The sequence below is a fragment of the Nuphar pumila genome, chromosome 7, assembly GCF_984573655.1.
Source record: "Nuphar pumila chromosome 7, dmNupPumi1.hap1.1, whole genome shotgun sequence".
NCBI lineage: Eukaryota > Viridiplantae > Streptophyta > Magnoliopsida > Nymphaeales > Nymphaeaceae > Nuphar > Nuphar pumila.
In genome coordinates this window covers 13,488,780-13,560,868 of record NC_143255.1, presented here as the reverse complement: position 1 = coordinate 13,560,868, position 72,089 = coordinate 13,488,780, and the positions used below count along the sequence as shown (strand labels likewise).

General features: G+C 37.9%; 3 protein-coding genes and 1 pseudogene across 4 annotated transcripts; all 4 read right to left on the bottom strand.

Annotated features, from left to right (window-relative positions):
- Positions 1–9,559: 9,559 nt before the first annotated feature.
- On the bottom strand, positions 9,560–17,002 carry LOC149831201 (reticulon-like protein B8). Of its 2 annotated transcripts, none has more exons than XM_090012002.1 (6): positions 16,956–17,002; positions 12,760–12,957; positions 12,490–12,670; positions 12,215–12,356; positions 11,215–11,284; positions 9,560–9,929 (listed from the first exon to the last, which is right to left on the bottom strand). In XM_090012002.1, the coding sequence occupies exons 2-6, from the start codon at positions 12,941–12,943 to the stop codon at positions 9,760–9,762; spliced, it is 747 nt and encodes a 248-aa protein (XP_089868128.1). In that variant the 5' UTR covers positions 12,944–12,957; positions 16,956–17,002; the 3' UTR covers positions 9,560–9,759. The 2 variants fall into 2 exon arrangements, with proteins under 2 accessions (XP_089868128.1, XP_089868129.1); XM_090012003.1 differs by having other exon boundaries at positions 12,490–12,664.
- Positions 17,003–33,200: 16,198 nt separating this feature from the next.
- LOC149831200 (oxygen-evolving enhancer protein 2, chloroplastic-like) lies at positions 33,201–38,062 on the bottom strand. Its single transcript, XM_090013736.1, has 4 exons — positions 37,595–38,062; positions 35,238–35,470; positions 34,513–34,563; positions 33,201–33,604 (listed from the first exon to the last, which is right to left on the bottom strand). Exons 1-4 carry the CDS (start codon positions 37,836–37,838, stop codon positions 33,344–33,346), a joined length of 789 nt encoding a protein of 262 aa, XP_089869862.1. The 5' UTR covers positions 37,839–38,062; the 3' UTR covers positions 33,201–33,343.
- Positions 38,063–39,051: 989 nt separating this feature from the next.
- LOC149831199 (pentatricopeptide repeat-containing protein At5g66520 pseudogene) lies at positions 39,052–40,527 on the bottom strand (annotated as a pseudogene).
- A 6,416-nt stretch (positions 40,528–46,943) lies between these two features.
- Positions 46,944–57,070, bottom strand: LOC149831198 (subtilisin-like protease SBT2.1). The gene is made up of 10 exons (XM_090012001.1): positions 56,645–57,070; positions 55,929–56,082; positions 54,574–54,971; positions 54,071–54,166; positions 53,915–53,987; positions 50,386–50,668; positions 49,800–50,128; positions 48,937–49,207; positions 48,573–48,854; positions 46,944–47,496 (listed from the first exon to the last, which is right to left on the bottom strand). The coding sequence occupies exons 1-10, from the start codon at positions 56,869–56,871 to the stop codon at positions 47,075–47,077; spliced, it is 2,535 nt and encodes an 844-aa protein (XP_089868127.1). The 5' UTR covers positions 56,872–57,070; the 3' UTR covers positions 46,944–47,074.
- Between the last annotated feature and the right edge of the window lie 15,019 nt (positions 57,071–72,089).

The following is a 72,089-nucleotide window of genomic DNA, read 5'->3' as shown; positions in this document are numbered from 1 at the left end:
CCTTTGAGTTTTCTATTTGTCATTTGGAGTTGAAAATGTTTCTTTACATTCACAGAAAAGGAAAGGGTAGGTATTCAATATTAATTGAACTATGAACTCGTTAAACTGAAGCAGAGAGGAATTCAAATGCCAAACAGGTGTGTGTTGTGCTTCAAAGAAGAGGAAACTTCTTTGAATGTCTTCATTCAAAGTAAAGTGATGCAGATAGTGTGGAAAAGAGTGGTGAGGTTATTTGGTAGAAGATTTCCATAGGGAAAAATTCACACCGAACTAAACAGATAAGTCTAAGTTTAGCCTGAATTTAAATGAGATTTAACCTGAATTAATGATCAATGGCAAGAGTAGGTCAATATCATGTTGTTTTAAAAAAAAAAGAGGCACATATCAGGAAATTCAGAAACATGAGGTCTCTTTTGGGACTAAGAGAAAAAGTTTTGCCATAAATGGAATTTAGCAAGTTCGAGAAAACTTCTAATATCACCAACATTTTTGGTTGATCTCAATTAAGCATAGCCTTCACCTTTGTAGGATCTACCAATACTCCAACCTTCGAGATTACGTACGTTATCCAAGAACATAACCTTCTTAAACGAAAACTCATACTTGGAGAACTTCACATAAAGCTAATATGCTCTAAGTGTCTTCAAAACCGTCCTCAGGTAATCTCAATGTTGCTATGTGCTTTTAGAATATATTAGAATATCATCAATGAATACTATCACGAAAGAGTCTAAGTAAGGCCGAAATATCTAATTCATCAGGTTCATGAATGTTGTAGGTACATTAGTGAGTAGCTATGTCACAGGGATTCGGCTAGGAGGGTGCCGCACCCGCGTCGACGCGACTCGACGCGGGTGCGGGTGCCGCACCGGGTGCGGTCAACTCGATCCTGGGTGCGTTGACCGCACCCAGGATCATTAATGTCCATTTTTTAAAAAAAAAAATTGCCCAAATGGGCTTCGAAATTTTTTTAAAAAAACTTTATGCTAGTCTGTCAGCTGCTGACAGACTAGCATAAAGCAAGTTTTTCACGCACAGCTGCTGACAGCAGTTGTCAGCTGTGTTGTCAGCACAGCTGCTGACAGCAGCTGTCTGTCAGCTGCTGACAGCTGCAGCAGCTGTCTGTCAGCTGCTGACAGCTGCAGCAGCTGTCTGTCAGCTGCAGCAGCTGTCTGTCAGCTGCTGACAGCAGCTGTCTGTCAGCTGCAGCAGCTGCTGACAGCAGCTGACAGCTGCAAAGTTTAAAAAAAAAACCCCGCCTATTCCCCAACCCCCTTTATATATATATATATATATATATATATATATATATATATATATATATATATATATATATATATATATATATATTACTTATTACATTTTTGCCCCTGCCGCACCCCCGCACCCGGGTTTTTTGGAAGTGCCGAATCCCCGCACCCGCACCCGCGCCCGCACGCGCACCCATGTGACATAGGTGAGTAGGCCACCACTATCGATACAAAGTGGAGTGGAGCAACGAGAGTTGTCATTTTTGACATGAGACACCATCAGGCATGGACCAGCCCAAAGAGTGGTGACCCCCCAAGTTATCATCGAGTCAGAAAAAGGAGTCAAAGACAGTTAGGAATGTCTCGAAGACAAGATGCCCCTTAGTTTCATTTTCTTTTGCTCTCTTATACAGGATATGACATGATTTTGGAAATGATGTGACATGCTCTCTTTTTTCCTTCTTTTTGCTTTGTATGTATGAATGCTTGTATACTTGAATGATGCATGAATAAGAATGATTGATGATGATGTGAATGGGTGTTATTACCAAGCACATGGATATGTGAGTAATGATGCACAAATTATGGGATCACCTTCCACACCGTGACAACCTTACACTAGTAAACACACACTCATGCTTTCTTATGAAAATCATTTCTTCTGCATTTTTTTGTACCTCTGATTGCTTCAATCTTACGTGACTTCTTCTTAATGAGATTTTAAATTTTACTACTTCGATCTTCTTTCCTTCTCTCAAAGTTATCCTAGATCTAAAAGAAAATGGCTTGACATCAACCACTACCTTTGTCGTCGGATTTTAGACAACATCAGGAGATGACTAGTCATAGGAGCTTCTAATCACTAGTACTACTTGTCACATATAGTCTTTTAGATATCGAGACTCTAATGAACATCAAATAGGAAAAAGTACCTCGAAGATCTTCTCACGTTCTTGAAAAAGAGAAATATTGGAGATAAGTCTTGATTCACCCTAAGTGAGTTCACCTTTTATGGCCTTTCTCAACTATTGACCTCCCCATTTCCTAGGATTTTGCATAATTTTTTTGCTATTTTACACGTGACCTCTTTGGTTCTTTTTTACTTTTCTGCATGTGGCTACTTTGGCTTTTTTACTTTTAAGGTTGTTGCCACTTGAACCTATGACCGGATGATGATTTTACCCATAATCATGAAGTATATAGGTATGACAAAAGGCTTTTTCACACAGGGATATACAATTTTCACTCATTGTCCCTTTTGGCCTTATTCACCTTCCAGCTGATTTAGCCACTAGATGGAGTCCACCTCGAGTTAGTGACTAGGGATTCCCTAAGACCGACCAAAGAAGGTTGAGAAACAAGGTCAAGCAGAAGGTAACTTTATTCTGTTTTTAAGCTCATAGAATAGATCACCTAAGGAAGTCCTATACGGTCTTACATTCAATACTTCGGGATATCTAGTTGCAATTCTCATTATTCACCTCTAGAGATACTTAATCAGCATGCAATGATTCAAGTAACTATGCTTCATCACCAATTTTATTTTTCTCAGGATAACCTTTTCATCAGGATTTCAGATTTTATAGTTTATTCTTTCACCTTATCTTTTCGAAAACACATTTTCTCAAGGCAAGGAGAGAATTTTTTCAAAAGTTTTTCCTCTTTTTTTTTAAGACAAATCAGTCTAACAGTAAAAAAATTTCAATAAAACTTTTTCAAGTACCTTGCATTGACTAGATCAGGTAATGCAACTCCATCAGAGTTGATTAACCGATATGAATTCCCAGGTAAGACTTGTCTCACAACGTATGGTCCTTCCTAGTTAAGGTGTCACTTCCTCAGACGGTCCTCTCACATGGTAAATGAATCTCAAGAACATCTTGTTGACTTGGAAAGATCGCTCGATCACGTGCTTGGCATACTGACATTTAATCCTTATTTGATATTCCTCATTGTACTCAGCGGTTAAGAGTCTTTTCTCATCTAAGAGATCTAGTTCTGCCAATCTAAGCTCTCATTGAGCTTCGAGAGGCATCTTTAGAGCAACAACTATCCTAAGTGAGGGTAACTACACTTGCAGAGGCAACACAACCTGGGTTTCATATACTAACTCAAAAATAGTGGCATTGATGGATGTATGGATGGCAGTGTGATATGCAAGCAATGCATCATGCAATTTTTCATGCCAATTTCGACCAGTTTTTATGATTCTCTCAATGATGCAGATGATGGTTTTGTTCGTAGCCTCGGCCTGACCATTGTCTTGGAGATAATAGGGAGCCGAGAAATGCTCGAAGATACCAAAATTTCTGAACTTTCTTATTTTTGAAATAAGAACTGTTATCACTTACCAGGTCTTTAGGTACTCCACAACGGCACACAATGTTCTTGTAAATTAATGACGCTACTTGTTGATCTTCTACTCGAGATAAGAATACGACTTTGACCTACTTGGTGGAGTATTCGGTGGCAGCCAAGATGTAGTGATGACCATTGAATACATGCAGATGGATGATACCTATGACATCAAATGCTCACATAGAAAATGACCATGGAGATGCAATGAAATGTAATGCAAGTGAAAGCTCATGAATGACATTATCATGCTCTTGACATTTTATGCATTTCATTTGAACGTCAATGTGTCTGCCACAAAGACCACTCTGAAACTCTTTTATCACCTTCTTGGACAACTCTTCATCCAGGCACCTAAGGAACTCACTATTATAACCCTTCTTGTACAGGGAACTTCAAGAAGATAGAAATTTTTGGCTAATCTTCTAATGACTTTTTTATTTCGAGAATGGGTATTCTCGGGAAAGGCTCTACCCTCTAGAAAATTCTTGATATCGTAGAACCAGGGTTTCTCATCTTGTGGAGCTTGGTAATTGACCTTGTCCAAACTTACTTTTTTCTCATAAACTGGATTTCCTAATCTTTTGATAGAAAATAATGTTTAATCTTGCCTATGCTACATCTTGACAATGGAAACAAGGTTCACCAGACTATCAACAAATTGGTTGATATCTCTTCCGATATGGAAGAATTCACATTATTCAAATTTCTTTATCAAATTCAAGACAAGACCTAGTGCATATAACTCTACCCGCCCGACTGCTTTTTGAAAGTCTCATAGTGGCATAAAATAGGTAACATTTGAGCACTATTCAGAATGGGTGTTCCTATCTGGCAAGACATTGAAACTTGATCTCAGCTCACGATTGTAATCTGTTAACTGGATCTCAACCTTTGCTTTTTCCTTTTTAGGAGACCTCAAACTTACTTGGAATTACACAAACAATAAGCAATCAATCATGCAATATAAAAAAAAACAATCTACAACAAAATCAGAAAATCTACAATAAGCTTCTCTACAGCAAACCAATGGCTCCAAAACGTACGCACATAAGTACACCACATACTGTAAATTTATTACATCTAACAAAATAACGCTACGGTCTCCCTGAAACTTGGGAATGGAATGGCTCCACATACACAAGTACACCAAATACTGGAAATTTATTACATCTGCAAACAAGTCTAACTAAATCACACCGGCTAACTGTCAGTGAAATTTGTCCTCTAGGATCAGATGATATCACCAACATGCTCTCCCAGCAGCAACCAAGCCAACTGAGACATGCAACCTGCTATGCAGTACTATCGATCTTATGATGGGGGTGGTGCCAAGAAAGGAATTGGAGGAAACTGGAACTTGGGAATGGAAGGGAATGTGGGTATGAAAGGGATAGAAGGAATGGAGGGGATCTTGGGGATTGATGGGATTGACGGCATCGGAGGCATGGAAGGCAAAGATGTTGGAAAGGGCGGGATGGTGGGGATGGCTGTGGGCATGGTTGGCAATGGTAAGGTTGGCAGAGGAAGCGTTGGATTTGGCAGTGTAGGGATTAAAGGAAGGCCTGGGTTTGGTAGTGTAGGGATGGAAGGTAGACCTGGAATGACTGGCTGAGCTGTTGGTGCAGGTGTCTGCAGTAAGTGGCGAGCAGCAGCTGTCATTTCAGTGGTGAACAAGCAAAAGGATATAATGATGGTTGAGAGGAAGAGAGAGTTATGAGCCATGGCTAAGATGGGAGTTGAGCTACTGCCTTCTGCAATTACTTGAGCCCCTTGAATGTGAGATGAGCACTAGTGGAGCACTGCTGTTGGTACTTATAGAGGTGTAAGTGATGAAGAGCAAGGTTCTTCTTGGTGGTTGGCCTATTTAGTTTAGCTTGGTAGTTTACCTTCCTACCTAAACTGTGAGCCATGTCAACTATGAGTTTTTTCACTACCAAAAAAACATATATAGGACTTCCCCAATCAGTACTTTTGCTTATATATTCATGTGTTCTTGATTTTTAGTTAATAAGTTTTTGGTGCAATATATACCGTTGGGTTTTGCATTGAACTAAAAACATATCTAAACATCAAAAATACTTAAACTAATACTTGTTTTCTACTAAATAAAGCATAGAGATCACATCTATGAGTTTAGATTAAACAAAAAATATATGAAAGTATATTTTCTAAAAGTGTTTTAGTATAGGAGATAAATGGTTTGGAAGATACATATCACTCTATATAGAGTAATGTATATCTTCAGACTATTCATCTCCCAACCATTCCTAAACATCTTTGAAAAACAAATTTGTGTAACTTTTTTGCTTAATCTAAACCTATAGATGTGTTTATCATTGCTTATTTTATAAAAACCATGCTTTGAATTGACTCAATTTAACAAAAAAAATGATAATTAGTTAATCAATTTTTTGGTGTAATATATACCCTTGATTTTTCATTGAGCTAAAACACATCTAAACATCAAAATTGCTTTAACTAATACATTTTTCTATTAAATAAAGCATAGAGATCACATCTATGGGTTTATATTAAACAAAAAACACAGAAAATTATGCTTTTTAAAAGAGTTTTGGTCTGAGAGATAAATAGTCTGAAAGATAGGCATCACTATATATATATATATATATATATATATATATATATATATATATAGGGAGAGAGAGAGAGAGCCGAAAGTAATTCAACATTACCACTCATGAAGATCAACAAAATGTTGAACCCATGCACTGAACGAGAGAGAGAGAGAGAGAGTAATGTCCTGGTTCTGCTACTTTCTCGTTCTGCACCCCTTCAAAATTGTAGTTTTTTTGTACTTTTTACATCTAACACCATAGATGTGATCTATAGGTTTTGTTTAGTGAGAACCAGCTTTTGGATCACTGGAATATAACCTGTATACAGGTTTTTTCAGTGATCCAAAATCAATGGCTATGAAGGTATCTAACGGTTCAGATCTATCATAAGACACTGCAAAACTATTGGGCAGAACCAGAAATGGGGTCTAATGTGTTCAATTCTCATATATATATATATATATGGAGCCTGACCCCGTATCCAATGGTCTTTTTTTTTAAATATGACCTTACGAATGTGTTCTGCATGATCGATTCACTAGAAATCGACTCTTAGATGATGCATTTTGGATGAAAAAATGGCTTTTGAGGCCTCAAAAGTTTCAAAAAATTGTAGACCATTGATTTTAAAACCTTATAAAAATCTATTCACATTGGAATCAAATAATCCAAGATTTGATTCGTATGAAAACAAGCACATAAAACACATCTGTAAGGTTAGAATTTTGAAAAAATACAAAAATTTTCAAAAAAAGCCCATCTGGTTTGGGTCGGGCATGGATGGAGTGGGGTAGCTTCCCATATATATATATATCGCCAATCAAATGATGATAATACCATCAAATGGACTGGGCATGGACAAGACTCTTTTATGCAATTCCAAACTCAAAACAAATGAAATTGAAAACTGTACTCATACGTAATATAAGTAGGTAACGTTGTTTAACTACCCTATGTGTCGTCATATCCTGTGTAAGCATGCATGTGGCTTGTGTAAACCATGGGCCCCTCCTCCAGGAATAAAACAACTTAATTATGAAGGGAACTTTCTTCCATACGAATAATTTCATGAGGGTGAGGTTCTCGTACTTTCTTACTTTTGAACGTGGAAAAGCATGAAAATCGGTTTCTATAAACACCTAATATTTGTTTGGACATAACGGCAGGTAATAAGCGGAGACAAAACAATTGATGGTAACATGTACTTAGTTGCTGATGTTAATAGTAACCAATTAATCAAGTTTTTTTTAAGCAACGTTGTCAAAATCGGTTTTTGAACGAACTAATTTCCCAAAGAAAAGCCCAAATTCGTCTGAATCAAATCAAATGGAATCGGTTTGAATCAAAATAATTTTTTAATAAAATAAGAATATATATATATATATATGGGCACTTATATGGTAGTACTATACCATCATAGCTTAAGGTGGTACACAATTGATTTACATAGATTCAAGCTCCAAACTCAAGATCTAACTATTGGATCATATTTAGCATATGCAATTTATTACTTTAAAGTTGCCTCAAATATGATGTTATGTACCATTTTTAAACCACCCTTATTTCCATGAATTATGAACAGTTGATTTTCACCTTCTCAAAAATGAAATATTATGGTGTATTAAACATGATAAAACCTTCTCATATAGTAAATAAGTCATGTTAAAAACATTTCAGATTTACCATTTAATGGCTAGATCTATGCAAACAAGAATGTGTACCACCATATGATATCATGGTATATATATAGGATTAATATTGGCTACTAATGAAGGTACGGAACTAATGAGCTGGAAATCATAGGTGCAAGTTGTATAGACTCAATCTAACCACATAGATGTGCAGCATGGTTTGTTTGCTAAAAATCAATCCTTTGATCATACTTTTCTAATGTAAAAATATGATCTTTTGAGTTGTGAAATTTTGGCACATTGAGACCGTTGATTTTTGGACCCCTTTAAAACCTAATTACTTGTCATAATCACATGATTCAAAACAAGTTTCTTACTAAACAAAGCATGTAGATCACATCCATAACATTTGATCTATAGAAAATTGGAATTTTTTGAAGAAAAAAAGTGATTTCTACTCCTTAATTTACTACCTTCATTAGTAGCCAATATATATATATATATATATATATATATATATATATATATATATATATATATATATATATATGAGAGAGAGAGAGAGTTGTTTGTAGCTGCACGATCCATAGGAGCGCAGCTATGAGGAGTCTTGTTGAGTGCCCATCGGGTGTGTGATGGACATCACACTCTCAGCCTTTTCCTTGCAAAAACACTGAAGAAACATCATTTTGATGGTTTTTTAGGCTTTAGAACCGCCAGCACATCCCTTAGAGGCAGTTACCGATGGTTTTGGCCACTGCTAAAGCACAAAAATGCATTTTTGCACATTTTTTGCATCATTTTCGCGTGCTGACTGTTCACACACGATAATGGACAGCCAGCATGTTCCACTTTAGCTGCGGAGTTAAGGGTTGTGCAGCTACATATTTTTTCATATATATATATATATATATATGTGTGTGTGTGTTTGTGTGTGTGTGGATTCAAACCCAGCTCAGTCCAAATACCAATTACATATCCAAATGGATGTCCCCTCCTATCTATAACTACACAATGGCATGCATGATAAAAACTTGAAAAAAAAGGCCCACAAGAGCAGCATACCTGGTTAGGTGGGTCGGCTTAAAACACTAAGTTGAAGGATATCACAAATTTGATGCCTAAAGTGTGCATCCCTTGCCACAAAGTCAAAGTTAACAGGAAACTACCCCCAGTGGGCAGAAGGCAGACAACGAAACAGGGCCACGCTTAACTTGGCACCTCTCAGCCTGTAACAAGTCCGAACCAAAGCAGTGGCTTCTTCCTGTTACTGAAAAAAGGAATCCAAAGAAAAGAAGCCAATACACACAAATCTTTCAATTCTCAGACGAGCATACTTCAATTAATGAAGCACAATTACAACGGAATCATTTTAAAGCTTTGCTGCCAATCTCAACGTTTTGGCAATGTGCAATGCCGCAAGTTGTTTTGGCAAGATCCAGTGAGTGGATGTTACTAGATGCAATCAATGAGTCCCAAGCACAGTTATCTTTCTAAAAACAATTGCATATTTTACGTAATGCCTGATCCGAAGGCTATGAGCTCATTACAAGGACAAACTCAACCGCACCATCAGTTGTATACTTCACTTCTTCCAATAGAAGCAATTTGAAACCTGTTACCTCCAGAATGCGCAGATGCAGCCTTAATGTTATCCCAATTCCTAAAGCATGAAGTTGAATCAAGTTTTGCTTAAAGAGCAAAAGCAAATCTACCAAAAGGTTAGACTAGAAGAATCACATAAACCAACTTTTTCTCTTTAAGAGGAAACCATAGAGGTAAGTTTTTAAGGTCCTGTTCACAAGATCTTTACACACAAATCCAGCTTTCCATTTAAATATGTAGTTCCAAAAAGTCACCATCACATGCAAAAATAAGATATTATTAGAAGCTGGTAAGATGTAACGAGTAGGATAAACATGGAAGGGATTATGAAAAGATAATTCAATCAAATTTCTTTGGCTTCAGATTCCCTTTGGGTATTTTGCTCAGAACACCTGAATCCAACTTCTTGTAATTGCGCTGAAGCTCTCCCAATGCACTGTAAAGAAACCCATCAACTTGATCTTCATATCTTTCATACAGCACCGGCAAGGTGTGAGCAGCAACAAACCCTGCTCAATTCAAGATATGGTTTAGAAAATGGATCACATGAACAGTTCAGATTTGACAGTAATAGTGACAAACATTAACATTAGTATATCAATGTTTATTAGTGATAGTAGTACACAAGGGCCAAAAATATACAAATTCGTCCTGGGAGTAGTCAAGAGCTGTACAGAAAATTGATCCAAGCTCTGAATTATCTTAAACATTCTCCACTGGCGACACCATAGACCAGTGGCTTCCAAGCTCTGAATTATCAGATGAAACCATGAAGAATCTCATAGAAAATGAAATTGTAGCTTCCAGGCTTCCCTGTCCAGCAAGACTTTATGTGCTCATCCCAAACCCTCCTTTATATTTTCCAGCAGGATCAGCACTTCATGTTTAAAGCTAGACCTGGTTGAGCCACTAACGGACTTGGAATGCTCACCTTTAATGTATTGTTAAAACCGGTCTGAATCGGCTGATTCAGATCAGCCCTTAGCCAATTCAAAAGGGGCCAATTCACGTATCATTTCAATTCATTTTTTAAATATTTTTTACAGTTTTTTGCAAATTGATCCCTGCCTTGTAGCCAATTTGCAAAATAGTCCCTGCCTTATGCCATTTTGCAAATCAGTGCTCGCCTTTCTCACCAGCAGAAAGTGGAGACGCACAAATTAGCATGTGACTAAGGCCATGAAAAATGCCAACTCAGGACCAAAACAAACCATGTAGTACCCAAAAGTGAAGTTTAATGAGCTTAGCATCTGATTGTTAGACCAATTAATGGGGCACATTAGATGAAGTATCAACCATGGGGTTTTCATTTCAAATCTGCATCTGTAGTAATAGGCACTGATCTAACCCTGCTCGCAAAGAAGGAAATAGAGACGAGGAAAGCTACAATAGGGTTGCTCATTTCATAAAGAAATTTAAGTTTTAGCTGTTCTATACTTTTAAGTTTTAACGTTTGAACGGCCCTGGGGCTAGATGATAAAGCCCAAGATAGGTTAAATATGAGAGATAGAGGAACCGAAGAAAATGAAATATGCAATATCATAGAAAAATTAACAAATTGCAAACATGGCCTAACTGCCAAAGTCAAAGCTCTTGATTGTGAAGAATGATGATAAGTTCCCCAGTATCGTTAGAGAATACTCAGGTTGAGTTACCACTGAATGAAATGTGTTCCAGCCCAAACCCCCATTAAGCAAGATGAAAGAAATCAAAGATTATTGAAATAACATGGATCAGTTTATAAGTTTCCAAAAACCAATTAATATAACGATGCAGAAGAGAAAAGGTTCTTACCTACATAAATTACAGTAAGAAAATTAAACCAGGTCCCAATTATGGCAGCAACCAACAAGCTCGCAACAACCTAAAGCAAGATTTTTCAAATTTCAGATTGCACAATAATATTAAAAGATGGAATCCATAGATGCTGAAGTCAATAGCAAACAAAAAAGTTTTTGAGAAAAAATAAAACTGGAAAGCATAAGAACCTGTATATCCAAATGCAAACATGCCGCCCAGCCAATAACTCTAAGATGCCTCCATTGGAGACACTTCTACAAGTTTTACTTAAAAGCAACTCATCCCTAGCAACAGACGTATACCTCAGAGAAAGAATAAGGTCATCACGCCAATGTTTGCATCGAGAAGAGGCCATAACCAACAGTTTTATTTGTAAAGCTAAAACTCAAATGAAATATGATTTACAATGGGATCTACACCATGAAAAATGCTAAACAAAAATAAGACCTATGTTACATGGACACTCCTAAAAGGGCATCGCACCCGTATCAACACATGAACACTTGGACACAGCTTCCACTGTCCCAAGTGTGGTCAACTGCACCCGGGTCTATTTCTGTGTGAAACTGGACTCAGCCAACCCTGGCCAAGTCTAGTTTTGCCTGCATTACATATGTCTGTGTGAATCAGATGTTTAGTTCATTACTTCATTTGTATGTGTGTTCATGTGTGTGTATAGATAGCCTAGCCACACCCCTGCACTCATGTTTCTTGAATTGCTGTGTCACACCCATGTGTGATAGAACAATATGTGAAGGTATTAAAAGCAGTCCAACTTGAACTGAACAAGTGAAAAAGCAAACAGAGCCCAGTGGCACATGATGTGAATTAGCATCAGGTTTACTTAATTTGGCCCAGTCAATACTCTGGTTTCAATTCCCTTCCTTAAATAACTGAATAGCTTAAATAAGGTAAATTAAAAAAACACATAAAAATATACTACATGCATATATCCATCATCTAGGAAAGTTTTAGCAGACACTGAATATTATACCAGAATAAACTGCTTCAAGTTTCTTCCAGTTGCAACATCTTGAAGAAACTCCAAAAACCGGTTAACTTCAGTTCCAACAAAAACAGCTATGTTAACAAATAGCTCCTTAGGCAAAACAATACGAGGGACTTGCGATGGAGACCTGTGAAGATAAAAAAATTTAATCAAAGGTGCATACATCAGTATCATACTTCTTTTGAGATGTTAAAATATTTTAATAAAAATACTTATGTTGATGACTATAGCAATAACGATAATGAAAGAAATGGCTTTACCTGTTAACCAACCCAGAAGCGTTGGACCATAGAAATAGAATACACATACCAATGACTAGCCCAAAGCAGATGAGTGATAGCAAGTGATAATCAAGCCATTCAAACAGAACCCAGATAGCTGTAGCACTAGTCAGCACCCCAGCAGAGATCTTCTTGTTCCTCCATAACAGGACATCTGCAGCTGTTTGCTCCAGAAAATTATCAAAGGAAAATCAGCAGAAGACCACTATAATGACTAGGATAAATAGTTGAACAGAAAAAGCAGCTTACACTTGCCACCCCCAAGGAGGTTGTAGACTGGTTTCTCACGTCCAAAAAGTCTATTACACTTAGACTTTAGTGTATTATCTTCCTCAAAAAAACTCACTGATTTCTGCTTAGGAACATTCTCTGCAATAGTTTCTACTATGCTATTCAAGAAGTTCTCAGCAGCACTGCTCGAGAATTCAGGCATCCTTCTATCTTTAACTAAATTATAGAATAACAATTCACTTAAATGTCAAATGTCGATAAGAGTATTAAATTAGAAGGTAAAAGTTCCAAAGACATGTTTTACAATGCATAGATTTCAAAGAAAAAAGAAATTTTTGGTAGGAAAAGGACACAAACGCCAAGGAACATGATACAAAATTAACATCTTTGTAAGCAAGAATACAAAATGGAAAATCCTGCCAGTGACCCTCTGAGGCCACTTCATAAGACTTATAATAATTAAAATGCTTGATAGGCTGATAGCCAAAAAAGGGAAAAAAAACAAAAGAGGCCATCTTATAATCTAAGAAAACAGCTGAAATCCAAAGCCAAACACAGAAAAGAAATGAGTCGAATAAATCTGCCAATGTCCATGTAAAATGATAACAGTGAGGTTTTTGTTCCGAAGGAAGACAACAATAACACATCTAAAATGAGGTCTCACAAATTAATTTCTTGTTTCACTCATCCATTATGATCAAGCAGATTTCTAACATGATCAACTTTAAAAGCTGTACTTGAAGAAAGCAAAATGAGAGTCTTGAATTGAAAAGCACATATTTCATTGTAGGTGGTGAAAATAAAACAACTTCATCCTATGAAGCATTACTTATTGGAAGAAAAAAGAAAGTAAAATGACTAAATCATACTTGACTTAAATTCCTTTGTTGCAGATGAACTAATGATTATCTATTTATTAATATTTTCCCTCATATTATTAAAGAAATTAAACCAAGAACTTCCAGATGTACAAGAGAAATAGAACTCGAAGTTTGTTGTTACATTAGTTGTTTTACATGTAAGTTTACAAGTTCTGCCCTTAACATCCATTTCATACCAAAAATTTCCAAGCTGACAGTCGTCCGATCTGTCATATAGCAAACTATGAAGCAGCTTTATAGAAATGGCTGATAATCACATAACAGGGTGTTGTGCAAAGAAACTCTAATCTTGCTGAACAAGTTGTGCGAAGAGATTTTAATCTATGTCACATGGATACGGAAACAGGATATGACAGATTCGGATCCTACGAACGGCAATTTGCGTAAAACAGGATTCATGGATATATATATATATATATATATATATATATATATATATATATATATATATATATATATATATATATATATATATATATATAGGGTTAATATTGGCTATTAATGAAGGTAAGAAACTAATGAGTAAAAATCACTCTTTTCTTCAAAAGTTTCCAACTTTTTTGTAGATCAAATGTTACGGATGTGATCTACATGGTTTTTTTAGTAGGAAACTTGTTTTGAATCATGTAATTATAACAAGTAATAAGGTTTTTAAAGGGGTCCAAAAATCAATAGCCCACAATTTGCTAAAATTTCATAATTCAAAAGATCACATTTTTACATCAGAAAAGCATGATCCAAGGCTTGATCCTTAGCAAACAAACCATGTTGAACACATCTATGTGGTTAGATCATATATCAGTTTCTAGATCATCCAAGTGAAGGTTACAGTACAACAGTCTCTACACTGACACTGCGGCATATGAAAAGAATCCTTTATAACAGTTAATGCTTTGGAAAAAATTTGTGGAACGACCCATGAAGTACTGTATATGGTCCATTTCATTCTCCAATTTCTCTACATAATTGTGATACAGTTTCAATTCCAAAATCATGCTAAATATTACCAAAAAGAAACCTTAAGTTTTCATGGTCTCGCCATGTTGAAATTTGAACCCTTTATCCACACATCCTGACCAAGTAATCAACTATTTAGTCAAAGTGAAGGTTACAAGCCATTGGAAGACAAAAATACAACTGGAGGTTTTGTCCATAGGATCCTCGTTTCTTCAGCTTGGATATGAAATTAACATAATTAAATCGAAGAAAGCACGATATGTAGAATATTTCAATTCAACCAAAATTTTCACTTTCTACCTATGTCACATGGGTGCGGGTGCGGCACTTTCAAAAAACTTGGGTGCGGGGGTGCAGCAAATAAATAAATAAATAAATATATATATATATATAGTCCAAAAGTTGGACATAAATGACCCTGGGTGCATTGACCGCACCCAGGGTCAGGTTGACCGCACGTGCACCCGCATCGCGTCGACACGGGTGCGGCACCCAGTTGGCCGAGTCTTGTGACATAGCTTTTTACACTAAATAATCAGATGTTCAGCAAAAACAAGCTTCAGACCCACATCAATTGGTAAGTGGCTACCAATTTATCCTTCTAAGCATCCTAAACAGTTTAAAGGGTCATTGTTGCAGGGGGGTTTCCTAATACGAACCTAAAGATGTGTTCATCATAGCTTATTTACTTTTTTTTTATATTTACATGGAGAAACCACCCCTAGGATCAGAGACCTAGCCGTGCCTGCCGTACTTACAGTTGTGCCAGCAACATAAAACTCTGTGGGCTTACCCCTTGCCCACAAGGAGTCACCACACTTTGGCTAGTGCAAGGGGTGACGCCCATAGGATTTGAACCTAGACAACCAGGCTAGCGGCCTAGGTCCCTCCCACTACGCCAAACCTTTTTTCCTACTATGAACCTAAAGATGTATTTATTATAGCTTATTTACTTAAAACATGCTTTGATCAAATTGATAAAGTCTTAATGCTCCGCTCAGAAAAAATCAATAAAAGTTTTAGTGCAATATGAGTCATTGGTCTTCATCTCTCTAAAGACACATATAAACATGAAAATAGCTACACTAAAGACAAGTTCAGAATAAGCAAACACCCGCAGCTATGCTTTTTGGAACTGGTTACCCAAGCTACAATCTATCCATGCTGTGTACGAACTGGGGCTTTTCAGCACTTATTTCTCAAATCTGACCCTGCAGATGTGATCTGCATGGTCCATTTGCTAGGAAACTCCACTTGGATTATGCTTTTCTAACAAAAAAATATAGGAATTTTTAAGGCTTGAATATTATGGAAATTTTGGACCACTGATTTTAAAACTTAATAAAAACCTAACGACACGTTGTAACAGGACAATCCATGAGCAGATTGTTATAAGATCATGCTTGTAGAACACATTCATACAGTCAGATTAAAAAAAAAAGGAACCGCCAAAAACCCGGTAGCCTATTCAAACTCACAATCTTCGCCCCTATCGGGCCACATTTGAGCTGAAATAAACATCTGAACAAAAGTAAAAGAAAATATCAGAAATACATTATGGCATGGACTGTAAATGACGACATTCACTCAAAGAAACCAAAAGACAGCATAGAACAAGCTCCAAATTCGCAGTAGGCGACAATAACACCGATTTCATATGAATCTTCACTCTAACCTCGTGTTTTCATCCTTGGTTGAACTTTTCCAAAGAAAAAAAAATGGAAAGAAAGGCAAAAGTACGCGATATGCAGGGCATTCTAATATGATTCAAGCATTATACAAGACACATCTTTAGTAAGATTCAAGCTTTATATCTTCACCTACGCTCGAAGAATAAAGGTCCTAGCAAAAATCAAGTCCCAAACACGAGAGAAAAGAGAACGCATCCGATCAAAACCTTACTTCGCCATATATTCAGCACAAACGAAAAAGTAAAACGTAAAAATATCAAACAAAACGTGAAATCAGCAACATCCCCCGAAGGATCCTAACCCAAAATCCTGACCTTATGCTAGAACGATCAAACTCTACGAGAACTTCACCGATCAAACCCCCCCGTTGTTCACCTCATCCTCGCACACATCAGCTCAAAATCTCAAATCAACAAGAACAGAATATAAAGAAAGGAATGATCAAAATCACAACTTTCCAGGAGATTTCAAGCCCAAAAGAACAGCACTCTTACCACAACAAACGAAAGACCAAGTAAAAAAACGAAACTTTTTCAGGATTTTATGGAAATCGAAGCGCCGAACCATTAGAATCTTTGTCCTTTTGCTTAGTGTACGTACTCTTTTGATATTAAAGAACTCAAAAAAATCACAAAGAGAGAGAGAGAGAGAGAGAGAGAGAGAGAGAGAGAGAGAGAGGGAAAACCTGAATTTTGGAAGGAGAGAGAGAATGGCGTCAATTCTCGCGAGGGAATAAACGGGCCGTTAAAGCTGCGAGGGCCGGCCTCTCGCCGGTTGAAAAATCGTTTACCTAAACACCCTTAGATATTTTCATAATGACCTCTGTATCCCTCCACCAACTCCGTCTGGCCTTGAGACCAAGTGCTGTAATTTCTTGAACCCGATCCGACTCTGTTTAATCGGATTCTATAAGCCAAAACCATATCCAATTATAATCGGATCCAGATATGATATTAAATTTGCTACTGAATCCGACTGATATTCTATATCGGATTATCTGTAGAAATATTTGGATATCTGATGATCTCTTCTCCTTTTAAATTCAAATCTTTTTTGGACTGATTAGGCAGTCTCCAATTACAGTCAGATTATGTAAACGAAAATCGTGTCCAATTATAATCGGATGTTAACGAAAAAAGTGTCCAATTATAATCGGATGTTGGATATGGTTTTGAGTTTTGCTATCCAATCCAATGAATATTCTGATTACGGGATATCTGTATCCCTTTACAAATAAAAAATTGGATAGGGTACCAGTTTTTCGCCCGTCTGAATCTGATGCTGACTCCAACTCTTGTTAGTCTGTATCCAATTAGTCAGCTATGGTATCTTGACTGTATCAGACCCGAATCCGAACCATTTACATCATAAGTCATTACAGGCTAAATTGGAAGGAAATGTGTGATTCTTGGACAATACGTAGCAAGGTGTACAGTTCAATAGTATAAAATTTACCATTTTATTTACATTCCCAACAAAAGGAATATTGACTCAGTGCAAACAAATGCTAGTTTAGGAGTGATGCAAATATGCTAAATGGGTTTTTCCAGTTTTTTTTTTTATTTATTTTTATCGGACAGGTGTAATCTACCTACTTAATTTTAAAGGGATCAACAATTTAAGCATGACAAGGATGGGTTTTTTCGTCAAAAACACAAGATCCCGAAGTCGATTCCTATTAAAATGGACCATGCCAAACATATGGTAAAAAAAATCATGAAAAACACCAAAAAAATAAAGTTGAAAAACCTATTTATGTTTCATTTAGCATATTTGCATCCCTGGTTTTAGCATGTTAAACCAGCAAAATACCCAACTTCACACTATTTAACTGATATTCTGTGCCTCTGAGGAATGTTAGGACAGTAAAAGTTAGTCTTTTTTTCTTATTTTATCTGTAGACAAGCAATAGGGATCACAGAAAGAAAAAGGTCACATGAGTTCCCCTCAGCCTCAACATTTTTGGGCCACTCCTCATTTTACTCATGGGAAATGATTTCAATAATTAATTCATGGAAAGGAAAACATTTATCACACAAGAAACATGCCCCCACAAATAGGGATGACAGTGGACTTGGGGAAAAATGAGTCCCGCCCCGCCCCGCCCCGCCCCGCCCCGGCTGGCTACGTTTGGATCGGGAATGGAAGCAGATATGGAGGTTTAAATCGAATGTGCCGATTCATTAACTGCCGTTAATTTGTGCAGTAATAACTCATATTTGAAATTTACTATTTTACCCTTGCAACGTTTGAACTTCCGCAGTTGTTTCTCCTCATCTTTTTAATCAAATTACTCTTTTATCCAGGTCTTATCAAAATTATTCTTTTACCCTTAGTTGCTCAGGTACGTCAACTATTGCTACCTTCTCTCTAAGGGTGTAACTGGTCGAGTATACACCAGATGTTCAGAACCGATTATACCCAACCAAACCAATAGTGGTGGACCCATGGGTTTGGGTTGGGTGCGAAATATAAACTCATAGTGAAAATGGGTCGGGTCTTGGTTATTGTAAATGAATACCCGACTGGATTATGTACTCAAACCTAAATGGTTCTCAATTTTTTAAAACCGAAGCCCCTTTTACCCAAACTAATTATACACCTGAACCCAAACCGACTCATACGTAACCTGACTATATACCTGAACCAACCCGTACCCATACCGCTTTATACCTAATCCATCTAAAAGCATCTAATTGGTAAATATTATATATTCAATTAAACATTTAAAGATGTAGATTAACTTAGAATTAATATGCATTGCATTTTAGTAATCTAAATTTTAATTCAGTTTTTCATATAATTCATGTTGCTCTTTTATCATGGCAATTGTTGGATGGAAATGAATCCTAGAATAATACTGGAGAAGTCATTGAATATGATATATCATTGATTTTTTTGTTTCAACTTAAAATGTTTGGTTGGCATGGATATATTGTTTTTACATTTAGGTTTGGACATTATTTAGAATGGTTATTAAGCTTCTAATTTGTTAGCATATGATTTTATTAATAGACAGTTGAATTAATTAATTTGCATATTTTTTATTGATAGGTAATTAGGTCTAGAACACCGATCATATCAAGACATGAACTGAAACCCAAACCCATTAACTTTTATGGGTCGATATTTTTCAGCCATACCCAAACCCGAACCTGAATAAAAAATATGACCCAATGTACACCTGAACCCGTTAACCCATATGGGTCCACAGTTTCTAGCTGCACCTGAACCCCAATGAATTTGGGTTGGGTTTGGTTCTTATTTTTAGACCTGATTTAGACTTGAGTCTGATAAGACCCGATTGCACCCCTACTTGTCTCCATGAAGCCATGTTGTGCATGGTTTTGATATATGGATACATTTGTCACTCACCATGCTGACATTAAGATGCCAACTGGTTCATCAAGTTTTTGATAGTAGGATTTTAAAGGTGAAACCTTTATCCAATTCCAGCACCAGCAAAGATAATTTGTGGGGACTACAAAATACCAATTTTATGTTACAAATGGATTATGTCCAAATCCAGTGATTTCACGTTCAGTTGTACCATGGTCAGATCTGATTCTCACCCAACTTTTTTTTTATACTTTATAAGAAAATTGATATCGTTGATCCATTTTTTTCAGATCTGCCTGCCGTACTTAAGGTCATTGTCTTGGCAGCATAAAACTCAGACGACTTACCCCTTGCTCCCAAGGAGTTTGTGCTTGTGAATTAGATTAAAAGTTTGGTGGGTATTTGAAAATTTTTCTTACATTTATTTTTGTCCTAATCATGAGTTAAGTTAAAAAATAACCTTCATTATTAAAAGTTTTTTTTTTTAATGTATTGAATCTGCAACGCAGGTTGTATAGTTAGGTGTGATGAGATATCACGCGCACTATACCATAGTAACAAGAAGGGCACTCCAAATTACCGCAACCAGTAAAAAACACAGCTAACAGAGCAAATAGAAGAAACATAAATGATAGGGAAGACAAATATGGAGGATAAGGAGAGAGAACCAATGACAGTCCGGGCAGGCCTTGCATCAAAGATTTGCTGGACCTCCAGGCCATTTTCTACAAACTCTTTCCAAAATTTTCCACCTTAAGGGCTCTAAGAATTCCACTGAATCTTTGTGGAGGCCCCTAAAGACATTGATTTCTCTCATTCCAGATCAACTTCCATGCCATAAGTGACCAGACTCGCCATATGAAATTTCAACGTTTTCCTTTTCAATTCATGTTGCACTCAAAATGTCTATTGAAAAGATAACACCCCAGTTAATATTTAAGTCCCTCCATGCCTAATCCTACATATTTCTCATATATTCACATTACCGAAACATGTGTCAAAGTGACTTTTCTTCTTGCTGACACAAAACTGCAACAGCTTGCAAGAGAAAACCCTCACCTTTTTAGCTTAATTTTTGTGTTGAGTTTTTCATGTAAAATTTGGTATCCCAAGAGTAAACCTCTAAGAGGGAGCGCGCCACCTTTTTAGAGAGCCATTATGCAGACGGGGCACCCAAAACCTTAAAAGAGAGTGGAGGCTATGAAGGGAGCACCCAAAGCCTTAAAAGAGAGTGGAGGCTATGAAGGCACCATCGCCTGTTAGCTTCCACCATGTCTCATCTTCCCATTGCACAAGTGAGAAGTGTGAAAGTTAGTCCATGAGGGCTTACCACTGTTGGAAAGCCATGTTTGATGGATTTTTATGCAACATTATGTCCCAAGAGCCTTGTGCTTGTGACCAGACCTCCCTTACCCATAAGAATTTACCTCTTGTTGCAACATAAAGGTTAGAAAATATTTTTCTGAAGCTTTCATCCCCACCAACAATCTTGTCAAAACAAAGTGTTGCTGCCATCTCTTACAACCATAGGCACACCTTGACAAAACTCAGCTAGAACTGTGACCCATCTCTTCCAAATCCCCAAGCTCCTCTTCGACTTGTGATTTTCGGACCAGCTTGATGGCCAACCCATGAAATCATATTTTTCGATAAAGATGACATCAATCCTACCCTCTTTTTTGCAAATCACCCACAACCATTTTGTTAGAAGTGTAACGTCCTGAGATTTTTAACTTGTAAAAAATATGTGATAATTAAAACTTTTTTTTTAAATCATCAATGAAAACTTTTTTAAACTTGGGTTCAAAACCTCAGGCAAGTTATATTCTATATAATAACGATAAGACTAAATTTAATATATCTAAATTTAGCTCTCGAGAAAGAAAAATGATTGGCTCTCAAGGCTGCCCCAGCATCTTGCATTATACATTATATTTTACTTGAAAATCCATAAAAAAGGTCAGACCCATCAAAGCCTAGTAGGTATATACCAAAATATGTAGTGAGTGTACAAAACTAATACATAATACATATAACACGTTAATGATAATATAATTCATCTAATCAGATATCTACAATATACATCAATTATGGTACATATACGTGATATATTTCAATCAAAAAAACATAATTCATTCATTTTCAAAGTAAATAAGTAAGCATAATTTGTCATTCACTAACATGTTTAACCCATTTAATCATAATCCCATGTCAGGGTCTATAGTCGATAAGGACATGAAACCTCAAGAACACATGCAGTACATCCTACTAAAAGTTATATCATAATTAGCAAGAGCAATCACAAATATACATCTTTAATCTGGTATATCATAATTTACTTTCAATATTCAGCCTCAGATATTCACCGTATCTTAAAAACTAATTTTACTTCAGATCACCTGGTCTTAGAAATGTAGAACCTCACGGACAGTTTCTGCCCTAATCGAATTACCTGGTCTTAGATAATGCACTTCCTTATAGAGATTTATCGTCGTAGTGGGTTTCCTGATCTTGAACAGTGTACCTCCTCACAGAGATTTACCACCGTAGTTAGATCACCTGATCTTGATCATGCACACCCTTATAAAGATTCCCTTTAGAATAGTTTCTCAATAGATATGTTGTCATACATGCATAAACATAGTTAATCACTCTCATGGTCAATGACTATTAATTAATTCGGGCACAAGCATGTATACATTCAATATGCATCGCATCATAGATTAACACGTAATTATACAATAATTCAACACGTAATCATACATTAGCATATCAGTAGGGTTTCACGACCCAATAGTTTCATCATTGAGCTTAAACATTTACCACATGCATTCATAACCTCGTCTCATGTGACATTTCAACATCATATAGAAGTACATTATCACACGCATTGACATTATAATATAGCCACATGTAGCATCGCATTTCATATTATTTAAAATCTACATGTTCTTAAATTGGACTTCGAAGCATGCATATTTAATTTATTAAATCAATTATATCTCATAATTCAAAACATGTGTATTCTATAATGTAAAGCATTAAACCTCGAGCATATGTATTTCTCATGCATTTTAAGTCATATATAAAAGCTTGTAAACATACCTAAAAGCTCGTACACATACGTAAAACCTCATAAACATACATAGAACATCATAAAAACTATGCATGCATTAGAATTACACAAATACAAGAGTTAGTGTAAATATTTTTCTACCTCAAAATGTGTGAGGCTAGTGTTTGCTCGTCAACAATCCGAATGAGGTAGAGCAAGCTTGTGTGCCCCGAGTCCCCTGTCAAGTATGTAAGTTTGAGCAAATCCAATGATGACAACTGAGCAATGACATGCATCAGGAGGCAGCGACTCCATGGTAGGGAGGGTCAACCCCTCACACACACGGAGAGAGAGAGAGATGTAGAGAGGCCACAGTGGTGTACACGAGAGAGAAACTCATGGGGGTTCGCCTAGTGGGTGACTTCTGATCACCGAAAGAGAACCCGATAAGAGTGGCCACCATGAACCACTATAAAAGAGTGAGAGAGTAAAATATAAAAAGATAGAGGGTGGGAGCCATTTTATAGGCAAGAGAGGGGAGAAAAAAATAGGTGAAAAACCATGGGAGGAAAACCATAGGATGAAAATCATGAGTTGTAAAACAAAGGGTGAAAACTATGAGTTGTAAAATAAGAGGTGAAAACCATGTGGTTTGGGCTTTGGTTTTTTATTTGGTGAGACCCATTTGGCTCTTATCATCCAACCTAATATATATATATATATATATATATATATATATATATATATATATATATATGATTTTTTGGATATCAAATTGACCCAAATAATTTTTACTTTAGTGAGATCTATTTGGGTCTCAAATGAATCCAAAATCCTACTTAAATTTTGTGAGATCCATTTGGGTCTCAAATGGATCCAAATTATCATTTAGTATTAATGATATACATTTGGGTCTCAAATGGATCTAAAATCTTATTTACCTTTGAGAGATTTGTTTAGGTCTTCAATGGATCCAAATCCTTAGGAAGACCTATTTGAGTATCGGATTGATCCAAAATTCTTCTATATCATGTTTAAACCCCAATACAGGTATAAACCCTACTCAAACTCATTTTGGGTTGACCCGAATCATTCGAAGATCCAAATATAAATAACTTAACATCCAATAGATCCAATATGCTTATTCGAACAATTCAAATTTGCATTAGTGTGGGTTGATCATCTTGAATCTCTATTGATGTCCAAATCCAAATACCTTGTAAATCTCAATTAAATTTGTTAATTAATATTAATTTACCATAAATAAAAAAAACTCATTAAATAATTAAAATTCATCAGTGTAGACTGATATTTGAATAGGCAAGACCCTCCATATTTTATTAAAATATTCCATAAAATTTTTGGATATTACAAGAAGCATCATATTGAATTTGTGTAGATTGTGGATCCTCAAATCCCCACAGTGTTTTCCAACCTTCTTTAACAATCTAAAAATTTACAAAAAGTCCAGCAACATAGGAGAAATATTAAACCTCACCAGGTTTACGTGACCCACCCTCGATAGCAAGCATGCAGCACAGGTCTAGGTCCTTTCCCTGACACGATCCTCTAATTTACTCTAATGTAACTCTTGTGATACACCCAAATGCAAGGGCAGACCCAAGTGCTTCAATGGTAGGGAGACGACTTCACATTCAAAGATGCTTGAGGCCAATTGTTGCATTTCGTAAGTAGGGTCATTCAACACCACTTGGCTTTTAACAACATTCATACACAAACCAGAGATTTCAGCAAAACATCTAAGAATAATCCAAAAAAGTCAGCATATTTTTCTCAATAGCATTCCCAAACACTAAGAGATCATCATCACAAATGAGATGAGTAAGAGAAACATTCTTTGAAATCCAACAACCATAAAAATTTCCTTGTTCTTCTGTGGATGACAACATAACAGAAAGAGCCTCCAAAGCCATGATGAAAAAAAGTGGTGAAAGTGGATTTCCTTGACGTAAACCCCTCCTAGGTTTGAAAAAATCTCCCTTGAACCCATTAATTGACACCGCAATAAAGGTTGCAGAGAGCAGACCCTCAAAACTCTCGTAGAGTGAATAGTTCATCTTTCAGCAGATCTCATTTTAACCACACAATGTAATAGAAAATGCCAATTTAAAGAGTCAAATGCCTTTTCCAAATCAATTTTCAAAACAAAAGCTCTTTACCAAAGACTCTCGTAGAGTGAATCGTTTCGTGGGCTACAATGCATAACTCATGTAATTACCTTCTGCCAAGAGTGAAAGCACTTTGTGAATTCGAAATGAACTGATCAATATACAAATTGATCCAGGAGGCCAAGATCTTTGAAATATTTTTAAAGACCCTACCCATTAGGGAGATGGGTCTGAACCTACCAATCTTCATCTAGGGGTGGAAATCGGGTCCGGTTGGCGGGTCGACCTAGCGGGTTGGCAGATCAGCATACTTCAACCCGAACCCAACCCGTTTATTAAATGGGTCGGCTGTGGCAAACACGAACCCAATCCGTTTATTAAACGGGTAACTCGACACGACCCGCCAACCCGTTTATAAATGGGTTGGGTCGGGTAAATGGGTTGGCGGGTTAGCAGGCGGGTCGGGTTGACCCACCCGCCTAACCCATTTATTCAACGGGTCAGCCAGGTTGGCGGGTTGGCATACCCCTAACACGAACCCGACCCGTTTAATAAATGGGTTAGGCGGATCAACCCATTTATTAAACGGGTTAGTTTAAGCCCAACCCAAACCCGCCTAAGAGTCGGGTTGGCGGATCGTGTCAGGTTTTGCCACCCCTATCTTCATCATTAAAAGTTCAAACTGTTTTTTTTTATTTGCATAGAAAAAACGTTCTCAAGATCATAAACCTAGCCATGTTGGTTCTACTTGTCATACTTATGATCATTGTTCTAACAGCGTAAAACTTTGTGGGCTTACCTCTTGCCCGGAGGAAGTTTCTCACCATGTTTTGTCTTGCGCAAGCGGTGATGCCCATGGGATTTGAACCTAGACCGCCTGCCTAGCGAACTAAGCTTCATCCCACTACACCAAAGCCCTTTGGGGGAAAAATAAAAAGTTCAAACTGATTCATTTTCCTTTTTTATAAGGATCATTGATTGTTTTTTTAATTTTTAGAGGACAATACAAGAAACCAAAGAGCAATCACGTTTTCAAGATGATAGACATGAGGTCCCATGTGACTGTTTTCATCAAAAGTATGACTATCTGAATTTTAAAAAATGTTAGTCAATCAGATTTTGGTAGGTACCAATAGGGCTGTCCATTAAGGTGGAATATCTGACCGTTTAGGGCGTTCGACTAATGTTAGGTCAAGACATGGAAGCCCAAACTTGACTCGTACAATTGGAGTTTCTAGAGCATATTTTGTCACCTGTTGTGAGATTCTTGTACAATGTTGAAGCAGGTAATGTTGGGTGGTCGTGTCCCCAACCAGAAGTTTTTCCTCACAAGAAGGTGGCCCCAGTGTAGCGGCCCAGTTCTGGGTGAGGGTTTCTTCGTCATCAAAAAAAAACTTTACCATGAACGTAGGCACAGCTGAATCACATAAAACCCTTCTCTTTTCTTTCTTATTTTCGTATACATGTGCGTGTGATGTGTGAATAAGTAGCCTGCTGCCATCTTAACTTATGTGTTATAATTAATAAGGTTACGAGAGAGAGAGAGAGAGAGAGAGAGAGAGAGAGAAAGAGAGAGATTGTAGATCAGAAAATCATACTTCCTGTTTCAGAACATCGAGTGAACTAATTATAATATGCCCCACAAGTCTCAACTTGGATCAGAAAATGCCATTTAGGTTGTGTTTGGGAGACTTGTTTTAAGATGGAAACACCATTTTCATATGTTGCCAAAACCTGGTGCTAAGGATAGAGTGTTGGATTTTTGGATGGGTTCTAACTGAATGTAACACGGTTTGATACAGGCACACTAAGGGATGTTATTAAAGTGGGGGCTGTTAGGTGAATGTGAAGGGTTCACATTTTAATATGCATACATGTATCCCTCACTCATCTTCCACTATATAAGAGATTCATGGTATCATGAGGACAACAAGTGTGATATCTCTATCTGGGTTCAAGGGTCCTACTCACCATTCGATCTGACGACTTGAGCCCATCGAGGGCATTGATTGGCTGTGGAGAACACCGACCACTCACATCTTTCGAAACTTCTACTAGATCGACCATGGCAGCTTTCAGTAAGTAGCGTTCTCCATTGGTTTTACATCAAAAATGGGTTATGGGCACACCACGCTTCTGTTGCTTCTGTTGCACATGTGGGTGTGCTCGCGTCCATGTGACTCTCGCCAAAAAATATTTGTCGGTGTTATTTTCCTTCATTGGATGGAAATTCGATGATGAGGGAGAAAGCATTGACCAGCAACCCACTACCTACGGGTCCACAACAGTAGTTGTTGCCCTCTATGAAGGTTGGCAATGGTCGCCACTAGTGAGCACTGATGCCAGATCCCGTTTTTCAGTCAAGGTTTTATGGTTCCCCATTTGCAGCCCCTGCCTCCATATAGAGCTTGTTGTAGCCAGGTGCAGGTAATATGTCTCTCCCCCCCCCCCCCCCCAACAACACGCACTGTAGCTACAGTGCATGTTCCAGGGTCCCGACTGAGCGCCATGCAGCACTCAATTGGGTGTATGAGCACATTGTACATTGTGCAGACGGGCCATGTGGTGCTCGGTGGGGACCCCCATAGGCGGAGGGAGGGGGGGGGAGGGGGGAGGGGGGGGGCAGAACTGGGCTGTAGCCCACTCCTGCCTCCTGACCCAGTTAAAAAAAAGAATTAAAAGCCCAGTCCTAGCCCAGCCCTGATTCCATATGAAATAGATTTTTATCCATTTTTGTAGCCCAGACTGCAGCAAATAGTTTGATTTGTACATATGAAATAGATTTTTATTAATAATTGTAGCCATTTTTTATTTTATCTCAAAAAAAAATTTGGGTGAACCCCAGACTATCATACCATTTTTCTTTTTTTGCTACACCCCTGCCACCCCTAATCCTAGCTACGCCCCTGCCCCTGGGGACCCAGAACACGCACTGTAGCTACAGTGCGTGTGTTCCGGGGAGAACACGCAACACCCTCTCGTCGTAGCCCTAGAGAGGTTGGACCAAGCACTACCAAGTGACGGTCAGCCGCTTGAGGCTGATTGTCATCGTCGGTAACCTAAGGCATGTCGTCCATTGCAGTCGCAGGTGACTGTGGTTGTTCAAAGGCACAGTCTGCGCTGCCAGCCACTCTATTGGTTGTGACAACCAATATAGTGGTTGTGCTCCTCAACAGCAGGTCGTCGGAGGTCGGCCCTTGCCGTCGGTGGTGGCGGTCGCTGATGGTTGCAGGTGGGATGGATCCAACCCCATATGAACCCATTTTTTTCACCATTGTAGTCATCGACAAACACCCCAAAATGTCAATGGCTGGCCGACAGAGCCTAAGGCCGGTTGTCAGTGGCTGTGGTCGAAGGTGCAAGCTAGTAAAGCCGGGGGGGGGGGCATGAACCTGACGTTTCACTTTCTTTTTTCTGAAAGTGAAACACCGGGTTTTTACTATAGCACTTAAGCTAAAGTGAAAACTTGATCCGACTCGACCTGGTCCAGACCCAGATTCGTTATCCATTTTTTGGGTGGATCCGGTCTCAGTCGACCCCATAGGATTCGGTCTAGGACCCTGAACCGTTAGGGTTCTGGATAGACCAGATCCATGAACGACCCGATATGGACTTGAACCTAGTGGATGGGTTTGGGGTGGATCGATTCAGGGACCCGACCCGATGGGGACTCAATCTGACCCAAACTCATTGTCAGGACCATATGGATTGGGCCTGAGACCCATTCAATTCAAGATCCAGATCCAACTCGAGATCCAATAGGATCAAGTCTGGATTTGAAATGGGTTTGGATTGTGGGATCTGACCTGAAACCTAGTTTGGACCCAATCAGGATCCAGACCAAGTTAGGATCATGGGATCGAACTCAGTATCCATTTCAAAATGAGTTTCGATCATGATTGGGTCTGGGTCATGGGATCCGACCTGAGAACCGATTGGACTGAGTTTCTGGATCCAAACCCGGTCTAATAAGGTCAAAAACAAGATTCATTCTCTATTTACCCCTTTCAAGGAGAAGAATTAGTTTGATGACCTATTCGGTGGATTTTGAAACCGGTTCAGAGTTTTTTTTTTTTTACTGGTTCTGAAAGGTTTTTTATCGATTCCTATAAAAAAGAGTCCATGTTTTCTTGTATCTGAGAAAGAACATGGGTTTTCTTATTGATTTTAGGGGTTTAGAAGCTTTTGTTCATGTTCAGACTGGTTCAACTATTTTAGGACCGGTTCAAGGTTGTTTTAGACCGATTCAGGGTATTTTATGACTGGTTTCAACACTTGAACCCTGGGTATTGCCTATAACAACATATCTTTGTCATTTTAATCATGCTTTTTTATATAATTTTATCATGGATGCATAACTTTTTCTTGCATTTGATGTTGCTTTGTGTTATCCATGATATTTAAGCATGAATTATGTCTAAATTCATGTCATATGTTTCATCAAAATTTTATTTGTGCATATGAGATATAGCATGAATTTGTGTTTTTGATGTTATTATACATTGTTTGTCATGAATATATGCATATTATCATGATTGTATGGGCATACTTTGTAATAAAAATATGTTTGCGATAATAGATTTTGACCAAAGTGATCTAAGTTTTATTGATTGTGAGTTTTTTGGATGGTGTAAAGATTCAGTATTGTGATTGTGTATGACTTTAGGAAATAATAATTATGCCCAAAGGTATGTCATTATGTTTCAAATTTACACAAGATATAATAGTAGGTGTGTTCATTAGCCCATGAAGCATGATTGTACCCAAAGGTAAAGTATTGAATTGCCTCATGGTAACATGATCTACTAGTTTTACCAATTAAAGTTAATTCTTTGAGAATTAAGGTGAAGCAGCTTTAAGTATTATTATTTTTACCAAAGTAAAATGATAGTGACCCTATTATATTTTTCTCAGAAAAGATAACTAATAAAAGGTCTCAATTTTACCTTTTCAATATGAGTCTTGTATGAGCATTTATGTGGTTTTTTTTTCTTGCAGTACTAGGTTCATTGTCCATTATCGGCTTTAGTAATATCCTCATCTTAGATTGATCTAATTTTTTGGATTGAAAAGAAATTGCATTATTCATTTTATGATACATAAACTTAGATTTAGCTATTAGAATTGATGAACCTTCTTCTCTTATAGAGTAGAGTAGAGTTGATCAAAAGGCTAGCTCTAAGAAGTTGGAGGACTTGAATAGGCTTAGCATATTACTTTTTCAATTTAGAGTGGATAAGAATATTTGAGGTGTCATTCCTCACTATAAGATAATAAAAAAAATTATAAACTATTGAGGCACAGTTTGTCAGCTTTAATAAAGTTGGGGCGAGTACCCTGATGTCAAAGTTAGCATCTATGAAATATTTTGAGGCTAGTCACATCCGACAACATATTTTAGAAATGAGCATATGGATTTTCATAAGAAAAATATAGGTTGGGGCAAATAAGAGTTTCTTCAAGAAAAAAAAGCAAGAAGAAAACCTCTGATGAGAGTTTCAACTGTTATGCAAAAGTCAAATCTCAGGATAGCGATTATTCTATAAAGTGCTTTTGTAAGAAGAAGAGACATAAAAAGGTGGAGTTCACGAAGCATAAGAAATGACTCAAGAATAAATGTAACATGTCATTTATTTTACATGAGTGTAATTTAATACATATTTCATTGCATAGTTGGTTGATTGATTTTTGTGCTAATATGCACATTGTCAACTCTTTGCAGGCATTTCTGAATAAAAAAGAACCAACAGAACATGAAAGAAGCATCTTCTTAGGAAACAAGATGTGTTTGCATGTCAAGAATGTTGAGACCTACAGAGTTAAGTTGGAGCCTAGATTCATTTTGGATTTCATTGAAATATTTTATTTTTCATCTTATAATCGGAATCTCATTTCTATTTCAAGACTTGATAAGTTTGGTTTAATATTTAATTTTGAAAACTTTAAGCTTATTATTGTTACAAAATCTATTCATGTTGGTTTTGTATATGTGTGTGATAATTTGTATCATTTGAAAACCAAACCCCAAATCTGAGAATCTCACTTCGTTGAAAATAAAATGATTGACAATGAACATTGTCTAAAAGATGATCAATTATATTTGCTTTGACATTGAAGATTAGAATACATCTCGAAAGAGAGAGAATCCAAAAACTTGTAAAAGAAGAGATTCTTGGATTTCTTGACTTCACGAATACAGAACCATATATTGACTGCATAAAGGCTAAGGAGTCTAACACATATAAAAAAATATCAAACGCAGTAACAGAAAATTAGCGATTGTGCATACAAATATTTGTAGGTCATTTTTCTCGTGTTATATGAGTGAAAAATATTTTATTACTTTTATAGGCGATTACTCATTATATATATATATATGTACTTGTTATTTGAAAAATATGAAGTTTTTTTAAGTTTTTAAAGACTTCAAGAAAAGAATAAAAAAATAGATTGGTGGAATTATAAAAGTGATTAGGTATGATAAAGGTGATGAATACTACAGTTGTTTTATTGAGATGAGACAAATGAAATAACCATTAGTACAGTTTTTAAATGAGAAACACATTGTGTCTCAATACACCATGTATGGTAGTGTCTACCAAATTGTGTAACTAAAAGAAGAAATTATATGTTTAAGAAAATGATTCGAACGATATTAAATCACTCAAACGTTCTCTTAATCTTATATGGTGAAGCTCTTAGGACAACAATGCACATATTAAACAAAATTGGTAGAAAACTCTCATTGTCATATATACATATATAGAGATGTCCAGCTAAAGCTAAATTATATAAATCACATATAAAAGCCTTTGATTCTAGGATGACCAATTGATTTTTCATTATTTATCTAGAAAAATCAGAGGGTTTTAGGTTTTATTGTCTATTTTATACACCACAAATAATGAAAATACATAAAGCAAGATTTCTTGAAAATAATTTCATTAAGATAAATGCATTTCAAAGTCTTGCATTTGAGGAATTACAAGATTCAGTTTTCATACATGTGATGAAAAAATGCTTAGTTTTCTCGATCATTAATTATCTTTTTGAATAATGTTAAAGAAAATTTGCTCAATGAACATCAATTCCAAGTAGAACAAATTGTTGATGAGAATATACAACAATAGAATACATATAACAGCTGTATGGAGGTCAACGAGGACCAGAAAATGTGTTATCCATCTAGACTATATGGTATGGTATATCTACAAGAGCTCTATAATTTCATAGATATTGATTATGATCTCTTAATCTTTGCAAAAGTCATTGAAAGTAAAAGATCGAGACATTTGATCAATGTCATGAAAAAACAAAGATAAAAAGCCATTACAATTATTTCATATACTTCTTGCAGATAAATCATTTGAAGGGCAAAGCAAATTGCTAATAGCGGGGGTGACAAAATAATTTGGATATGAATTACTTGCATTATAATTAGACTTATCAGGCCATAAACAGGTTGGCGCCCAAATTTTGTGTTAAACCGGGTACTGAAGCTATCATTGTCCGGCCACAGCCATCTCAACATGTAGCTGAACGAAACCAGAAGACAGGTGCTTGGCCTTAACTGTATCTGTGCAATGGTTTGATGTTAAATTCAGATCTACTTAAGCTCACAATATTTGCAAGATGAGATCGCAATGTTTATAGGATGGACAATGTGAATGTCCTCTTTGCTTTAACTCCACATAAAACTTTTAGGCAGGGCAAAAGTGTACACAGAACAACCATTTTGACTTGGAATTATACATCAGTTTGCTATAAGGATCATGTTTTCCTCATTCATTTGAAAATCTCACTTGGACCTACACGGAGAGATCCAATGCGCTTGTTTGCGGGGTCTTGAGGAGTATCGATCAGGTGAAATTAATGTGATTGCACAAAAAAAATGTGCTGCCCCATCTCCTTGAGTGAGAGTCCATATGAGCTTATACAAGTCATGCCAAGATGAACAGTCATTGTTTAAGCTGGAATCATTTAACGTATCAAAATCATCATGATCTAAATATGAGCTCATTTAGAGTCCAAATTGGCTAATTAAAGAGCGATGAGCTGCTTGATTCATATAACACGACACCTAACAGCAGATGGTAGGTGATCAGGTGCAGCAGCACACTAAAAGTATGCAATCGCATTGCACCTGATCTTCCCTCTCTCTAGGAGGTGGTGGTTACCAAAAACCAATTTTAGTGCAAATAGAAAGGGGGAGAGTGTCACCTGAATAAACTACTTCACCAACATCACTCTCAAGCAGCCACCACCAAAGTAATTTGACTAAGTTTTTACCAAATGCATAAACTCCCAAGTCCCACACATACAAGCACCAATCCCTATAAACTGTGCTGCTATTAAGACCACCAGTTGTTTTAGTCCCTCAACTCATCACAAAAAAACTCTAAAGGGCTTGGAAAAGATTAGAAAATTCTTCTACTCTTTTTGTCCAATCACATATAGACATGAGAATCCCATAAGAAACTCATAAAAGAGAAATTTTGCAATAAGCTTCCAATATACAAAACCTTCTTACAAGTGACAATGGCTGGTTGCTCAAGCTAGGCTGAAGGAAGAAGCAGTGCTCTCAACAAACCTCCTTGCACCCTTGAACCATCTCTTGTCACCTGCTTGGGCCTTGCATATGTAGAGCTTGCCGTCGGACACAGTTGCATTGATGAGTTGGTGCTTGCCACCTTCGTCGCCGTCTGCGGTCCGCGTCAATATGGTGAGGGAGTAGAACTGCTTGTCACCGATGACTGGAGTGGATGATTCCAAGATGTTTGCAGCTGCAACAGCATCACTATCAAACCCACCCTACAATTTTGATTGCCAATACAAACATGTAAGTGCCAAAATATAAGATAGACGACAGCTACAAATACTTGGAGTGAACTCTGAATGAGTGTGATTAGGGATGTCAACCGGTGGGACATGGGTCAGATATAGGCATTACTGAATCTGACTTAATCACATCTGACCTAATCGGATTCAGAGTCGGATGGAAAATGATAAAACTGGATCTGGATCCGACTAGCTTAAAATCCATATATATTTACACTTAATGATGTTCGGGTTTTAGTTGGATTCAGTTTTTAATTGGATTCGGGTTTTAATGCAAAACTCAATACTAAACCTGAATCCAAATTTTAATCAGATCCAGTTTTGGCGATCGAATCCAACTAATCTGATTCGGATTACATCCGACCCATTGACATCCCTGTGACAAGTATCAGTTCTTTTTGGAGAAAATATGAGATTTTAGTAAGCAAGCCAATAAAAAGGATAAATAAATGCTTCTAATTGTTTCATTTTTCATTTGTAAGAATGAGATTATTACTTTTTTTAATTACTTTTTTCCGATCTTTTGCTGACAAAGATGCGAGAAAAACAAAGATGCCCATTTTCTCATGAGAAAAAGGATGATGGTATTTTCCCATTTTAAACTTTTGCCACTGTGCTCAGAATGAAAGTCAAAGCAAATCATCTTTGTTTTTAGAAACATGAAACATTTTTTTATTAAAACCATATTAAACCAGCAAGTGACGAGAATTCGCAGCAGTAGAACAGATAAGAAAAAGCAAATCGTCAATGAAAATACATTTTGTATATAATTTTGACAAGAAAATGGAAGCAACACTTAAAAGCCATGCAGGTGAGGATCACACAAACACAAACACACATCCAGAGAGAGAGAAACTCCATTCTATCAATTGTGCTCTTACCTCAGAATTAGTCTTGCCAAAGTAGGCCTGTTTCCCTAGAAGATAATCAACCTGCATAAAACACATAAGGTTAATACTACATGTGGTTATCCTCAAAGACACTTTTTTGCTTTTCTACCAAGCTCTGTTTAGAACCATTAGAGAAATCAGTTATTTTCATCGAAAAAATCAGTTACTTGATAAATACCAAGAGATATTTCTATAGTGTGCGTGCAACATAAGGTATTATGTGCTTGCATTTCAGTGCATTAGTCTCCTTTTTGAGAATAGAATTGGACCTTACATGATGTCAGCCAGCTCTCTTTGGTGGTTATACAAGTAAATTTTCTCATTTTTTTTTATTTATAAGCCGGTGAAACCGCACCGGGCATGGAGACACAGTCACTGTCCTGGCCGCGTAAATGGATCGGATTCAGGTTGGATATGGTTAATACCAAATCTGATTAATCCCAACCAGATTTAGATTCAGATAGTAAAAAAAATCATATCAAATCCAATTTTTTATCTGCAATCAGATTTTGATATCCATCAATTCCATATACCTGTCAGATTCATTAAGAAAAATCAGAACCATATCCGCATCTGATTATAATGGAATATTGTTTTAGCTTACCAAATCTGACTAAACACGATTGGATTCAGTCAGATATCGGATAAAATTCGATCCTTTGATATCCCTATGGACTTTGTTCTGGCTAAGCAATATTGATTGATTTTCCGTCTACCTTGGATAGGAACTCCTCAGGGGAACCATAGTCTGTTATGCTCTTCTTGTCCGTGGGGGTGACCATCACTGAAACATTGCTGTTGGAGTCGAAGTTGTCTTCATACCTAAGGACCTGACCAGGGTACTCCACCTCCCTGCTGGGGTTCCACTTTGAGGGAATCTGAAGCTTGAACCCATCCCCACTGTATGGCAAAAAATCTGTGTTTGTCTTTGGCTTCCCAAACACGTTGGCTGCATTTTTATAGTGCATTAAAACATAGTTAGCACTTGATGAAGATTATGAAATGGCAGTCATGGTGATGATGCAAAGACACAACAATTGTATGTATGCATGACTAGACTGTACATTGACAACTTTGGCTTGACACAGATGTGATTCGAGTCAAGGACCAAAGTTTATCAAGGGCTTCTCTCTTCTTCTTTTCTTTATGACGCGGAACCCTCACCCAGGGAAAACCCCGGGTGGGGCCCCGTGACCACCTTGCCCTAAGTGACCCATCTCTGAAAGGTAAGGATACAGCAGTGCCCCACCGGGGATTGATCCGGGGTCTTCAACTCAACACCTTCACAACCACCCCGCTAGCCACACGGATGACCCTTGCGGTGCGCTTGTGATGCTACATAATTGCTGATGTACATTGCTGCAATTTTTTTTATGGAAATGTACATTGCTATGAAGTATATAATTAGGAATATAGCTTGATGAATGTCGAAGCAGCGTCCTCTGGCTGGCTGGCCCTTTCTACCAAGTCCCATATCAACTCGACAGATGCTTGCGCCAGTTTTTGCAAATCCAGGAAACCATGAACAATAAGGTTGCCGAGGACATGAAAAAAAATCTACCAACCTGACTCCATTGATCAGGAATGGGTAATTAAATGGACCCGCATCAGATCCACTAGGCAGATAGATGGTTGGATCATAATCAGCAAAACTCCATTTAGATCACATCCTTTCCAATAAAACTTTCAAAAGGAAAAAAAAATGAAATTCCATGTTGTCCAATGCCAAGAACAACTCAAGATTCTTTCATATAAAAGTTTAATACATGAACATTTTTTATACGGAAAACACTTTTTATGATTATTCTAACATGGATCCAATTCTTGTGGATTGTAGGTTCGAATCACATTGACTCTTGGATTCAAATCCTGCAGTTCCTATATCCTAAACTAATTTTCAAGAGAAATACTCATTAGAAGCTTTGTTTTTTTTTTCACCTTGCTTTAATTATAACGATAAAATTGAACCCTGTATATTATTTGCTGATTTTTGTTATAGCTCATTTTGTTCCTTATTCTCATGTCTTTCTGAATGAAGAACATTCTTAAACATGTATTGATTACTTAATTTATTAGATATGGGTTGGAACTAGGGATGTCAACTGGTCTGATTTTGTCTGTTATCTGACCAAATCCGACTTTCTTTAGTCAGATTTGGTAAACTAAAACCACGTCCTATTATAACCAGATTTGGATATGGTTGTTTATTTTTGCTGCCGAATCTGATAAATATCCAAATCCAGTTATTAGTAGGGGTGTCAATGGGTCGGGTTTGACCCAGAGCCGACCCCTACCAAACCCTATAGGGTCCTGGTTTTGGTGATAAATAAGAAGGCCTGATTAGAATCGAGGTCAGACCTGAAAGGATCCAAATAATATATTGAGCAGGGTACGGTTTGTGAAATTTCATACCAGACCATGGCCCAACCCAAGTTTCAATTAAGATCCATAATTTTTCAATGTAAAAATGATTAAAAATATTATTTTACTAGGTATGGTCCGGGTCTGGTTCATGTAATCCTTTTATAGGATCTGAGTATGGTTTCTCTTATGGTGGGTCTGATTAGAGCTGGGTCCATACACGACACCATAATCTCAAGTCAGGTTTGGGTCTGGTTCCACCTGGGTCCGAAGCAAACCTGACCCGTTGACACCCCTAGTTAGTTTTCTCTAAACCAAATCCATGTCCATTTAGCCGATATCCTATCAGTTTGGCCACATCTAACCGGAATCCGACGGGTTTACATTGGAACCAACAATATCTAAAATCTGTTTAGACAATTCCACTTGGCAATACACAATGATGAGAAGGAAATAATCAAATTTCTAAACATATGAATCAGGATTCTTGAGGGTCTCGGGATTCCAAATCAAGATTCCCACATAAAGGAATCAGGATTCACACGACTAGGAATCAGAATTCTCAAAAATGGGAATATGGATTCCTGATGCCATGGGAATCCGCATTCCCATCGTTAGGAGTCATGATTCCTCACCGTTACCGTTTTCTCCTCCCCGCAATCGTGCCTCTCACGAATCATACGCGATTCCAACAATAATCGTAGGAAATTACCAGCTTCACCAAAGGCAGCATCAGCAGGGGAGACCTTCGTGCCAACAGCAGCAGCACCAACGAGCAGAGTGAGTGCCAAACGGCGAGAATGCCCAGCACTATGTTCCTCCTCGTTGGAGCTCTTCTCTGCCTTGCACACCACAAGAGCAGGCCTGAAGGTTGGCGCACTTGGGCTCCTTGCAGACTGAACCTTGGTCCTAGCTGAGGGTGCAATGTGGTGAAGGAAGCAAGCGGTTGAGGCCATTCTCCCTACTCTCCTCTGTTGCTTTGGAGTTTTAAGTCTGTCAACCAACAGCCAAAAGGATGTGAAGGAAATAATAAAGTGTTTTGAGGGGATCCTGGATTTTGGGTGGGGAATGAATGAAGGTTAGAGGGGATGAGGTTGGATAAGGAGATGTTGAGGTGAGGTTCTCATTGGACCACGTGGATTTTCATGAATTGGATTGGTAGTAGGCTAATAGCATACCCAGTTGATGCAAAGAAAATGATCTGTATGCCTATGCTTGGTTATAGATGTGGATGGAGGAGTCAGCACAGTGGGATTGTGCTTACCTGCTTGGTCCCACCACGTCCATCCATTTTAGAGATGGATGGCCTGCAGGCCTCAACGTGGGGCCCAATTCTGGATACTTCAACTGAAACATTTGGAGTATTTGCAATGCTCCGTGATTCAAGATTTTCTACCTGAAAACATTTTTTTTTAATTTATTGCAATTTTGTTTTTGCCAAGAAAATAGAGAATCCTGATGACCAAATTTGCGTATGCCTTAGAGCACTCGATGGCAAATGCAACCCCGTAATCACTTTAGGCCCAATGAGGGAAAGGTCTCACCTTGCAGGCTAGAGTCTCACTTGGATGTGTTTGGATACGTTCTTGAAGGTCAAATGTTATGTGAGGGTTTCCTAAACTTGCTTTCTAGCAAAACATGAGACCCAGCATACCTTACAATTCTCATGTATCATGTTCTCATTGAATGGGGTTCATTTTTTACCACCGATTTGCTTCCTATGAAAATGCACAGATTAAGTACTGTTGAGATTTCATGGATGAAAGGCTTCCATTTCGACCAAACGACCCAAATTGGCCTAACAAAATATACGTAATTGGGTCAGACTGTGGTACCCCCAAATGGTTTTGACATATGACCAAGTGGCAGCAATGCTTGTAAGGTGGGATAAGCTGAAACGCAGAGAGAGAGACATAGCCAGGTCTTTTGTGAAGAAGGTGGGTAATATTTGGCAACTGCAAAATTAAGATGAGAAGTGTTGTCAAAAACCCACATTTCCATAATTTGTCGTTTTCATTCATCCCACAGTAGGAAGTGTTTCCTCTCATAAGCTTATATTTTACTATATATATATATATGTGAGGGAGGGAGAGGAACTGCCCCTGTATCCCAACCCTGCATTGGCTTGCCTTGTCTTGTCTTCCACACAAACTTTTTGTCCCTCTCCTACTACCCAATCCAACTACTACAGCCTGGATTCTTCTTGGCCCCTCTATCTTTCATCTCCTGTCTCACCTTGGATGCATCCGCCCTTCGCCCCTTCTCAACGTACATGTTGGCCAATAGCGCATAGTAGCCCCCTTCCTCTGGTTTCAGTAAGATCAACTGTTTCAAGACATCCTGTGCCATCTGGGCATTGTCATGGATCCTGCAAGCACCAAGCAATGCTCCCCACACTTTGTCATTGCAGGGAATGGGCATGCTCTTTATAAGCCTGTATGCGTCCTCCAAGAGCCCCGCTCGACCAAGAAGATCCACCATGCACCCATAATGCTCGATCCCAGGCTCAATGCCATAGTCCTCCTTCATGCTTTCAAAATGCCGTCGTCCCTCGCCCACTGATCCGCTGTGAGTGCATGCCGATAGAACAGCCAGAAACGTGACCCCATCCGGCCTCGCTCCGGCTTCCTTCATCCTCTCAAACAGCGCGACGGCATCATCGCTCCTTTCATGCACCGCAAGGGCGGATATCATCGAATTCCATGTGATCAAACTACGGCACCGCATCCCATCGAACACCGCCCGCGCTCCTTCGATGCATCCGCATTTGGCATACATATCAATCAGCGCATTGCAAAGTGAAATCATCCACCCGAACCCATTCTCCTGGATGTAACGATGGAGGCCCAGCCCGAGTTCCAGGTCTACCGTACTCGAACAAGCAGAGATCACGCTGATCATGGTAATCTCATCCGGCCTGACACCCGTGGATTGCATCTGATGAAATAGCTCGAGTGCCTCCTTGGGTAACTTCGATCTCGCGTAGCCATTGATCATAGCCGTCCAAGAGACGACATCCCTCTGCGGCATCTCATCGAATATCCGGCGTGCAGATTCCAGGTCATCTGCTTTCACATAACCAACAACCAAATCGGACCAAGAAACTACGTCTGGCTGGCGCATTTCATCAAACAGCTTGTGTGCAGACGACACAAGCCCATTAACAGCATACAGATGAACCAAACCATTCTGCACGTAAATGTAGGACTGAAACCCAGACTTGACAACTTGTACGTGAATCTCTTCTCCTTCAGAGACGGCCGAGACCATCCTGGAGCAGGCCTTGAGAACGAAAGGGAAAGTGAAGCCATCCGAGCCAACGGAATTCTGCTTCATGAGTTTGAAAACAGAGATGGTTTCTGCCGGAGTTCTGCTCAGAGCGTAACCCCTAATCATGGTGTTGTAGAAGAAGACGTTGGGGTCAATGAGGAGGTTGAACATAAGCCTTGCGTAGTGGATATCGCCCCGCGTCGAAGTGGCGGAGAAGGTGAGGAGCTTGGCCATGACGAGGGTGGTGGGGTGATGGAGTTGGTGCCTGAAGACGCGAGCATGGATGTGCTTGAGATGGTGCATGCTGGTGCACCAAGTCTGTACCAGTGAAGCCAGTGTCACTTCTACTGTTTGCAGGGCCTGCCGCACCACCATTGCTCTCACGATCCTTTTGCACAAGTTCAACGATGCTCTCCTTCTTCAAAGTGATGCAGAAACAAACCTGAAACCATGCTTCTATAATTCACACACCCTAAGCCCCTGTTGTTGAGATCCTTCTGGTTAATGTCAATAAAATTGGTCTACCATGCAAATCTTTTTGACAAAAGAATATTTCATTGAATTATACAACATGATAAAACTCTAAAAATTGTTCTTGAAGCGAGAGCTAAACCCACCACTTATCTTGCCAAAACAAAGTACCAGAATCATTACCAACTCAGATTTTGATAAAAAATGACACAAGAGTTCAATAACTAAAATCCACCCCTTCCAGATTCCTGAACCATCTCTTCATTTATAGCTCTCCGATCAATTCCAAGGCCAATCCTCCAAATCATATTTTTTTCACAAAGACAATGAAAAAGTTACCTTATTTTTTTATAAATAAGTTATACTCATTTGGCAATTAGGACCAAATTAAATTTATGAATATCTTGCCAAGTTACCAAATTCCAATGGCTTTGAAATAACCTCTCAATCCACTAAGGCTCTTGTGTTGCCATCTAATTTTCCCTTCCAAATCTATTTATGAAAGATCTTAATCAATCACTTCTTCACTTTTTTAGGCATTCTAAATATCTGAATAAAGTGAAGAACCATGGTAGATATACTAAACTTTACCAAATTGATATAACATGCTCGAGATAGCAAGGGTGTTGCACAAGATTGAGTTATGGTCCTCACCTTGTCTTTCACCTTTTCCCAATGAAATTCATGAGAGATTCCCAACTGCAGCAGTAAGCCCAAGTATGACATGGGTAAAGAACCTATTGCACACTCAAAAGTGGTATAAGCTAACCTTTGCAAATCCCTAGAGGGTCATTGAGAACCAAAACTTACTCTTACCCGCCTTCATTTTCAAGCCCAACACCTCCCCAAAACATCTAAGGAGCATCCAAATAACAAGCATATTTTGTTCATTAGCTTCCCTAAATACCATTAAATCATCATCAAATAATAAATGGTTAATAGTAACCAAATTTGAAATCTTGCAACCGCATACCAAACCCGTTCTTTTCACCGAGTCAAACATGACCAAAAGGCCTTCCAAGGCCAAAATGAATAGAAGGGGATAGAGGATTCCCTTGTCTCAATCCTCTCTTAGACTTGAAAGGTATACCCTTCTCCCCATTTATTGAAACAATAATAGAAGCCGTATTAATAAGACCCTCTATCCAAGATATCAACTTATTGCCAAAATTATTAATCTTAAATAATTCAACATAAAATTCCAATCAAGAGAGTCAAATGCCTTCTCAAAGTCAATATTTAGAATGAATGAAGGCTTACTTGATAGTTTGATAGATTGAGTGGCCTCATGTGTCATTATACACGCCTCATGCAATCTTCGTCCTTAAATAAAGGAAGGAGAAACAAGCTTGCTGATGTGACTCTTCAACCTAGTAGCCAACACCTTAGAAATAATTTTGAAGCATGTATTAATGGGCCGAAAGCGAGAAATGTTCTCTGCATTGTCTTCCTTAAGAATAAGAATGAGACTCAATCTTCTCATAATGGTCGGTAAAATTCCTTCATTAGTGAAAATAACTCAACACATTTTCAATTTTTCTTAAAAAACTTGATAGAAAACTCATCCAAACCGGGTGTTGTGCCTTAAGGTAGAGACCAAACTACGCCCTCAACCTCCTCCAGGCTAAAAACATCTTCCATAAAATCTCGACTAGCCTCACTTAGTCTTTGAAAATCCATACAAGAAATGTCATAAGAACCCATTACAGATTTTAAAAATCGATTCATGAAGTAATTGGAAGCCATATTAAGCATTTTGGGCCCCTCCCATACTTGGCCTTCAATGGATAAGGCCAAAATTTTATTTTTTCGCAACCCTGTAGAAGCTCTCATATGAAAATACTTTGTATTCATTTTTTTTTCGAATTGTAGCCAATGGACCTTGGTTCTTTTCTTTCATCACAAATTATCCCTGACCATCCATTTACTTATTTGTTTGCTTAATTGCTTCATTTGAGATTTGAGTGAGGCATCTTCTAAATCATAAGTCGATCTTTCTTCCAATGATTGGAAAGATGCCAACTGCTGCTCCCAATCCTTAAGAGCTACAAACTTGTCATCCTGATTGGTCTTGCTCCATTCAATTAACTTGTTGTGAATAAAAGTCAGCTTGGAGATCATACGCTATGCAGAGCTGCCCACCTACTCGATGATGGTGCTGACCTCCACCATTCGCGTATCAAATCAAATACACCTGAGACTGTGAACCACCAAAATTTCAAGTGAAACTCCTTAGTTGCAAAAGACCATGTCTTGCACCAAGTAAGCCAAATGGGTGCATGATCTGAAATGCCAATGGGGTCTGATCAAGCTCTCATGTCATAAAGTTGTTGTAGCATGGGCGATCGAGAAGATAAGAAATCGATCTCACGCATGTTCTGAGTATACTGCTATGGCATATTTGAGTCTTTCACACGAAGAATTGAGTTGAAGTCACCTCCCACACACCAGCACTGCGATGTATGAGTCACCACTTCACCTCCTATTAGTCTAATTTCCTCCTAAAAAACTTGTTTTGATCATTCGTGCAGGGGCTATAAACTGTAGTAAGTCCAGACGATATCTTATTCATATTCAGGAAGCTAATTGATAAAGAAAAGTTTCTGGTATGGACAACCCCTACGAGACCTTCCCTCCAAGCCACCAGAATACCCCCCCAGCTCGCCCTATTGTTGCTCAATCGACGTAGTGACAATCCCACCATATTCCATTCATGAATGACCTTTCAAGCATCCCAATTTTTAGTTTCTTGATTCAAGGTTGTCAAACTAGGAAGCGGAAGCGAGGAGCGAGGCATTTTAAAATTTATACTAAGCGAGAAGCAAAGTTTCAATTTAAAAGCGAAATATGAATAAAAAATGAAGCAATATGGAATCAAACAAAAAGCAAATAAAAACTAAAATAAAATTGATTATTCTTATATTTCATGATTTTCTATAAAAAAGTTAAATTTTTGTTAAAATCTAACAATGATGGTTACCAATTTAAAGAAAGTACATGGAAATGGAAAGTGAGTGAAAGCATGAGAGAAAATACATGAAAAAGATGAAAGAAAATGTGAGAAAAGCATATAGAATGCATAGACTGTGTATGAGAATCATAGAAGAAGCGTGGGGGAATCGAGCTTTCCATGAAGTTTCGAGGAGTATCGTGCTTTCGAAGCGAGAAGGGAGCTTCCCACCTACCTAAGAAGCTTCCGGTAACTCTGTCCTGAATACATATAATGTCAGGATTATGCTGCCGAATAATTTGGGATAGAAAATTTTGTTTCTCACGACTACACAGCGTATATTCTATGTAATTAAAATCCTCATTGATCAACTGACTTTTTACCCTATTATCCTTGTGCCTCTCACCAGCAGATGCAGGTCACCAAATCACAGAATTTTTTTCGACCTCGTGCACATCCCTGCACGCTTATTTTTTCAAGTCCGCAGCTATTTTTCAGAGTGTAGATGACTGAAGAATTAATTTTACAGCCCTGAGCATAATCTGCATTGTACACATATCCTTTACTAAAATCATTACAAATCGAATCAGATCATTTTTCATATCCTATCCTTGAGGAGATCAATTTTTTATTTAGTTTTACTTTTTATGAACATACATTTTAAGCATGAAAATGAATCCAGTGGGTTCTGATTCAGGCCAATTCTACTGATTCGACAAAAAAAAAATCAGCCGATTTTTTATTTGTTGAATTTGAATCGGCCGATTCAAATTGAATGTAACATTGTGCCTAGCTAGAGGAGAAGGTTAAGAATCTACAAGCCAAAACATCTCTGAGTTGCCCCAGCAGAATCATGCCCATGAATTTAACAAGAGTGCGTTATGAGGCCAATTTCATTTCGTGGGGTTTACAGGCCCAACGTGAGGCTCAATGTGACTCAATCTTACTTGATTCCTCCTCATAAGACCAAACAAAAAGTCCACAAGGGTTTCACTCATCTTATAGGTAGGGATGCACAATGAGCCGAGCTAACTCGGGCTCGACCTGTTTAAGCTCAGCTCGAACTCGTTCAAAAAAATGAGTCGAGCTTGAACATAAGTCTAGGCTCGGTGTTGATAAACAAGCCGCTAAGCATGATTTAAGCTCGATAACACATAAAGTTATATATATATAATAAAAGTAGTTTTTAATGGGTAGGGCGTTAGTCTCTTCCTCAAGAGGTGCTGAGTTCAAATTTCGCACCCTAGAACTTTTTTCTCTGTACAAAAATCTAGCCGGTTTAGTATATGTAAAATTTTTAGGTAATAATAAACACCACACAGTTTGCGTATCCGTGGGGGCATTTGTGCACCATCTGGAGAGATTGTGAATTGAATCTCACTTTTGCAGGACCTTTTACTGATAGTCTTTTTGGAACAATGGTCAAGCTCAGTTTAGCTCAGCTCAAGCTCGGAACCAAGCCATGTCTGAATAATGCTATTGAAGCTGGGCTTCAAGCTAGAGCCAAGTTGAAGCCCAGCTTGAACACAGGCATTTTAAAGCGAGCCGTGTTCAAACAGCTTAAGTTCGGCTAAAACTCAGCTCATGTGCATGCTTCTAATAGGCACAACTTGTTAACGTTACCAAGTTGACGGGATGTTACGAGTTCAAAACTCACAGGGGGTGTCCTGCAGCAAGGTCGAAGCTGCATGTACACACCGGTGGGCAGGAGGGACATCAAAGGTTTTACCAACCAAAGGCAAGCCAACGTAAGGTTGTACATTAGGGGGTTGGTTTCCCTTGACCTAGCCAGAAAAAAACAAAGAAAAACAAAAGCAGCTTTACCAATACTTTAGGAACTTCACATATTTGCTTTTGGCACACACATCATACACAGTGAGAAGCAAAGTACCACCACAAATATTGATAAAAAGAGACAGAGAACTAACCAAATTCATCATATATTTCTTTCATTGATATCCTATAGTTGGCTCAAGAAAGATAAATGGTGCACGAATCCAGGCAAACATTTTCACTTCGACAAGCACATTTTCAGATATCAACTAAAACCTCACAGAGGTGAGGAGGAAATGAAAAAGTTATGGGGCGAAGGTAGATGGGGGCAAGGGCAGTGAATGAATCACAGGGAGGTTAAGTGGTGTAGCAGAAGGAGCCGGATGCATGGTGATCAATGGTTTATCACCACCCCATTCTGCTAAAGCCTGCCTGTTTCCACCAAACGCTCCCCTGAGTTGGCGAACCTCTGCTGCAAATGTTGACAAAGATATGACCAGCAACAACAAACACATGAACCCCTTAGCCATCGTTATCTCAGCAACACAAGTTTGTCAGAGTAACCTGGGCTGAATGAAAAGAATGGCTCAGCATATGCAGGTATTTATAGGAATACGAAAGAGCCAAGAGGGAGAGTCAGTTACTGATGTAATTATTGTGGTGTTGGACATTTAGCAATTGTAGAGGTCAGAAGAGCTAAAAAACCAAGAGTGGTCATTATCGCGTCCATTAGAAATTGCAGAACGATTATTGTGGTGTTAAAAAACATTTGGCAATTTTCACCACCGCCTTAACTCTTCACTGTTAAGAATTCGGTTTCCAAGAGGAATGGTGCATGCATGATGCACCATGCACTCATAAATATTCTCAAAAGTGTTACCTGCAAATTAAAAAATGAAACTAAATAAACAGAAACATACACAGAGAGAGAAAGAGAGAGATGATAACGAGACGACGACACCTTAGAAGGTAAGGATCGAACAATTTAGGCTCTTTTTGGGGAACCAGTGTTGGAGAGTAGTTGAGAAGGGTGATGGGAGTGGATAAGAAAATGGGAGATGGGGCCGGAGTTGTCAACTATATCTTTGTGACAATGTAGTTGAACATAGCCCATCTCACCCCCCTTTCTCCACTCTCGAGACCATTCTCATGTCCAAAATAGGGTTCCCAAACACCTGTGATGATAGGTAGTATTAATTAAATCCATTAAGTACCACCTCGTCTTCCATCTTGGCTCACAAACAGAGCTAACCCAGATCTCAAGCTCACATTTTGTGACCATGATGCATGATTTGCCACGGTTTCCATCAGTCCTATTTCCAAATCTTGTGTGGCCAACGCGGCCTGCAGAAACGTGATAAACATAAATTCTTGAGGTAATCATCTCTTTCCACACTGGCGTGAGAGGAAGCAGCTTAGTGCAGACTGAGTTCATCAGTTATTATTCTTCTCTATTGACGACAAGAACAAGAAACACCAAGTCCAAAGACAACAATGAAATGACAATGATGATCCAACTATTATCAGAAGATAGCAAACCAATTGGTTTTTTTTTTCGACATATGCCAACCAATTAGTATTATTAACAAATAAATCAGTATCTACAGTTATAAAACATATGCTTCATTCTTTACAACAAAACTTCCAACAAAGAAAAGTCAGACCAGACAAAACAACAAAACAATATATCAAGAAAATGAGGGAAAAAAACTATTGATACATGATCTTTTATGCAACAGTGTTGTCAAACACAGTTTTAGAAATCACAGAAATGGGGATGTTTAAGACATGTCCATGGCTTCCATACATCCCAATCCTTCCGAAGCTTGCAGCTGTGCTGTTCATGGTGGCATTCATAAACACTGTCAGATTCTGCGTCTGTCCGCTTGCTATGCAAAACTGACTCGGAATTATGGCAACTGATACTCCAAAAGGAGCACTCCAACTGACTTTATAAGTATCATCACCAGCAATGTTCGTCACCATTCTATGAACAGCTACGGACTGGTTCAGTCTCGCTACTGTAATAGAAGGTAAGTTGACGTCTGTTGCAGCCATGGTGTTCAGCCCACAAGTTTGTCCTGTGTAATTCAGCACAACTGGGCCGGATCCGTTGATACCACAAAGGAAAGAGAAGAAATCATCATAGCCTGGAAAGACAAGCAGCAGTAGTAGAGCAAAGCTTCTTAATATTGTCGTCCTTCAGCGAGCATCAACAAGTAGGCTTAAAAAACACAATTTGCCAAGAAATAGGCATAATTAATTTTCTAACTATTCTTTAAAATAAAAGACATATAATGAAAACTAATTTTTTTTACGTTTCTTTCAAAAGAAAACTATTTTTTTTATGCATTTGCAGATACTCAAGTTGCATTAAACAAAGTGGTGGATAACGGGACACAATGACACTCTTTTCAGTAGGTTTAAGGCAGTCAATATCACGGAACTATCAGATAAACTAAATACACCTGCTTTATCACTTGATGAGTGTTGCAGTTGAATCATAGTTCAATGAATAGTAAGGATTTCTTCATTGATGGAAAGATCAAACGGGACCCAGGTGAGTTCATGATTTCTTGAAATGTTGAGTAGCAAAGAATCAAACAATTTAATTGATCTTTATCTAAAAAAAAAATCCCTTTTAGTGGATTCTTATGAGAAAACCTAGTTTATCACTTCAAACAACGGCTGGATAATAAGTTTCTGTATTTTTGAAAGCTAAGAACGTGCACAAATCAAGGAATGCCCATAACTTAACCATCAAAGCTTTGGCTCTATACACAATGTACCAAGCACATCTTTGCTTGAGGTTGAGTTTGCTCTGACAGCCACCTTAGAGGTTGGCTCAGGTAAGCTTAAGCCAAGACAAGCCAGGTAAAATTCATTTATTTGAAAGGAAAAATGTCCTCCCAAAGTTGACAGAAAGAATGGGAATGGAACCTGTGACCTTAACTGAAAATCCAAGGGCATATCACTACACCAACAATATCCTTGCATAAACAATTGCACAAGGCACACACACACACATACAGAGTCCAATACTGGCTGAGAAGAAACCATGCAAGCTCAGTCCTAGCTTGTTTAATAGATAATGCAAGATTTGGCTCAAGCCTGGCTGATTGAGCTTCATACACATGGTTTCATACATGGAACACCTACAACAACAGACATGCTAGGAGAAAAGCCATAAACAGTTTCACATTGGCAAATACGAAGAGAAACTTACTGGCATCAAAGATCAGACCAGGGTCCAAAGCAGCAGTCACATTGACAAAACCACTACCCATATCAAAAGGAGTAGCAGGAGCCTGGCTTAAATCTGGATTGGTGTAAGTCCGTTGTGCCATTATTGGACCTCCTTGCTTGTCATTCAGGGATGCGGTAGTAGAGAGTGCAGATGCTATGGCTGAAGGACTAAAACTAGGGAACTTCTGCTTGATCAGAGCAGCAAGCCCTGCAATGTGGGGTGCAGACATGCTTGTGCCTGATATCATTGCAAAATTTTCACCTGATGTAACAAAATGTTTGAATGAAGTTAGATAAACCACCTGAATTACAAATTCTCATGGCTAAGAAAACATGGATGATACCTCCAAATTCTACCGAGTCAATTCCTCCAGAACTCCATGCACCCCAGATGAGGTTACCAGGAGCTATTAAGTTGGGTTTCATAAAATCTGCATCATCAAGAAATGCATTTTCTGGATCTGGCCCTCTTGCAGAGTAAAACAATACTTTTGGTGCGGAATTGTTGTATGAAGGTTTCAGTCCTCCTGAAATTCTAGCAATGCCTCCAAACTGGACAATTGTGTTTGACGATGTATTTCTCACCAACGAATCATTGTAATATTGGAGAAGAATCTGCACATGAACAGTTGTTTGAGATAGCAGAAACATGAAATTCCAGCTAATATGTCAAGCCCAATAATAGTTTAATATATGCAAAATGACAATTAATAAATCTTTCTGACACTCTACTTCGTGGTTCAAAGTTCTTGATCACTGGTGACGTGCAAAAAACAACATATCCAACAAAACTAATTATTTTAAACAAGTTGCATCAAGCAGTTAGAGTCAAGCTATAGCAGTTATGCAGTATAAAGTTAAAAGAGCTGAACCAGGAGACATGTCCAACAGAAATGATTATAATTTCAGGCACAAAACTTTTTACATCACAATACCCTAAGAATAACAGGTAGATGCATGGGATGAGGAAGAGCGCAGAATGTAGGCCTTTCATCTTTTGCAAAAGTGCAATGCTCGCAGAACAATTCATGATATTGAAAAGCCACACAGTACAGGTCACAAATAAGTCATTCCAACAACTTCTGGTCTTGATAAAGCTGCATCATGCAAGACCGTCCAAATCTTTTTGGGCTCACATGAAGTTAAAATTCAACATTTTCAAGAGCATATCCTGATAATGCTTGTGTTTTGCATGAGAGAGAGAGACCTTCGAATTATCTGGAGAAGGAATTATCAAGCCTGACATTTTCATCGGCATTGGGTTTAACTGAAACCCAGTAACAAAAGGATCTACTAAGAAGACCACCCCTGCTGCACTGAGATTCTCAGCTGTATCAAGAGCCTGTCTGATGGAGGAGAATCCTAGCAAAAAGCGAACAGAGTAACTGCATATCAAGATGTTTCCTTCAACCAACTCCTGCTTCAGTTGACTGGGATCTTGGCATTCACCCAAGTACAAATCTGTTGAATCTACAGTCTCATTCAATGCATGAATTGCAGAGACCAGAGTGCACATTACATCTTTGCCTGTTCCAGCTGCAGATGAGATACAGAAGTTAGTGTTTTGATGCATAATGTCAGCAAAATGTACCCACTGATTCTTAGAAATCAGCTGAAGCCAGAAGAAAATGCATCCTTATTGTGAAGGATCAAAGTTTCATGCCAAGAAATGTTTAATCATGCATCTCAATGCAGATCCAATTCATCATTGTGTTTGGTCAAAATATTGGAGCAGAAACAAGAAAGAAATCCAAGCCTCATGACACTAGATGTTAATTACATGCCCAACTTACGTGAAAGTCCAACTCCCGGAATAGTCACATTATTGCCAAGTACAATTGAATTAGAATAAGTTCTGTCATGAGCTGCAGCACCCACTGTAAAGATCCACGGACTGAAGGAAGAAATACTCTTGAATGAAGGTCCAGTATTTCCAGCCGCCTGGACGACAAAGATGCCAGCCTTTACAGCTGAGAGAAGTGCCATGTCTATTGGATTGAAAAAAGTTGCAATTCCAGGAGGGCGTCTGTTTGGAGTGATTGATAAGCTTATAATATCCACTCCATCTTGAGCTGCCTACAAACATAAATATATTATCACTCTGGATGGTAAATTAACATAATATGACATTTCTAAACATGTGAAATGATAGAAAAAAGTGCAAAATGCATCTATCTCACAGTGCACAGATACATATCTAAAAGCACAGGCTGTGCATGAGCAGAGCCAAGGCCGGCTGCCCAAGCCTAGGCTGCTCAAACTTGGCTTGGTAATCCCAGTATGAGGGTCTAGATTGACTTCAGGCAAACCCTGTTCCAGCCATTGTTGGCAAGCATGAACGAATACACTAAAATGATACCATCACACTTGCAATTTTTTGTATCATGTGCTAACATCAGCAATTAACCCCAGCAAATATAAAGTGATGCAACATATGAAGTGATGAGCCCTACAACTGATATGGCCTAGCAACCCACCCACCAATTTTCATTGGTCACAGCACATGCCAAAAGACTGCTAAAACTCACCATCACATACTTTAGCAGCCTAATTTTTAGAAATTAGAACTGATAAGTGATAAGGCTGTTCCATGAAGGAGACCGGATGAGGGCACACACGAATTGAGAGCACCTATTCTAGCTTTCCGCTCACCACAATTATCAATGAAGGTAATACAATGTATTTTCGAAGAATCGAGTGGGTTACTAATAGGGAACTCCTTACTGCTTGAGCAAATGGAATAGTATCCCAAGCTTCTTCTATGTTCTCATCTTGATTGTTCTGAAATGTATATCATGCTGGGCTGGCAGTAGAGGGTTGGAAAACAAGCCAAGCGGCTCGCAGCTTGGTTCACATTAATTTGTAAAGAGCTCGTGCAAACTTGTAAAATAGACTCCGCAGGCTGAACATGAACAGTAGGTGCTTGGCTCAGCTCAGCTCATATAAGCTCATTAAGTAGTAATAAATATATTTTAGATATATTTTACATCATATAACATAGCATAGCACAAACGATTGAAGCATTTGGCTTGCAAGCAATAGGTTTAGAGATGAAATCTTATTGCTTCCATCTAGAAACAATTTATCTTTTTCGATCCTATCACTTGGATCTCTGAAGCAACATACTTTTCTGTAAACAAGCCAGCTTGGGCTCATTATGAGCTCAACCTCAGCTCGGCTTGCCACAAGAAAAAGCCAAGTTTGAATGCTTCAAGCCCGGATCCTTTGACTCATTTATTAGACCCAGATGGTTCACTATTGCAGGCTGCCCAGTGCATTTCCTAACTCCTAAATAAGTCCACAATGTGTCAATATAACTAGAAAAAAGTTATTTTTAGAATGAAATCTTACACTATTGATTTTGGTTTATGGTGTGTACAAGAATTTCTGCCAATGTCTCATAAGTCACTTAAACTTATAAAACAGCCTTTGATAAGGAATGTTATGTGTCAATGAAAGAAAAAGTGCATTTATGATGTGAACTTCCATTAGAAAAAATAGGGCATAATTCGGTACGACTCAGGCTACACCTAGAAATGAAAGGCATAACATGATTGCACATATCAATTGCTTCAAGGGCAAAAACTTGCCAACCATGTGGCAGGATGTGTGGTTTTGAGCCACATATATTGGGTGATAAGACATGAAATGGCATGCTAAGAACTTTCAGTTATAGTCAATGCATGTTTCCCAAATCTTTTTCTTGTCATTTTTTCTTCTCATACTTTTTGTGTTCCTTCTAAGGATCTTAAGTTTTGACTCCAAAAGGAAACCCTATGCTTGAAGACTGAGTCTTATCTAGCTGTGACCATGTACATGAGATAGCGTGCCAAAATTATCTATACTATTAGCAAGATGAGTTCCATAAGATTTTCCATATTTGTTCTTTTGCTTACCAGTTGCATGTTGATTTGTCATGTAGTCTGATTTGTTACTTGCTCTAGTCCTTTCTTACACTCCTCTTATATTGGAGGAGACATGTGACAGGTGCTAACAAGCTGTGAACCATAACCTTTGAATCTGGTTTAGAATGACTATCTATGTTACCTACCAACTTTAGAATTATATTTCAGACATTGGTACATCTATTTTTGCAATGTCTCCACCTTGCTAGTGTTCTCCTGACCGTCTGTTTGATATTATTCATTCTACTTGATCTGTTCTAAACTAGACATCTATCTACCAACTCATCTCTCCAAAAAGGTTCCCAGAATAGAAGTGCTAGCATTGATATGAATAGCTCGATGCATGTCTCTTCATTCTATGAAATTGAAACCAAGAACAGGTGAAGCTATTTCATGTTACTTCCATAAAACTTCAAGTAGAAGAATTGCCTATAAAATAGCTATCAGGATTGGTTCCATGTCAGCTTAGATGAGCCTGATTCTTGAATATTAGAGAAGACGGATAACTTCCAATTTCATCTATGAAAAGGATTCCAATCCCTATAGTTTGCGAAGGACCATCGTGGTCATCATTTATTTACCATCAAGTCCCTAGATATGAAAAAAAAGCCCTTTCTGAACGCAAATGATGACATTACTCATGATAAAGAAGACAATTGTTTCCATCCTCTCTTTGTTAATGCCAAGAGTGACTTAAGAAAACATTCCCCCAGATCAAAATATTAGAACTATAATCAAGTCTTTAGAATCACATTTCTTCAGTTGAGTACTTTGCAAGAATAGGAAATCTTTATCATTACTATCTTCCTCGATAACATCTATTTTAGCCGTTGGATCACGGAGAATCATATGGTCAATGTTGATAGGAACCCAGTGCATATAACTGGTTCCATTTATATCCAGTATACATTTGCACTAACTTCAAGGTGAATCTGACCATTTTACGCCAACCTTGATAACTCAATTCATAAAAATTAAACATAGCTGTGCTCGATTATATATTGGAGTTGATGTAACATCAGAACTGCCTGCACTGACAAGATTCTGTGAAGATCAAGTTTTGGCAGCACATATCAAAGTCCAACTAGTAAAGACTAAACATGGCAGCACAGGAATCCTTAACCAACAGACTGATCTAACAGCAACACATATGAGCATGTAAAATGATTAACAAATTACAAACATACCCTATAACAACAGTAATGACATCTGAAACTAATCAATATTCCCATCGCTCCATGTTTACTGATTGACTTCTTTCTGTAATCGTATATCACATTCTTCAACCCAATTTCAAGCACATTGAATTCAAGTCAACATCAACTTTTGTTTGATAAAAAGAATCAAACAAGGGACAGTGAAGCTATTGGCATGGTGAAAAACAAAACAGCCAGAACCAGTAAATTCACCCACAGACCTGATCTATGGCCGCAACCACATCTGCAGCAAAGCCACCAAATCTCTTGTAAAGAGCCTTGTAGACAGCAATGCTGCAATAGAAGATCGGATGCTTGTCATAACTCTTGCAGAAAGTGATTAGATAATTATAGCCAAAAAGAAAACAATCAATTACTGTGCACGGGGTGCCATGCCACTCGCATTGCCAAAATGATGGCCTGCTACAGTCACAGAAATCCCATGGTTCCCAGCTGCAATGGAGGCTGTGTGTCTGTACATCAAAGAGAAATAATTAACTTCCTCTATAAAGGGAAATATGTAACAGACAAAAACCATATATCAATTACAAGTAAAAGTAAATTAAAAAAGGTACTCAATACTACATAATACTAAGTCCTCATTCTATTTTTCAAACAATGCAAAAAACTACAACTTTTTATCATAGATTAACATAATAGACTGCATATTACAAATAACAGCCATAAAGAGTCATTGTTACCAAGATTAACAAAGAAAACATCAAATCCGCATCGGAGATCAAATCAAAATCTTCATAAATATTCATACAATTTCCAAAAAGGATTTAAGTTTCAGGTTAATGTCTAGATTCCAGTAAAAAACAATGGATTTTAGTATCTCAATTTTTCTTTTTCCGAAATAATGAAAGACAAAACTCACGTTCCATGGCCATCTCCATCAAAAGGAGAAGCATAATCTTGAGTAGCATTGAAGATCCCCCTAGTAATAGCAGATGCAGCAAAGTGACGAGCTCCAATAAGTTTGCGGTTACAAGAACCAGATGGAAAATCCCTGGTAACTTCACAAACACCCGAAAAGTGTGGCGGGACTGGATATAAATGACTGGAAATGTCATCAGCAAAACTCACATGTGTGGGATCAATCCCTGTATCAATAAATCCAATCACTATTCCTTCTCCTGCAACATCTGGACCACCTTCCACGACCCAAGCCCCATCAGGTAGACCCAAAAAATCAGGAGTGTGTGTGGTTGCAGTTCTGACAGAGAAATCTGGCACAACATTTGCAACTTCTTTACTTTTTGCAAGCTTCTCTGCCTACAAAATACATTAAAGAGTTCCAAATTAAAATCTCGTGAGATAGATAATTACTGTTAGATGTGGTTATCAGCAACCAATCTATACTCGGTGGCCACTGGTCTTTCAAGTTATTTGTGGATAATGTTTATGAAGTCCATGATAAACTTGACAGGACTCTGGATTCCCGAGTTCAAAGACAAGTCATCCAAAGGCAGAAATCTATACATCCATACAAAAAGGAAAAAAGAGCCAAACGATTTGCTAAATCAACATTTTATATATATATATATATATATATATATATATATATATATATATATATATATATATATATATATATATATATATATATAATGTCATTAGAGAGGAAAATGCAAGGATCACTATGATAACCAACACAACAAACTATTATGAGTAGCCCAAATACAAACCCTACTGAAAACGGCAGTTTCCTGAAAACAATACCATAATGCATTAGCCTATACACAGAGTACCAGTAATCAGGAGAAAAAAAACGGCATCAAGCTATCAAAGAACCATAACTAAGAACCAAAACCAAAATGCAAATTGCTGCCATCAAATGAAAAGTACTTAGACCCTTGGACGTAAAGTTCCACCATACCAAAATCATAGGCTTGAACAGATCACAAAACTTAACCGGGTAAACTACAATTCACATTAAAAAAATCAGAAGAAACTTAAAGAGAATATTAGCAACCTGAACTCTCACAAAGTTACTAGACCCAGATTATCCGGAACATTATAAAATTGACCCTAAAAGGAGCTAATAATACATATCGTACAGATAAATCAACTCCTAAACAGAACAGAAATAAGCAATGAGTCACAGGTCAGAATATAGGAATAGAGTGAAATCGAAACAATCACCATGTGTAACAGCAACATGAGACAACAAAAGGGAACACTTAAGACAACGATCAGAAAATATGTAAAAACTCCATGATCAGAGACTACCTGCTGTGGGGATACAAGAACAGAAAATCCATTGATCAAGTAATGGTAACTGTAGAGCTTCTGATAACTCTCTCCCTTGAAAGTCCTCTTCAAGAGCGAATCTTGGTACCGGATTAGATAAGAACCGTAATGTGGACCTGCCCTTGAACAATTACTGGTAAAAAAATAGAATACAAAAATGAGTCAAGTAGGACTTTTAAATCTCAATTTATGTTACAACAAGCATTAAAGTTGTCACAACATTTAGTTAGTAATCTGTAGAAAAGAGTAATAAACCAAAATCAAATAAACTATGGACCAAAAAAAACTGAAGTCTACACAAATCAATGTTTTAATTAAATATTTCTCAGGGAGTAAAAGATAAAACCATGTAAAAAACTTCAAAGTTAACAAGTCGCATAACATTTATCTTAAATCAAATAAATAGAAGTAGAAAATGTGAACACCTTACTGAATCAATTAAATAAGAACACAGAAGCAACCGAGAGAGAGTCTAAAAAGAAGCCACATGCATGTCCTTTCAAAACCACAAACACAAAACCCATCAAAACAACAATCAAAATGATCATGGTGGTGGAGGTCTTCGATGAATAAAAAGAAATCTAGATGGTACCATACAAATCATCTGATTTGAGCAAAAAGAGCCCCGAAGATGAGGAAAGAAAAACTAACCATTGCTTGAATCTTCTGATACAAAAGAGGAAAGAAAAACTAACCATTGGTTCTGTAGCCTGGTTAGTCTGCCTGCCTTCACATAACTAACATCATCAACACTCTTCCTCAAACCAGACAGGTAGTGAAGAGTCGGTGCCTGTTTTAGTGTTACAATATACACCATGGGCGTCTCATTCTGACACAGGACCACACCACCCAGCCCCAGACACACAACCAACAATAAATGAACCCCATAACAAAAATACTCCCTTTTAGTCCTATGCTCCATTAATGGACCGCCAAAAAACCTGAAGAGAAAGACCCCTCAAACTCCCACCTCCACTCCTCAATGGTCCATAAAACTCCCAGCTTTTTCTCTTCTACTGGTGCATGTGAAGAAGACAATCATTGAATCGGACTATGGAGAAGGAAATGTCGACGGGAGGAAGGCGGGTGAAGAAGGCGGGTGCTTTACTGTGGGGACAAGATGGGAAATTTGGAGCGTTGTAGAAAAGCTTGCAAGTGAACGTTGGGCATCTTTTGTCTTTAGATGGAAGTGTCACAGAGGTTAAAAGTTAAAAAAAAAAAAAACAACTAGCCAGTAAAAGATAAAGGGGGCACCAACAAAGGTAATTTGATCTAATCCTGGAGAGACAAAAGTGAAGTTGGTGAGGTTCAGAGAGAGAGAAATGGGGAGCAACGGTGATGGGATGAATACAGCTATCGAGGGGTTACATGATACATATAGCTCCCATATAGCTCTAGACTACAGAGTAGGATATACGAAGATGGAGTTTATATAGTATTAGTACAAGCCAGAAGAAGGAGACAATCTTGTGGTCTGAAGGGTAGGCGGTGAATTAAACGAGGGAGGCAGAGAGAGAGAGACGTGTGTGTGTGTGTGAGAGAGAGAGAGAGAGAGAGAGCAGTGCACAGGTAACATGCATGCGTGTCTCTGACATTCACGTGTTTGTGTGTGGGATTAAGAATGAAAGAGAAGGTTGATCCAGATGGGCAGACTTCTTTTTTCTCTTGTGCAGGTCGCTCATGACTGGGCTCCCAAAGTTTAAATGATATTTGTGGGTGGGTGTGGAATTGGTTTTGTTGGTAAGGAATGGAATGTAACAAGAATGGATGAGAGCACCAAAGACAGGGAGACTCTTGCCCACTGCTTCTGCAAATGCGTATTGCGTCATAGCAAGCATTGGGTGGGCTTCCTTTTTTTTGTCTTCTTCGCTATCATTGCACCATTTAATAACCAATATTAAATGCAATGAGTGGTGATGAACTCGTGACTCTTTATGCCTTTAATTTACACTTTCCATAGTTACTAAATGTTCCTCTCTCAAAAAAAAAAAAAAATTTAAATGTTCATCATAAAAAACTCTGTAAAAAATGAAAGAGTTGTCAGAGTGAGCATCGGGATCGGGCTACTAACGGGTCAGGTTTCTTAACGAGTTCGAGTTTGAAGAGAAACTCATAATCTTTCGGGTCAATGAGAAGTGGTACAGGTTCGGCCGGGCCTTGCTCAATCTTAAAATGCATAAATGTTTGATTGAAATTATGGGTTAATGAGAGAACAGCAAGTTTTCATGCAATTAATTTTTAATTAGTGCAACTAATTAGATAAACAGTAATAATTAACAAATAGCAACTTCTCATTCAATTAAGTAAATAATAACAGTTATTCAAGATTTTACATAATAGTTAATTTAAAAAAATAATAATAAATAACTCAAACACATCCAGCCATCCCAGTAACCAGCGGGTTGGCTTGGCCCATCAGGCTGCCGGGCCGGTTACCCACCCTTACTTGTGATTGAACATGGTATTTCAGATTCACCTTTTTTTTATGAAAGGAAAAGACTGCCATGGCCCACGACTATAGTGAGATAAAGTCTCTCTCTCTCTCTCTCTCTCTCTCTCTCTCTCTCTCTCTCTGCTTGGCAGTGGATTTGATTCGGTAGAGCGAGGTCAAAAGCTCGAGGTGAGTAAAGTAATCGTGATAAGCTTTGGAGGTGCCACCATGTAACTAAATTGGTTAGCTTAACTTTAGTTGCAGTCCCAATGGGGCGAGGCATTAGTTGAAACAAAAAAATGTGTTTAAATATCACTTTATAGCATATATTGTCATGCTTATATATGATTATTCTAAAAGCAAATGTATTCAAACATTTTATGGCATTTGTAGTCCATCCTTCCTATTGCCATATTTGACAAAATTCAGTTAAATTTTTTTATTGGACATAAAATATGATAATTTTGTAAATAAGTCATTTTACCCAATAAATGCTTCTAAAATATATAAAGAACGTGCCTACGAGGACTTCACTTTCATGGTTAGGCGCAACAATGGTTTGTCAATTGACATAGAACGATCACAGTTCCAAATCTAGGAGAAGCATCTCTTGCTGCAAAGTTGAATCTGAGTGTACTCCTCATTAGGCCTCAAAGATTTTACCAACGAGAGGTCTGTCAATGTGCCATCGGTGACAGGAGGTTTCTCATACACCAATGCTCAAAGAGTTAAAGTATATATAGCAAACTTGGGTTAGATGATTGCATAATAGTAGGATTCAATTCCAATAATGGATGATCATTTGGACTATTATGGCTTAGTTTGACATGTGAAATAGTAATATTCGTTTCATATAGAAACAAGGCACACAAAAAGTGTGGCAAAAAACAAAAACACTTCAAAGATTTTCAATTAATGATGATTCATGTCGTTGCCTCCCCAATAATGTTAAAGGGCTACTATATATGCTCATACAACTCCATCTTATGTTGCTTATAAAAATAAAAATTATAGGCCGTGTGTTTTTTATAGGACGTGGGGGCATCTCGTTTCCAATTTATAGGACGTGTGTTTTTTACTCGCTTCCCTCTCGTTCACTCTATTCCTATCGCTTCTTCCTCATTTCCCTCAGGCTTGTCCCTGTTTTTTGTGTTTTTCATATTAATATTTATACTTTTTATTTTCCCTCCCACTCGCTTTTCTCTTGCTTTCCACTCATTTTCTTCATGTTTTCTTTTTTGCTTCTCACACGCTTCTACAACTGCCTCCAAAAAGAATATCCGCTTCCCGATTTATACCACTTTTTAACACTCGCTTCTCCGCTTCACGCATCATTCTCCGTATCCATTTAGCTTCCCGATAACTATGAAGAATTGTATGACACACATATATGAGCGTGGAATGAAAAGAGAAATGGCTTAGATGTAATAGCATTTTGCTATTAATTAGACGTTCTGTAATTTGGCAATATCAATGCCCACACATTCAGCGTGGTATTGTGATTTTTTAGCGATGAAAAGTCTCGCTATGTATGACACATAAATGTTTTGAAATATAAGAAAGTACATAAAAATATGAATAAAAAATACGATAAAATGTAAAATCATTTCAAGATATTCTTAAAATATGGCCGACACTTGTGATCACCATAGTGACAAACATTAAAAACGCCATAATCTCCTTTTTCAAAAACTCGTGAGAATTTGAAAATTTTTCATAAATCTCGTGTTTTTTCGGCAAAAACTTGGCAATAAAAAAGTAAATTAAAAATATAAAAAAAAAATTTATAAGAAAGTATTAATAAAAACCAATTAAAAATAAAAATACATGGTTTTTTCATGATAAATAGCCGTTTAAAAACATAAATATCATGTTTAAATCATGGTATTTGTGTTTTTTCATAAATCTCGCGAGAAATTGCCCTTTTAAACTTTCAGACAATTTCTCGCGATATTTTCATAAATCTCGCCATATTTGTCGTTATGGGTAAAATACGTTTCCCACTACAGTATGTTATTTACACTAGAAAGTTGCCGATTGAGAGAGAAAATTTTCACTGCTTCGCCATCAAGAAATTCCCGTACCTACACAGCTTTCATTGTTTTTCCTTCTTCTCGTATCATTTGTTCTTATTCATCTCATACAGCAAACATTTACTCGTGAGAGAAGGCATCTTTCAGAGCTATAACAACAAAGTATTCTTATCCTTTTTCTTGGAGAGAGGACGTTCGGGCGATTCCCCTCCAGATCACGTTCTCTCATATGGAAGAACTTGGCCACAAATCTTTATGTCACCATCTGACTGAATCAGTGGACTTGATCCTCTGGGACAAACGGATCCAAAATTCTACAAACTTCCGAAAAAGATACCGAAAACATTACAAAGTTCATGAACTCTAAGCAGGGCTGGTAAACAAGGTGAACGAGACGTGCTTAAAGTGTTCAAGCTTGGCTCATTTGTGTAACGAGCTAAGCCGAGTTCGAGCTCATAATGAGCCCGAGTTAAACGAGCCGAGTTTGAGCAGACTTGTTTAGAGAAAAATGCATTGTTTTAGAGCTGGAAGAAATAGGTTTAGAAAAAAATAAGTGTAAAATACATGTAACATAAATCAAAAATATACTTTTTAATATCGAGCTGAGGTGAGTACCTATTGTTCATATTCAGCTTGCCGAGCTTATTTTAAGAGTTTGAACGAGCTCTTCACGAGCCGAACATGAACCGAGCCACGAACGGCTCGGCTTGCACCACCAAATTCATGAACTTGATTATATTTTCAGTAAATTGCCAAACGTAAGTAGAAGCCATGTTCATTGTTATATCGTCAATGCCTCGGGTATGGGTTCACCATTACACCATGTCAGGCAGCTAAGTTTGAAAATGGAAAACTTCCCATCATGCAAAGAACCAAGGTATTGGGTGAGAGCACTTTTACTCCAACCTCTACTTCTCAGACTAAAAGAGTGACATGAGTGGGCTAGTCACACAAGGTTAGATCTAGGAGAAAGGAACCAATATAGAATCTAATGTCACCAGAAATTTGTGATGTGTTTCCTGGTTATAAAAAAAAAGGTGATATTTATATAGAATGCACCACAAACATGACACATGTCTTCTGTAGTCCCCACATGACAAAAAGATGCAGTCCTGTAAGTGCAGAAGTTGTCACATTGTGTCCTCTCTTTGTATGGGACTACCCCGGTGGGTAAACCTGGTAGTTGGAACTCATAGGGATAGGGAAGGTTGTTTTGACCAAATCTAACCACACGGATGTGCTCATCATGGTCAAACAGGAGGAATCAACCATTGAATCATAGTTTTTGACCTAAAAATATGTTTTTGTGAGTTTTGAATCTACCAAATTTTCAAACCTCACAAAAACATATTTTTAGGTCCAAAAACTATGATTTAAAAGTTGATTCCTCTTATTTTGATTATGATGAACATATCCATGAGGTTAGATTTTTTATTAAAAAAACCTCTCCTATGAGTTCCAACTAGATAGATTGCTGATTTTCCAACCCTCATAAAATCCGATATATACTTAAAAAAACATAATTCAAAGGTCACTTTTTTTCATGAAAGATGAAAAACCCACGCTCGAGATCAAAGACCTAGTCGCGCTGGCTAAGCCTGCCATACTTGTGGTTGCTTTTTTGACGGTGCAAACTCGTGGTTCACCCCTTTCCCCGGAGGAGTCATCCAGTTTTGGCTGAGCAAGGGCTTACCCCTTAACTTTTATCCCTTGCCCTCATTAATTCAAGTGACTTGGCACTTATGAGAATGGAACCCTGACCACCGTGCGTCTAGTGCCCAAGCCCCTTCAACAGCACCAGACCCCTTAGGGTTATGATTCAAAGGTCAGTTTCTAATGAACTTAATATGTAGATTACATATGGAGGGTCAAATGTATAAAAAAATGATAATAATAATAAATATATTTTTTTATAAGGGTTCTTTACCCACAAACATAACAAACATTATATATATATATATATACATATATATATATATGTATATATGCATTTTTTAATTAGTAAAGCGGTGTTAGAGAGAATTAGACAAAATCTTAATAGCAAAGTATAGTAGATGATTTTAATGTAATCAGAGATTTGGATCCTTCCTATCTTGAAAGGCAGAGCGCACCCACTGTCTCCAATTTGATCTTTGCAGTGAGGTGGACTCCACCTATGGATTAATCAAAATTTCTATCTTTTGATAAAGGGCTGCCCTTGCTTTGTCACAGTTGGGGGCAAGTAAGGTTGGGTGGTTGTGTCCTAAACCCAGTGTTTTACCTTGCAAGGATGTGGGGCCCATTAAGTGACTCGGTTCTTGGTGATGATTTTCCCTTGTCATAAAAAAAGGATCATCTAGCACATAAGCTATTATTATTAGGAGCCAAAATGGCAATATTTTGGTTTCCTAAACCTCGCCATGCAGGTACTCCTGAATTGATGACATGTGAAAGCCGAAACCATAGTTATAGAAAGTGATATGAACAGTAAGTGATGCATGAAGCAAAAGTGAGAAAGCAAGTATTAAAGGGTAGTAAGGGTGGCACGAAGCAAAAGTGAGAAAGCAAGTATTAAAAAGTAGTATGAAGCCTGAAACTGGGATTCGTTTTGGAAGCAATTATGACAGCATATGAGAAGCACAAAAAAGAAACATAAAGGAAACTAAGGGGGAGTGAGAAGCATGAGGAAAGCAAAAAAATGAACTAACATGAAAAATAAATAAAAGAACAAAGGAGAGGCAAAGGGAGGAAGCAATTTGGAAATGAGGAGGAAGCGAGGGTAAAGCAAAGAAAAATGAGTGGGAAACGAAATGGAAGCATAGAGAAAGTGAGTTAGAAAGCTAGTACTGGGAAGTGCGCTTCTCCAAAATGAGAAGTGAGTTTCCCTCACACTTTTTCCTTTTCCTTTTTAGGGGAAGCATGGTGCTTCTTGCTTTGGAAGCCCGCTTCTGGTAACTATGGTCAAAATTATCCCCGAATCAAAGCAGGCTATCTTGGAATCAGTTAACAGGAATTTGGTGCATCATATTTGTGAGAAAGCAAAGGGGATAGAATGGACGATGAAAAAGGTATTTGTATTTCCCTTACATTGCATTGTATGATGTTACACGTTAAAATAAAAGAGAAGAGAGGAAATTGTATCCTTTATAATAGGAAAGGATAATATCAAAAAGAAAAACTAAGTGTACATATAAACCAAATGGTTAACAAACAGAACCACCGTGAATAGTGAGATGAGGTGCGAGATTTTTGAGTGCTAATGCTCCCCCTCAAGTTGGAGCGTAAGGGTTGAAAATACCCAACTTGCCCTTTAGTCGTGCAAAAGTATCATTGGCAATGACCTTAGTGAAGATGTCAGCACATTGGAGACTGGTATGAACATAGTTAGTCTAAATGTTGTCGTTTTGTATCTTATCATGAACGAGATGTCAATCAAGTTCTATGTGCTTGGTACGTTTATGGAAGACAGGGTTAGTGGCAATATGTAGGGTCACTTGATTGTCGCAATAGAGCTTCATAGGTTGAGAATGTTGGATCCCAAAATCATGTAATAAGTATTTGATCCACGTGAGTTCGCATGTGGCATGAGTCATGGCACGATATTCGGCTTCTACAGATGAACGTGATACGATGGTTTGCTTCTTAGTCTTCCATGAGATAGGGTTGTCTCCAAGAAAGATATAGTATCCAAAAATAGATTTCTGAGTCATGGGTCATGCAGCCCGGTCTGCGTCACAGTATCCAGATAGCTGAATTTGACTGTGAGAAGATAGTAAAATGCCCTGGTCGGGTGTCCCTTTAATATAATGAAGCAACTTGTGTGCAACCTAAAGGTGTGGTAACCGTGGGTCATGCATGAACTGGCTGAGGATGTGCACCGGGTAAGTGAGATCAGGCCTTTGATCATGAGATATATGAGACAATGGTATACGGATGGATCATGAAGTGGATCGTCGTTGTCATTGGAAAACTTGAGTCGTGGATCCATAGGGAGATTGGTTGGTTTGGATCGATCCAAGGTTGTCGGTGTCATTCAAAATGTCTAACACATATTTGCGTTGTGAGAGAAAGAATCTTTGTTTGGATCTGGCAACTTCAATTCCCAAAAAATAGCGAATGGGCCCTAGATCTTTGAGGGAAAAAGCTTTATTGAGATTAGCCTTTAATTGATTGATGTGGTCAAGATGGCCTCCTGCAATAATAATATCATCCACGTATATGAGGATAAAAATGCACCCATTTATATCAGTTTTGGAGAAAAGAGAATAATCGGCCTTTAATTGGTTGAATCCTTCACTCTGCAAGTAAGAGGTGAGTTTGGAAAACCAATTTCTGGAGGACTGTTTCAGCTCATATATGGACTTGTGAAGACAACATACTAACTTCTCCCCCTGTCGAGAAAAGCCTGGTGGCAAATCCATATATACCTCCTCATTCAAATCACCGTGTAAAAATGCATTGTTGACGTCAACTTGATATATGTGTCAATTCTTGACGGCGGCAAGAGCAAGTAAGCACCTAACTGTGATGACTTTGATGACAGGAGCAAAGGTTTCATTACAATCAAGACCTTCAATTTGTGTGTATCCTTTTGCCATGAGACGAGCTTTGTAATGTTCAATACTACCATCAAAGTTGTGCTTGACTTTGTAGACCCATTTGCAACCAATAGAATGTTTGCCTTCTGGGAGTTGCACCAATGACCAAGTGTTGTTAACTTCTAATGTCTTGATCTCAACCCGCATAGCGTCTTGCCAATGAGCATATTTGACAGCTTGAGCATATGTTTTGGGTTCTAGGTTGTGGGTAATGGCCGCAAGAAAAACACAATATGGTCGAGAAAATGACTCATAACTAAGAGAAGCTAAGAGTAGATGGCATATTTTAAGGCTTGCCTCATGTGCATCGGATTGGAGGATGGGACTGGCAGCATAACATAGATACTCCTTGAGATGAGAAGGTTGGCACCGGATCCTGGTAGATCTTCGAGGACCGTCTAATTCAGGAGTGGTTGAAGGAGACAGGTCAGGTGGGGGCTCTAGCGTCAGAATTGGGGCATCGTGGGGATGGGATGGTGATGGTTGAATATTATGGATTGGTACCAAGTTATCACAATTGTCTTGAATTTGTAGGGAAAGTACCAAACCTGGCTCATTGTTGAGAGTTTGAATTTTGAAGGAAAATTCATTTTCATAAAATTGGACATCACGGCTTGTAAAAAAATCATGGGTTTCTAAATCATAAACCTTGTACCCAGTTTGTACATATGGGTATCCAATGAAAACACATCTTTGGGCTCTTTTGTCAAATTTGTATTGATATCTAATGTTGTGGGCATAACAAAGACAATTGAAAACTCTTAAATATGTATAATTGGGTGGCTTATCATGTAAAATTATATACAGAATTTTTTTCGATAATGACTTGGAGGGTAGTCTATTTATTAGGTATGCAGATATCAATACACATTCCCCCCAAAAATTCAAAGACAAGTTTGCTTGAAATCTAAGAGCACGGAGCAACATTTAAGAGATCACGATATTTGCGTTCTACTACCCCATTTTGTTGGAGAGTAGCTACACAACTATGTTGTCATGTAATGCCATTTTCATCCAAGTAACTCGTTGTTTCTTTAGAAAAAAAATTCATGCCATTATCAAATCGTAATTTTAAAACCTTGGTATCGAATTGATTGTAAACTATATTTATAAAGTTTTGTAGTAAGCCACAAGTTTCAGATTTATGGCACATGAGAAAAAACCAAGTACAACGTGTATAATCATCCACTATAGTGAGAGAAAAATGAGCTCCCGTTAATGAGGGAGTTTGATAACTTCCTCATATGTCACAATGAATGAGTTGAAAAGGAGCCGAGGTAGAAATGGTACCATTTGAAAAAGGCAATCGTGTTTGTTTAGCCACGTGACAAATGTCGCAATTCTCATTGATAAGAGAAGCATTGACCATAGAAGATTTTATTAGAATATCAAGTTTTGAATTGCTAGTCAGGGCTAACTTGTCAAGCTTGTTATTCACCTCAAGGATGTATAATCCACTATGGAGCTTATCCACTTTCATCGTATGCATCGAGTGAGGATCCTGTATAACACAAGAGTCACGTTTAAATGAGATTTGGCATTTTATGTATTGAAGTAACTTGTGGACAAAAATGAGGTTAAAATGAAAAGAAAGAACACAAAGAACATTTTTAAGTGTGATGTCGAGGGTAAGGTACGTGTCACCAATGTGGGTAACACATGACAATGATCCATTTGGAAGATTGATGGGAGGACTATTCAATACTGGTTTTGGTAGAGACAAATATGACAATGAGCAAGTGATGTGTTCAATGGCTCCTACATCTAGGATCCATATATATTTAAAAGAATGACAAGTAGATGCAACAAGAACATTACCTGCAAGATTGACTTGTGGTGTCGTGTTACCTTGTTGTATAACAACAAGTAACTTACAATATTGTTCTTGTGTGAATTGGGGAAGAAGCGGAGTGGGATTTTGCTCAGAGTAGACTGCTACGTTGGCATGGATTTGGGCATCGTTCTCGGAATTAGAAGAAATTTCACTTTGCTGAGGCGGGAACCCATGAAGGTGGAAACATCAAGCTTTTGTGTGTCCTGACTTTTCGCAATGGTCACACTTAGGACATGATCGACTGCTTTGTGTCTTGGCTTCATCCTTAGATTGATAATAAGGAATAACTGCAGCAACGGGCTCGAATGGGTGGGCCATCCTTAGATCTTGTTGCTTTTCTTCTTGAATGAGCAACGCATATGCATGAGTGATGCTTGGCAATGGATCCATCAACAATATTTGACTTCTAATGAAGTTATAACTCTCATTGAGGCTCATTAGGAGTTGGATGAGATGTTCACGATCTCGCATTTCTTAGATGGCTTTCAGTGACCCACATAAGCACACCGGTAAATTGACATAAAGATCAAGTTCATCTCATATTCCTTTTAGTTTAGTGAAATAAACAACAATAGGACTTTGGTTTTGCTTTAAATTTATGATGTCATATTGAATTTGATATATGTGAGGTGCATTAGATTGAAAAAACCTTTCTCGGAGTTCCTTCCATACTTCAACCGCCCATTTGGAATAGATGACTGTAAATGTCAGATCTTTGTGGTGGGCATTCAGGATCCAAGATAAGACCATGTTGTTGCATCTTGTCCATGAAGCAACAATGTGGGCTGAAGCATTCGGTTTGGGTAGGGACCCTTCAACAAGTGCTATCTTGTTTTTGGCGCTTAAGGCCATACACATCGCTCTTTCCCACATTATGAAGTTGTCACCATTGGGAGGTGGTGACACCAATGACATCCCAAGGTTGTCGGAATGACAGAGGTAATACGGATTTGACTCCTCCTGAGGAATGTCGATGGATTGATGATGCGGTTTGCAAATGATCAGTTGTTTGCAGATGAAACTGATGTTGATGGGTACAACAACTATCGCTGGTTCAGCCGGATGAGAAAAAAAATGTTGGATATTTGTGCACAATGTATTGCAGACGCATGAACCGAGCATAAATTTAGCCGATGGTGTGCTCACATGAAAAATGGCGGATTGATAACCTGCTCTGATACCATGTGAGAAAGCAAAGGGGATAGAATGGACGATGAAAAAGGTATTTGTATTTCCCTTACATTGCATTGTATGATATTACACGTTAAAATAGAAGAGAAGAGAGGCAACAGTATCCTTTACAATAAAAAAATAAAAAAAGGATAATATCAAAAAGGAAAACTAAGTGTACAGATAAATCAAATGGTTAACAAACAGAACCACCGTGAATGGTGAGATGAAGTGCGAGATTTCCGAGTGCTAATAATATTTCGGATGTTCTAGAAGGCAGCAGACCTTGTAGGTGCAGAAAGCGCTATGCTTCAAGCGCTTTAGGTGCTGTTGGTGCCATCAGAGTAGCCTTGATTTTTTCTTGTTCTAGAAGGCAGCAGGCCTTGTGATAATAGAACTGGGAAAGATAAATCACCAGATACTGAATCCCTATAACCTGAATGATTAATGTTGCTTTTTCTTGTTCAATTGTAATGTTCTAATCATAATCACAGATCTCGTTTTCGGGATTTTTAAAGCAAAGAAAAATCTCAAGATAAATTAGAAACAACTGTTCTTAGATTGGTATATCTAAATTTTAAAAATATATGAAAAAGTATAAAATATAACAAGACATTACAAATATAAATATATATCTATAAGTACCTTATTAATAACACGATAATATCACGAAAAAAACATGGAAAATTCAAAATAAGCCATCTTTTGAAAATATTGTGTTTTTTTCGGGATTATTATATCAGTTTTTTAATCCTCGTGATAAAATTGCAAGATTATGTTTCTAATTATTCAATTCAACTTTGTATTGGTGAGCGTCTGCCTATCCCCAACTTGATTATTAAAAAGAAAAACGAAATTGTTTCGATGAAGTAGATTTGTGCTCAACATCAAATTTTGTGGAGTATTGTTTGATCCAGTAGTGAAAACAGGTTAAAAACATGCATTTTACATGTAAAAAGTACAACGAGCTCCAATTCGTACAGGAACATAGATCTGGAAAAAAATGCCAATCCTTATCTGTCTGAATAATAAAAGAATGTGACCATATGAATCTCTGAAATAGTCTGATTTAATTTCAAGATCCATGCGATCCATATGTCCGGCCAGTCAAGGTTCGCCCTATGCTCAAGCCAATGTGTAGCATAGGCCCCGGGGGTAGAGGTCCTAGCCTCGGAGTTTTACGCAGCTGGTAGGTATGGCAGGCTGAGCCCGCTAGCGCGATCAGGTCTTCGGGCCGGGTGCGGTTTCTTTGGGTTATAAATTTAAAAGAAAATAAGGTCCATGTCCAGCAAAAATATATTGAATTTGAACCAAAAGGTATGACCAAATTTGATCCATTTGCAACCCTAGTTAGAAGTTAGAATGAATCAATAAATTTATATCAAGTAAAAACTGAACAATACTTCTTATCCTCTCTAGGTTGGTCAAGACTGTTGGTTCTGGGATTGTAACCTGGTTTCAGACTGGGTCTGGAATTTTGACCCAAACTGAACCCTTATAGATCGAAAAGCAGACGTTCAGAGAGACATTGCTTTCAAAAAAGTAGTCTACCTTGAGCCGAGCCGTCCAAGATCAGGTCGAACTTGAGCTGGGCTTCGACACCCAAAATTTTTTAACGAGCTAAGCTGAACCAGCCCAAGCTCAGCTAGAACCTGGCTCATGTGCAGCTCTACTTTCATTTGAGCAGGTCAGTTTGTACAAATTGGTTCATGTTGTAAAATCTTTGGATTTTCTCGACAAAGGAAAATCTGGCGATAAATTTTGATTTCTTTGGAAAATATCGGTATGTTTAAATATATAAAATTTATGAAAAACATTAAAATACAAAAATATAAAATAAATATTGCATTGATAGTTCAATAATATCATTAAAAATATTAATGTTTTAAATTAAAATAGTTTATATTTTAAAATTATTGCATGATTTTTGGGATTCTAGCAAGTTTTCCGAAATCTTATGATAAAATTATAAGATTTTTCAAAAATGACCGAATTTGTGACTATGCTTCAAAACTCCCTTTATTATTGCATTTGAAAATTAAATAATGATTTCTTGATCAAATTTTGCGCTTGTAAACCTAGATCAATAAAAATGAGTTTTACCTGAGCCAGTTTTACAAGCTAACAAATGCAAAAATATGGCTATATTTCCCTAATGTTACCTATTTCACTTCACAGTACACTGGTGCGCAGGTGTGTCCCTAGCTTTCAGAGGTGGGCCACTTAAGCCAGGTAGTCATGGGCCCCACCAGGGGTTTTCCTCGCTTCGGCCCGGGTTCCTCGGCATAAAAAAAAAACTTTTTTCTTCTTTAATTGCAATATAACATTGCAGTCTTCACTTTTATGTCAAATTTCAGGGTTCTAATTGGGTTGGGAAGACCCCTTCCCCCTTCATTTTTGTGAACCCATGTGTTGGATCTCAGGTCTCAAATCTGGATACATATAGAAAACAGGTTGGTTCTTTTCTATGAGATTTTAGGATCTGAACTAATCTGTACCAACCCACTTTTATACTTGACATGGTTGGTTCTTTCTAGGGAATTTTCAAATACCCACTCATGGTATGGTCAAATTTAAACACACACCAAACTTTTGAGGGTTTTCAATTTCTCACCAAGTTTTTGCTTGGGTCCTAGAGAATGGGTTGCTTTACAAGGTGTTGGACTTGGAACTCCCAAATATTTAGTTGGTCATTGAAAACCTAGAATTTTTGTTTAATGTTTTGAACTTACAAAAGACTTCAAATAATGAATCAATCCAGACACAAAAATCAAACATGAACTCTAGGTTCAATATTTCTCCTAGAATGTAAATGATCAGTAACTCTAACCTAACATTAGTGGATGAGTAGTTGATTTTGGAGCTGTACTTAGTGGTAATACACCAAATCCAAATCCAATTGAATTCGACTTGTTGGATTTGGAACCAAATTTATGCATAAATCGATGCAATTGGATTTGATTTTTTTAGATTATTAATAAATCCTTGTGTTCATCCAATTGGTTGTAGTAGGGGCTCATGAAAACCCATTAAATGGACTTGATTGGTTGAGCATCTGATCCAACCCATCGTCATCCCTAGCAAGAAACTGAATGGAATTTAGCTGGTCTGGAGCATCTAAGAAAACATGTGGTAAACTTACAACGGGCTAATTTCATCCAAAAACTAAGTGGGCATGGACTCAATAGAACCAAAGCATAGAGCCTACCTAGTCATAACTTCACTATGATATTCAAGTCACATCTAGATCTAGAAAACAAATACAAAATTAGGTTAAGCACGTCCCAACCCATATCCAAATCATTTTCATCCCTATGTAAGTGGTAACGTGAAAATGATAAAGATTAAGAATTCAGATTTCAGCTAAAAAAAAGTGAGTTTATCCAAGTATGTAAGATATGCTAACTTTATCTTTTGTTTGAGAGCTCTTGTAAGATTTCAAGTATAATATTTCAATGTGGTTAGTATTTGGCTCACAGTTAGACCTTTTTTAAAACCAATGTCTTTGGCAAAATATCCCCGTCTTTGCCTAGTTTTTTGAGAAAGAATTTTGGAGAAAAAAGCACACTTTATGAAAAATGTTTAGTCCCACATCAATCATATTTGAAAAACACTTTGAGTCTAAAGTGTGGATAGTTGGCTTAGAAGGCAAGGCCTTAAAAGGGCTTGGATCTTGGGCTTGTTAATTAAAAATTGGTCTTTGGACATTGGACTTAGATTCAGCTTTGGACTTGGATTCGATTCAATCCAATCCAATCTAGTTCGGTCATGGTTTGACTTTCACTTTGGGTTATTATGGTTGAATTTCCTCTTCTTGTGATCTCTCTTTCTATTTTTATCTTGTGAAGTTGTTTAAGGACTTTGGACTTGGCTTTGGCTTTAGACTCGGATTCGGCTCAAGTCTTGGTCTTGGTCATGGTTTAACTTTTGGTCATTATGGGTGCATGTAACCCGTTTGGACCTTAATGGGCCTTTATGAACTCATGCAAATTGGGCCTATATAAACCCAGCTGCCATAGGTCAGACCATCTGCAAATTATCTCTTTCTGCTCTCTCTCTCTATTTTTCTCTTGCAAAGCTATTCATTGTGTCTTA

What these genes read in the sequence shown, in the direction of transcription:
- LOC149831200 (XM_090013736.1), bottom strand. Translation starts at nt 37,838, where the DNA reads ATGGCCTCAACCGCTTGCTTCCTTCACCACATTGCACCCTCAGCTAGG. An exon ending in TGCTGCCTTTGGTGAAGCTG is followed by an intron (nt 35,471 to 37,594) that starts GTAATTTCCTAC and finishes ATAAAAATGCAG; the next exon opens with CCAACGTGTTTGGGAAGCCA. An exon ending in TTGGCAAGACTAATTCTGAG is followed by an intron (nt 33,605 to 34,512) that starts GTAAGAGCACAA and finishes TCAAAATTGTAG; the next exon opens with GGTGGGTTTGATAGTGATGC.
- LOC149831201 (XM_090012002.1), bottom strand. Translation starts at nt 12,943, where the DNA reads ATGCCTGAATTCTCGAGCAGTGCTGCTGAGAACTTCTTGAATAGCATA. An exon ending in GCTTCTGGGTTGGTTAACAG is followed by an intron (nt 12,357 to 12,489) that starts GTAAAGCCATTT and finishes TTATCTTCACAG; the next exon opens with GTCTCCATCGCAAGTCCCTC. An exon ending in ACTTGAAGCAGTTTATTCTG is followed by an intron (nt 11,285 to 12,214) that starts GTATAATATTCA and finishes ATCTTGCTTTAG; the next exon opens with GTTGTTGCGAGCTTGTTGGT.
- LOC149831198 (XM_090012001.1), bottom strand. Translation starts at nt 56,871, where the DNA reads ATGGAGCATAGGACTAAAAGGGAGTATTTTTGTTATGGGGTTCATTTA. An exon ending in GATGGAGATGGCCATGGAAC is followed by an intron (nt 54,167 to 54,573) that starts GTGAGTTTTGTC and finishes TTTGATGTACAG; the next exon opens with ACACACAGCCTCCATTGCAG. An exon ending in TCCGGGAGTTGGACTTTCAC is followed by an intron (nt 50,129 to 50,385) that starts GTAAGTTGGGCA and finishes TCTCATCTGCAG; the next exon opens with CTGGAACAGGCAAAGATGTA.